Consider the following 71,364-nt stretch of genomic DNA (forward strand, 5'->3'; position numbering starts at 1 on the left):
GGCACACAGCTGCAAAGCCCCAAAGCCTGCAAGCCCTGCAGCTGCCGCACGGATGGACCTGGTTCCCTTCCCAGGTGCCCAGAGGGACACCTGAGGGCAGGTGTCGTCCCCCGCCCCCCGAGGGCGCACCCAGAGCCCCGGGCAGGGACGGAGTCACTGACGGCTCTCTGGGGACGAGACCCTCCCTGCAGGTGACACCGGCTTGTCCTCTCCCTGTGGCACAGGGACCTCCAGGCTCTAGGACCAGCCTCATTTTGTCAGCATCCAGGTGCTGTGCTAGAGCCAGAGGGGTCAAGGCTTTCCAGAACCATAGGATCCGTAGCATCCTTGCGGTTGGAAAAGCCTTCTAAGGACATCGAGCCCAGCTGCTGCCCCCCCAAATCAGGTCCCTAAACACCACATCTTGACATCCTTGACATGTCTCCAGGCATGGGGACTTCCCTGGGCTCCTATGCCTGAGCACCCTTTCAGTGAAGAAATTTTCCCTCCAATCCAATCTAAGCCTTCCCTGCTGCAAGTTGAGGCCATTTCCTTTTGCCGTGTCACTTCTTACCTGGGAGACCTCGGTACTTCAACCTTACCTGCTCCTTCCCTAGGCGGTCTCTGGCTTGGCCGGAGGAGGAGAGGAGGAACACTCCCACCACAGGAATGGCAGCTCAGGAGGTCCCACACCAAGGCCAGGGGGAGCAGCCGTCCTCGCCAGAGCTCGCACGTCCCTTCTTCTCAGAGATTGGCTCTGCTTTTCCTCCTGGGCAGATCTCTGCTGAGTGCTTCACAATTGCCTGTTTGGAGGAGGGGGGGAAAAGAGGTTAGCCAAGTTTTTTATCCAGACTTAGCTGCTGGCTTTGCCTCCTCCTGACTTCCTTCTGCTAGGAAAACAGCTGCCTTTGGACTTCTAGGGGCAACTTGCACGTCATGCCTGAAAAGGAACTACAGAAAAGCGCCTCATTTATAAAGCCTCAGCCAAGAAGACAGATGCAGCTGCAGCTTCGCCATGCCCACTGCCTGCAGAGCCGGCAGGCACCAGGCCAGCTCTGCTCCTCCTTCAAGTTGTTCCCAAAGCTGCTGGAAGAACTGAAGGCTACTTTGGCCTTCCATTGCTCGGCTTGTCCCGAGAAAGAGCTTTGAGTGTTGTTACCCCTCCAGAAAGGAAGGGCCTTTCTGTCTCACACGCTCGGTGCCACAAGGCTACGCAGCCTCTGCTCCAGGTGGGAAGGGCTTCCTTCCTCCTCTGGCACCCGGCTGGCACAGGGCACAGGTTGCTCAGAGGTCCTGGGCTGCCGCCCCATCGCTGCAAGTGTTCAAGGCCCGTCGGTGCTCTGCGATGAGGCTCTGAGCAAGCTGCTCGATGGAAGCACGTCCCTGCCCACGGCGGCAGCAGCCTTGGAATGAGGTGATCTTTAGAGCCCCTTGCAACCTGAATTCTTCCATGATTCTGGGAACTGAAAAAAGCGGGGAAAGAAATCTGTAAAGGTCACTAAATGCATCCAAGCACATTCCCAAGGATCCAATCCTCAGCAGCCCATGCAAGGCAAGGTCAGAGCTCTCTGCCCACCGAGGACACGGCAAGCAGCACGGACCTTTCTCCCACTCTCCAGCACGGAGAAGTGGGAAGCCAGAGGGAGTCCGTCTGTTTACAGACACCGGAGGGCGGCGGGACGGGGCGGGCGGTCTTACCTTGCAAAGCTGGCGGCAGAAAGGGCGGGCAGCGCCGCCGCCCCGCCGGGATTTTCCGGCCCGCCGTCGCTTCCGCCGCCTGGAGAGGCGCGTGCGCGGGCTCGGGGGGGGGTGCAGCCCCGTTCCCGTTCCGACGGCGTTCGCCCGCCCCCGCTCGCTGCCCCCGGCCCGAGGAGCGCTGCGACCGCGCCTCCGCCGCCCGCCGAAAGCGGCCCCGCCGGGCCGCCCCCCCCCCACCGGCCATTCTTCTCAGCCATCGTGTCCCTTTTGCACTCCTGAACGTCTTTCACCCCTCCCGGCCATTTACCGAGCCCGCCCCGCCCGCCCCTCCCTCCCGCCCCGCCCGCCCCTCGCTCCCGCCCGCCCCTCGCTCCCGCCCCTCGCCCTTGCCTCGCTCGGCAGCCGCGTCCTTGCCCCGCCCCCGGCAGCCAGCGGCGAGGGGCAGGGCGCTGGCTCGGGGGGCTGCAGTACCGGGCTCTGGCCACAGGGCGGCAGACTCCCGGGTCCCCGATATCCCCGCCCTTTTGGCCGCCATTTTGAGAAGGTCAAAAAAAAAAAAAAATCCCGCGACATTGGTGACACGCCACTCCCAACATGGCGGCCAAGAGAGGACCCCCCCCCCCCTCGGGCGAGAGAGGCGGTTACTCACATGCCGGTCAGAAACACGCCAAAATACGCCCGCCCGCGGCGCCGCTGACCACACAGCCCGTGTCGGGCACACCTGAAACGAGAGAGAAAATCCCGCCGGGGCCGCGCCGGCGTCGGTGTTCCGTGCAGGCAGTCCGCATAGACACACCGGGGTCCTCCGCTTTCCCGCCCTTTTCGCCGCCATTTTCAGAAGGTCAAACAAACTCCCGCGACAGTGGTGACGCGCCACTCCCAACATGGCGGCCGAGAGAGGACCCCTCGGCCGAGAGAGGCGGTTACTCACATGCCGGTCAGAAACACGCCAAAATACGCCCGCCCGCGGCGCCGCTGACCCCACAGCCCGTGTCAGGTACACCTGAAACGCCACAAAAATCCCGCCGGGACTGCGCCGGCGTCGGTGTTCCGTGCAGGCAGTCCGCATAGACACACCGCGGGCCTCCGGTTGCCCGCCCTTTTCGCCGCCATTTTCAGAAGGTCAACCAAACTCCGCCACGCGCCACGCCCAAGAGGGCTGCCTGGCGGCGGCGCCGGGCTGCAGTACCGCGCTCTGCCCACAAGGCGGCAGCACTGCCGCCCACCCCAGCCGGGGGCGCCGCGCGCCTTGGGCCTGCGGGCGGCCAAGGCGGCAAAAAAGAACAGGGGCCATCCCCCCCAAAAACTCCTCGAAAAATAAATGCCAAAAACCTGCCTCTTACCAAACAAGAACCAAATAAGCCCCCTTTCTTTCATGCCTTCTTGAAATAAATTTGATAGTTCTAGTTTTTCTAGTTCTATTCACACGCATATTTAGACCGGACAGTGATGTGTTACGTCCTTTATACCATCTATTATGCCTATTCCTATTATCTGTATTTATTCATACTTTGTGGTTGTAGCAATATCATTATATATTGATTGTATATTTCTCGACTTCCATTTAGATTTCTATCATACTTTTATTCTTCCAAAAAAAATCCCATCTCTAACCAAACAAATACCAAAAAACCCTTCTTTTCAACTCTATTGAAATAGTTTTATATTTAGAGCTTGCATAATTAGATTCACTTTTATAGTCACCGTTTATACTGATGCATTCCATTCATCATTACATAGCACATATCTATTATTCACATCATAGAGATAAATCATTATTTTTATCATGTACCAAATCTACTGCTACAACTTCTTTTTTCTAATAGTTTCAATTTTTATATCCATCTTGATGTATTCATGAGATCTTTTTACAAGTAGATTTCTACCTTTCTATCATTTGTATTTGTAGCTTTTATAATAAAACCCCTGCTTTTGCCCAGTAAAAAACAAAAACCATCCTTTCTTTTAAACTACTTTTAATAATGTTGTTGTATTTACAGTTACCATATCTATAATGTTTTACATATTATATCATAGCGATGTACTAGATTTATAGCTGTTTCCTATAATATACCATCATAAGATATATACGGTATCGCTTGTATTACGTGTTGTATGGATTTATGTCACTTTACATTTACAATCCTTTAGTCATTTGATATATATATATATCTGCATAGATTCGCAACACATTTCTAGATTTAAAATTTCCTTTGAGCTGTGTTTATATTTAGCATCTCTATTGATATATCTATCAACATACACAATGCTCTTTGAAAAATACAATATCTTATTGGAATAGATCATGACTTAAGTTACCTGTTAAATTTTAAATAGAGATCGAATAGATCAAAAAAAAAGTTGATTCCCATTTCTACACATCTACTCGTTTTGTTTAAAGATAGCTATCCTTAGAATTTTACATTTAAAATCCAATTCCTAAATGCAATGACAAAACAAACAGCATCGAATTCCCACCAATGTCTTCCAAAACCATCAAGATACCTCCACCAGCCAAACGACTGCCAGCGAAAAAAACACACAACACTCTTTTCACTAACAGTTCTCATCACATCAGAAAAATGGAACCAAACGAAAAGAAAACCCTGGAGAAACACACGCAGCAAATCACAAAAACCTCTAAAAAAACCCAAACCAACTCGCTCAACTCCAATCAGTGCCACTGACCCTGAACGTTATTTTAAAAACTAACCGAAGTTCTACATCTACACTAACTCAAAGAATAAGCAATACTCTGTCAAAAGAACTTTAGAAACTTTAGAAAGCGAACTAATGAACGAAATAGAAAAAAACCAAAAAATCTCAACCACTAAAAAATAAGAAAATAACTGCCAAAAAAAAAAAAACAAAAAAACCCTACTTAAAAAGACCCACCATATAAATACCCACGTTCCCAAAAATAAAACTGATCAATAACCACCAAATACGTCAAAGGACAACAAGAAACGAAAAGAAAAAAAAGAAAAAAAGAAAAAAAAAAACAAAAGAAAATACATTTGTAAAACAAAAGTCCCCCAAACCAAAGCAACTTTAATTTACCTCAAAAAAATTATTCCCAACTGAAGAATAAACGCATAGAGCCTCATTCGATCAAAATAAAAATACCACCCAGAAATAAACACAAAGCCGAAAGAGAAACGTAACCATTGACAAGATCTCCCAAAGGATCCGTCACAATAAAACGTACACTACAATCAAGCAAACCAAAGAAATAAAAGCCCTGGAAGACGAGAAACACAAACGCAATTAGAGAGATTTTAAAAACCCCGCTGCTATTAACGACACGACGCCACCTCGAACCCACCGAAACAAACGCTACACGCCCACGCTAATAAAAGCCACGGCGACAGAGTTAAAATCCGAGCCGCTGCTTCACGCAACGACCCGTAGAAACCATTGCACGCCTTTAAAAGCAGAATAGCCCGGCAAAAAAAAAATATCCGACTACAGAACTCGATTCAAACCAAACCTTTATCGTCACCACCCGAACCGAGAACCGTACCGGTCAGGAAGAACGCCATAGCCCTTAGCGCACACCCACTGCGAACAGAACAACCGTGCGATCGATCCCTACAAAGCCACCTCCGAACCGCGACACCCAAGAACTTGCGGCAGCCCAACCCCGCGCTGCCGGCCCCGGACGGAGCGCGGCTCCCGGCGGCAAAGCGGCTCCTCCGGCGGCTGCTCCGGCGCGCAGGGGCGGCGCCGCCCCGGAGACCCCCCCGCCCCCGCCCGCTCCCCCTGCCCGGGGGGCCCCGGCGGCGCCCGAGCCCCGCGCCCGGAGCGGACAGAGCGGCCGGCACCGGCCGGGCCGGCGCAGCAGCGCCCGCGCCGCCTCTGCCGCCCTTGGCCGGCCCGGCGCCAGCTGCCCTCGGCTCCGCACGGCGGCTCGCACCGGCAAAGCGGCTCCGCCGCTGCCGCGCCAAATTCCCCGTGCGCCTCGGCACCCGCCCGGCCCGGGCCGGCAGCGCTCCCGAGCGGCAACGCTCCGGCCCGGGCCGCGGCCACAAGAAGCGCCCGCAAATGCAGCGGCACAGCCCGACTGCAGCCCTGCAAACGCCGCCAGAGCTGCGGCTTCCCGCAACTCAACCCCGAAACTGACGCCGCGGGCGGCGCTCACCTCGCTTCAACAAGGGCAAAGAAATGGCTTCTCCCCTTCAAGTTCATCCCCTAGGAGAGCAGAAAAGAAGGGGCTTTCCTCCAATGAAATCCTTCCAGCCATGTGCAAAGGGGGATTTTGACCTCCATTCAAACCCTTGCAAAGGAGGGACACCAGCGCTGTCCCCTCCATTTAAACCTTAGGATGATGAAAATGGGCTGGCTACCTTCCAATCAAAGCCATCCGATGACAACAATACTTTGCCCATTCCCGTTCAAATGGAACGCAGGGATTCCCTGTCACCCCTGGATACCCCTAACAGCCGGGAAAAGGCAGCTTTTCCTTCAACCGACATCCTTGGAACCGCAAGCGAAAGCGGATCCCCCCCAGTTCCAACACAGACAATATTAGGAGAGTAGCTGCTTGCCTCTCCTTCATTTCTTTTGTCTTCACAAGCTCCCTTTTTGTTCCTGGGGAACCGGGGAGGGGGGACTGCCAAGATCCAATTGAAAAGGGAAAGGACCAAAGTCCCCGCTCCAAATCCACACGCGCTCACCCGTTCGGCTGCTGCTTCCCGGCACAAAGATTCGTCCCTCGGCACCTCCTTGAAGCGATGCTCCGCGGATCCAAGCGCGTATCCAGGTGTTCGCCCAGACGCTGCGAGAAGCTCTCGCAGTCCTTCCATGAGACAGCCCCGGGAGCCCCCCATGAACCCCTCTACTCAGCAGCTCCATGCAAAAGGCAGCTGAAGCGAAGCCTCCCCCTAAAACAGCCTCGCACCCCCCCCCCCCCCCCCCCCCCCGCCCGGCAGGAGCCGGCCCCTCATCATCCTCACAGCTCACACCTGGGGCTGCTCCGAGCCCCCCATCATCCTCACAGCTCACACCTGGCGCTGATGCCACTCTCCAACAGCGCCTCTCCCCGTCCAGCACACAGCCCGCTTCTCACAGACACAGAGCCAACAGAAATCTGCTCCGGGTGCTGGCTTTTCTGAGTCCGTCTGCTTCCACAATTCAGACACGGACGTGCGCTGATGGCACTGAGGGAAAGCTTTCCAGTGCACAAAACTGTCATTCTGGTAGCACGCTTTGAGACGCCTGCAGTAAAAGCAGAATCAGCGCCGCCTCCTAAGAGCCCTGCTGAGGAACCCCGCCCTCCTTGGGACACCCAATGCAGCAGAGCTCGAAAAACGAGGGCAAAAGTCAAGCTTGGAGTGGAAAAAGACAATAGAAATACAGCAGCCTTTCAAGAAAGCCTTCACACAGTAATAGTGGGAGCCGGTCCCGTTTCTTCTTTCCTTGCTCTCTGGAATGACATCAATACGAAGTAAAAAACCCACACGAAACACAAGGCAGAGCTGGGATTTGACACGTCTTCCTTTTGGCTCTCGGGATGACAAGCGCCTCTTCCGGGACTGCGACACGCTTTGGGCGCTGGCAGAGAACGGAGGCAAAAGGTGCCAGAGAGCCCTTTCTATCGCCTTCAGCCCCTGCAGCTGTTCTGAGGGTTCCAGGGCACAGCTCGGTCCGTTCCTAGATCAAAACCTCACGGCAATATCTTCAGAACTACTACCCATCTCCAGTCGGAACCTTCTACATTCCTGTAAACAAATGAGTGCATAGAGAGGGTTTCTCCCCAGCTGAGTTTAGAGACCAATTCCTATTCTTTAGCAATACCTAGAAAACCGAATGCCTTGCCAGGTTTTAGCATCCTACACCCACTCACCCCTCCCTGTGCATTTGGTGGCAGCTTTGGGTCCCTCTGGGGGACGGCACCCAGCGTGACCCCCGCCCCTCGCCCGCCCCCCACCTGCTCCTGCACCGCCGTGGGGCTCCCTCTCCCGGGCACCTTGGGCTGCCCCCAACGGCATCAGAGCCCCGAGTCTTCACCCCGCCTTTCCCTGACCCCCAAAGAAGGCTCCGAACGAATCCGACTGCCCCGGACAGCAGCGCAGCGCTTCCCCCAAGCCCTTCCCACACGTGCATAGCCCCAGCAAGGGATTCTGCTGCAACAAGAAAGGGGGGGCAGCCCCCAGAAGGCTTGAGGTTCCTGCCCAGCCTCGCTGTCACGGGCCAGGGGCAGCGAGAGAGGGAGCGGCACAGACGGCGGCGACGGCCCGGCACGGAGCGGGGGCCGCTCTCAGCGCGATGCCGGCAAAGCCGCAGCTCCGGCGCTGTCGGCCGCGCTGCTTGAGCGGCACGGGGGGATCCGCCGAGAGCCTCCGGCCCCGCGCGGGGACTCCCGCAAGGGCCCAGGGGCGCCGGGCTCCGGCCCTCGGGGCTTTATTCTCCGGCAGCCCGAGCCCCGCGGCTGCGGGGCAAAGAAGGAAAGGGGGCACGGGAAGAGAGGAGCGAGAGCAGGGCACGACAAAGGGCGGCGAGGGAGCTCGGGCTGTGCAGGAAAGCGGCACGGGAAGGGAAAGCCCGGGACGAGGGTACACGGAGGCTGGGCACAGGAAGGAGAGAGGGGGAACAGAAGGGAGTAGCGGGCTAGGGACAGGACAGGAAGGAGCCGGCTTTGCGGGGGGAGAGGGAATGGGGGAAAGGGAGCGAGAGAAGGCGAAGACGGGGAGAAGGAAGGAGGGCTAGAGAGAGGGACAGGCGGGGAAGCCTCCCAGAGCCCCGGCTGCACCCCGAGCCCGGCCCGGCGCCTCGCCCTGCCCGGGATGCTGCGGCGCTCGGCGGAGCTCGGCTCGCTCCGGAGACGCTCGGCTCCAGTCGGCTCTTGGCGCCTCAACTCGGCTCTTGGCGCCTGCATTCGCCTCTTCGGCCGAGCTCGCCTCGCTTCGGCCCAACTCCCAGCCGCTCTGTGCCTTCGGCGCGCCTCGGCTCCGCTCGCCTCGCCTCGGCTCCCCGACGGCGGGCGGGCAAGCGCCGCCGCCTCCCGTTCAGCTCGCCCGGCTCGGGGCTCTCCCGCTGCCGCGTCCCGCGGGCGGCCCGGCCACGGCGCGGACACGACCGGGAGCGCGGGCTCGGGCAGGAGCTCAGTAGGCTGGGAGCGCACTGGCGCTAAGCAGCGCGCACGAGAGCAGCAGGCTCGCTTCGCCTGAGCTCGGCTCGCTTCGCTTCAGGCAGCCTCGGAAGCCTCGCCTCGGTTCGCTCGAGGCCGTCAGGGTCGGCCGCTCTCGCCTTGCTTCGGCCGAGCTCGTGCGATTCCCCCGAAGGCGGCGGCGTTCGGTTGTGTTTTTAGAAATATCCTCCTCTATCGATTGGATCTCTCTACAGTTAGATTTATATTTCTAGAATACTTCTATTAATCCAAATAAAAACCCCATCTCTAACCAAATAAATACAAGAAAACACCTTCTTTTAAACGGTATGGAAATATTTTTATACTTTGTATAGTTAGACTCACATTTATATTTATCGTTTCTTTTGATGCAATCTATTAATAATTATCTATAATATCTATAAAATTCTAGACATGTATTTAAAGTATTATCTATATTATGTATCGTATCTACTGCTGCAACTGATTTTTTCTTCTAGTTTTAAACTTTATCTGTATGTATTTATGATATCTTTCTAGACTTAGATTTCTACCTTCATATTCTTTGTATTTATCATTTTTATCATCAAAACCCTGCCTATTGACAAGTAAAAAAACCCGCTTTCTTTAACGATCTAAAAAATATTTTTATATTTATAATTTTCCTATTTCTATTTATAATTTGCTCTCTAGTATGTGATAACATACCTGCTCCTGCACCGCAGTGGGGCTCCCTCTCCTGGGCACCTCGGGGTGCCCCCAGGGGCATCAGAGCCCCGAGTCTTCACCCCCCCCCCTTTTCCTCTAGTTAGAAACTACACTGGAACTTTTTTCTGGAAACAAAGACATGACCTAAATCCTCTCCCCATGTCCTAGACAGACAGATGTTCAGTTCTTAGTTGACTGGGCAGCAGTTTCTTCAATAGAATGATAAACAATATGGAAACGTTTTAGCTACAAGCAAATAGGCAAATCGGAACAAGGTCCTGGTGGCCAGCCACTGCAGTTCTTTTGAAGCAATTTTTTAAACAATCAAATACTGATACCACAAAAAATAAAGCAAAAAGCTGACTACTGGCTAAGAAAGAAGGAAAAATTAACTTTGGACGACAACAACAACATTCCAAGGACACAGGCTTTTTTCCAATCTCAGACCTTATTACTACTACCTCTCTTGGGAATTCTCATCGTGGATCCCAAAAGGAATAAATCCCTCAGCGTGTCCTAAAGCACCAAGGAGCTACCTACAAGTGAAGGTGGCTACTTTCAGTGCAGACACAGCTGATGACACAGCCGTAGCACAGTTCTGTGCTGCACAGGGATAGTACTGTCTCCTCTTCTCCAGCAGCTGACTCTCTCCTGCCATGGCTTCTGTAAATGCATCAGAGCACGACCTTAACCACAAACAGGCAAGAAAACACCATCCGAAGTCTTTCATTACGCAGTACAAGAAGGGTTCCAAGCAGAGACCAACAGAATTTCAAGGAAGCAGTATGCAATTAAACCCCCTCAGATTTGTTCAAGTAGCCGGCAAAATGGAACCATTCAGAAACGACAAAGAAAACCCCCCCAAGTATTTATACAGGAGTCCTTAATGTCAGAAAGGGGATGACAGGTTATGTTCAGATAAGATGAATGTTTATTTGGATCTATAAATAAACTTCTCTCGTGGTCCTTTGCCAAAAAATAGAACCTACAAGTGAACACCTACACCTGCCTCAAGAGACCTAACGAGCCCCTGGCAGCCACCGGCATCAAAGCGCAGTGGATGTTTCTAATCCAGGCTAAGGAGAACAATATCACCTTTTGTTCTCTCCAGTTTGTTTCCTCTGCAGTCCTAGCTGCTTCTTATGATTTTTACAGTCTCTGTATCTTCTCGGGCAGCGCTGAGTCTGACGACCGGGATACGAGAGTCCTTCCCTGCCCTACGGAGAGAACCAGGAAAAAAAGTTCAAAAAAGAACAGGGCAGTTTGAAGTTAATACCTCCGACGAGAAGCAGCACCTGACAAACAGAGCAACGGTGAACAAAGCGTGACACCTCCCTGGGGACAGAAGACTTACAAACTCTCCGGGATTTACAATTCCAGTAACCAAGCCCTTCAGCACAGCAGCCAAGTGTCCCATCAGGTGGTGCTGCACCAAAGCACGATCCGAGAGGTTCCAAAGAGTGAAATGCACGTTACTGTCCAAAGACGTAAAATCTTGCAAAATAACAAAACTACAATAGATCTAAACTACAGGGCAAGAGTACAAGTGTTAGCTTGTGGAGCTGGAACCATCCAGGTGAGCAACTGCTAACTGGATCCTCAACAGACTTTGAGGAACCCTTCAGGATACAGAAGGGTTTTCCCCAGAAATTGCACAGGCCGAGTTTTGATAGAAGTGCACTTGCCAGATGCTCAGAAACGTCACCCATCCTCCTCCGGGTGTCCTGAGAGAGCTGCGAATGGCTCTCACGTGGTTTGAGCTGGTTCTGTAAGGGCTCAGGGTGAATTTCACCAGATGCAACCAAACTGGGCAACACCCAGTGGGACAGAAGGAACCCAAAGCTTGTTTTACCCAAAGCTTGGGTAAGCAGAGCTCCAGCAAATACTGAGGAAACGGACAGAACGGGGTAACAAATAATAAACATACCTTTTTTTTTTTTTTTTTTTTTCTTTTCAGATGAGCAAAACAATTAAGGAGAAGGTGAAAACCTCACCATGACTGAACATTTCATCACCTGTAAGCTGACCATCCTTAGCATAGAGGACTCCAAATTTAAAATTCACCGATCCCTGGAAAATAAAACCAAATATTATTTGGTGAACAGTCAAACAGAAGACATAAAAATTTGGTTCCTCTAATCTTTGCCTACATCCTACACGTTAGAACATACATTTTATACCATCTCCTACTACACAATAATTTACCTTTAAACTTTGATAGTATAGCATAAAATCATTAACTTAGACGGGTGATCAATTATGATTAAGTTGGTGCTTCAGGTTATTTTTGCTGTCAGGTTCCAAAAAACATGACTTCTTTTTACTGTAACGAGCAATTGATTTAGAAGTCATCAAAAGCCCATCCAAATACAAAGCCGTATTCACCGGACGGGTCTGTGAGCAAGAAGTAGTTAGGCTTGTACTCACCTCTTGCCCTTCAAGAACCAATAAATCCTGTCAACAAAAACAGCATCTTTAGCCCCCTCCTATTAAAGATTCTACAAGGATGATGCTTTTATTGGTGTTTAGAAGTTTGGATTTGAAATGGCCAGTTCAATGGATAAAGAGACAGTTTAAGTAGTATTAGGTTATTATTATTATTATTCTTATTAGCTACTGGAAGAAACAAACCGGTAGGATCTATACTTAATTACTTCTATTTCCAGGAAATCATAAAGAAAAAGAACCAAACCAAAAAAAGTCACTTCCTACCTTTTGTATCTCAGGATGAAAAATGTCTCTTGGGCTCTTCTCCAGTTTCTCCAGACTCCTGGCACTGAAATGCAAGTGAACGAGTGCTTTATCGGAGGGCAAGTGCACATTCCAACCCCGAAGCACCAACCGATGGCAGTTACAGCGCTTACAAAATGAATCCTTCCCAGAGCCTCTGGGAAATGGAACGGTTTGTGCAACTGCCATTTCTCCCCCAAAATACTAACTCCCAACACTTCCTAAACTGAGTTTGCATTTTAAAAACAGAAATTAGGGAGACTCAGGGTGGAGATCAGGTTGAAATTGATTTCCTTCTAAAGCACAGGGGCTCTGTTCCATCACCCTTCACTTTGGCTCCACACGGAATCACGGGGAGCATTTTAGGAGGGCTCAAGAACCAATTCTATTTCTCTCTTTTTTCTAGTTCTCTCTCTTCCTAAATAATTCAAGGCAAGTCAAATGAAAAAGGACAAGTTCAGCAGCAAATTCACACTTTTCCCCTTTGTCTGCTCAAGAACAGGCTTTAAAACCACTTCTTGCTGCCTTCAACGGTTAAGACTTGCAAAACAGTTTCGCAAGTTTGATAGGTTTATCATAAAAACCACAGAACGCAAGCTCTGAATGACAGGAAAAGGTACACAGGCAAATATCTCAGCTGATGGTGGCTTATTTGTAAACACAGACCTTAACGGAGATTGCACGCAGAATGTTTCAGTGGGACTCGAAGGGAAAAATATTTTCTGAGTACCCTGTAAACAAGAATAGCTAGGATATATTACAGGACATACCCACGTGTTCTGCATATTCAAATAGGATTATCAATAAAAACACTTAAGAAGGAAGAAAACCAAGGTAATTTTACTCAGCTATATTTACTGCCGATTTAGAGGAAAAAAAAAAAAAAAAGTGAACCAGAAACGCCTACAGTAGAACTTTAAAACAATTGCTTGGATAAAAGCAGCTCATGGAACATGAAGTAGAAAAAAAGCGAAACCAGTATCAGACCTGCCTATTTTCTTACCATTGCACAAGAAAATCCGACAAGCGGTAGAAAGTCACTGCCTAAAACCGATCCTAGGATGTAACCGAGAACAATGGAGGCATTTGCTAATCTAAACGGAAACCTTTTCCGGACCCTAGTGTCAAATCACACGTTTTGTCTCTCAGCAGCTCGAGGCTGGAGAGCATTTCCCCTGGGGGTCGGGAGGGCAGGGCCACAAGGGGCTGAGTTTGCCGATCGCACCTGTGCCATCAGAAGGATCCAGCCCGGCGCTCCTTGCGCTCGCCATTCTCCGGGCCATCGCTGTGTTTTACTGCTCAGCGATGCCGCTCCATCCGTTTGCGTGGAAGGAAGAGCCACGAGCACTGAGGCACTCAGCAGCCGTGTCATGCCAGCGATGTCGAGCGCTCTCTGCTCGCAAGGCTGAGCCCGCCGCGGAGCCGCCTCCGCAGCCGCTCGTCCGCCCCCGCCCGCAGCAGCGGCAGCGGCCCGAGGGAGACGGCTGCAGCTCGGCGGCTCCCGCGCCTCCGCCAGCCCGAGGGCAGCCGCCGCACAGTGACCGCGGCAGCGCCCGGCGCCGCTCGCCCGGGGCGGCTCCTGCAGCTCCCGGCCCGCGGCAGCAAAGCACCGCCTGGCGCTCCGCCATCGGCGGGCGGCAGCGCGCCCCGCCCGAGCTCAGCCCCCGCCACCGGGACCGCTGAGCGAGGCCGAGGCACCGGGCGGACGCCCCTTCCGCGCCGCTCGGCTCCGTGCGGGCGGCCGGACGGAGGCTTCGCCCCTCCAGCGTCGCTGCCGCGGCTCCGTCCCGCGCGGGACAGGCGCCGGGAGCTCCCCGCGCCCAGCCCGCTCCCCCGGCGAGCGGCCGCCTCGGCCCGCCAGCCATTCATATGGCGCGTCGGCCGTTGCGTCAGACGCCGCGCTTTACGGCCGCAGGGCCTGCCGGGAGTTGGAGTCTCGGACTGACAGCCACCGCTCCGTTCTCCGCCACCGGGAGCTGCGCTCCCGCCAGGGGATCAAACGGCTCCTTCGCTCCTGGGCGCGGAAGCACCTTAGGCAGCACCGCCCCTCCCGAATGTCCTTTCTTTTCCACTCCAACTCTTTTTTCTTTTTTTCACTCTGTTTTTCACCCCCTTTTCCACTTTCGCTCTTTCTTTTTCACTCTCACCCTTTTCCTTTTTCATTTTTTTTCTTCCTTTCTCTTCCTCCTTTTTTTTTTCTTCCTTTCCTTTTTCCTTTTCTTTCTTTCTCTCTTTCTTTCTGTCTGTCTTTCTCTATTTCTTTCTCTCTCTCTTTCTTTCTTTCTCTCGCTCTCTTCCTTTCTCTCTTTCTTTCTTTCTGTCTCTCTCTTTCTGTCTCTCTCTCTTTCTTTCTCTCTGTCTCTCTTTCTTTCTTTCTCTCTCTCTCTCTTTCATTCTTTCTCTCTGTCTCTCTCTCTCTCTCTTTGTCTCTCTGTCTCTCTTTCTTTCTTTCTCTCTTTCTCTTTCTTTCTCTCTGTCTCTCTGTCTCTCTCTCTGTCTCTCTTTCTTTCTCTCTGTCTCTCTTTCTGTCTCTCTTTCTGTCTCTCTCTCTGTCTCTCTTTCTTTCTCTCTCTCTTTCTTTCTTTCTTTCTCTCTGTCTCTCTGTCTCTCTCTCTGTCTCTCTTTCTGTCTCTCTCTCTGTCTCTCTTTCTGTCTCTCTCTCTGTCTCTCTTTCTTTCTTTCTTTCTCTTTCTTTCTTTCTTTCTCTCTGTCTCTCTTTCTTTCTCTCTTTCTTTCTTTCTTTCTCTCTTTCTCTCTCTTTCTTTCTCTCTTTCTTTCTTTCTTTCTCTCTTTCTCTCTCTTTCTTTCTCTCTTTCTTTCCCTGTATGTCTAATGTGGGATTTCCATTCTGGCTTTAGGATAAAAAAGCAGCAGTAGAAACGTTCAGGCTACCGGGGAGTGCAAAAAACCCCAAAACGGTAATGATTTTAGGAAAACTATTTCCTCCATGGGAGCCTGAAATTTTCTACAGCTGCAGGTGACATCGAGCTTTTATTTCTTCTTCTAGATAGTTGATACTTAATACTCTATGTATACAGCGCCCCCTGCCGCCTGCATGGGCGCACTGCAGGCACGGCGCCCTTTGCCGCCTGCATGGGCGCACTGCAGGCACGGCGCCCCCTGCCGTGTGCATGGGCGAACTGCAGGCAGAGTGCCGCCGAATGACGTCACCTCGTCGACACGGCGCCCCGCCCCGGCCCCGCCCCCAGCGCCCCTCGGAAAGACCCCAAGGCGTAGCCGTTTTGCCAGCTGCCTGATCAAAATGCCGACACCCACCTCGAGCCCTAGAAACGATTTCCCGCGACGCCGAACCCTGCAGGCGAACCGGAATGCCATCATCGCAATTGAAACGCCACAGAAAAGCTCGTCGGGGCCGCGCCGGCATCGGTGTTCCGTGCAGGCAGTCCGCATAGACACACCGCCGGGGGCCCTCCGTTCTTCCGCCCTTTTGAGAAGGTCAAACAAACTCCGCCACGCGCCACGCCCAAGAGGGCTGCCTGGCGGCGGCGCCGGGCTGCAGTACCGCGCTCTGCCCACAAGGCGGCAGCACTGCCGCCCACCCCAGCCGGGGGCGCCGCGCGCCTTGGGCCTGCGGGCGGCCAAGGCGGCAAAAAAGAACAGGGGCCATCCCCCCCAAAAACTCCTCTAAAAATAAATGCCCCAAAACAACCAGGAAGAAGAAAAAAATCCTCCTGCCTCTAACCTAATAGGATTAAAAAAAAAAAAAAAAAAAACAAAAAAAACAAACCAAACCCAACAATTTCTTTTAAAAAATATGTAAATATTTTTAAAAATAGTTTTTCATATTAATATTCACCTTTCTATTTATAATGCGTATTGATGTATATTTATACATTTCTATTTATAAATAAATTTCTATTCTATATTACATCTCTCCCTAGTACTTAAATTTATTTCTCTATTTTGATACATATTTTTACATAGTAAGTATATATTTGTTAGGATTTTTGCTTCTGTAACGCTTACATTATTTAAAATAATTCCCCTGCCCCTACCCGGATAAAAGCCAAAAAGAACCCCCTTTAATTTCGACTGCATTTAAATTTGTAAAAAAAATTTTTTTTTTCATCTTTATATCCACATTTATATTTCAAATGTATATTGATGTGTAATGTTTATTTTTACATTTATAATTTCCGATTTTTTATAAGTTTATATTCTATTTTACATCTGTTCCTATTTCTTCTATTTATTGACATCTTTTTATTCATATCTTTCTATATTTAATCGATATTTCTGTGTTAGGATTTTTACTTCTGTAACTCTTCCATTATTTAAAATAAAACCCCTGCCTCTACCCAAATTCAAGCCAAAAAGAACCCCTTTCTTTTCAACTCTATTTCAATCTTTTTTAAAACTGTATCTTTCAGGTTCATATTCACATTGACATTTAAACTGTATATCAATGTCTACTCTTATTTGTATTCTATATTACATCCCTTCCTATTATTTCTATTTCCTTAGGTTTTATATTTATATCTTGATTATCTATCTCAATATTTAGAAACAGGTAAGAGTAATATCTATATTCATATTATTTCAAATAAAAACCCTGCCTCTAACCCAAGAAGAACCCAAAAAACCCCAACCCTTTCCTTTAGACAATATTTGAATAGATTTTACCCCTAGGTTTTCCTATTGATAGTCACATTTCTATTTATAATGTGTATTGCTTACTGATCCATTTCTCTTTATCAATGTCAATTTATAAATCAATTGATATTCTATATTCCATCTATTCCGAGGACTTATTTCTATATTTTTATACGTATTTTGATTCATTGATTATCTATTTCTGCCTTCAGATTTTCACTTCTGGAACGCTTGTATTATTTCAAATAAAACCCCTGCCTCTACTCAAACAAAAGCCAAAAAATTCCCTTTCTTTCCAACTATATTTACATCTTCTTCTATTTCTATTCCCATTTCTCATTTATACTGCCACATAAGGTCATTTCTATTCTATACTACAACTCTTCATATTACTGACATAGATTTAGATTTCAATTTCTATCCATAGTTTCGTCATTTCTCTTTCTAGACTTATGATAGATTTCTATCTTAAGATTCACATTTCTATAATACTTCTATTCTTTCAAATAAAACCCCTGCCTCTAACCAAACAAAAACCAAAGACACCCCTTTATCTAAACCATATTTAAAACTCTAAAAATCATCTCATTTTTCATCATTCTCTTCACATTTACTTTTATAATTTTTATTCATTACATTTGTAGCTATTAAACATACTCGAGAGAATACCTTTTAATAGAATAATACATATATAGTATTTTTATATCCTAGATATTCTTTTACTTCTATTTCTTTATATTCAATATTTAGAGAGATCGGTATACGCGTTATATATTTGGAGATCTGGATTTTTATTTTTATATTATTTCTATCTAGAAAAAAAACCCCAGCCTATAACCTAATAAAAAAATCCCAGAGAATCCCCAATTCCTTTTAACTCTATCTAAATATTTTTATATTTACAACCGATCTTTAGATATCTTTGTATACATATATAATAGGCTATCGTTTCTATAGATTAGCATCTGTTACAATAATATACTATATAGTATAGTTTTATGTGTTTATCTATTTGTTTTCTATATTTATGTTTACCACTATCATTTTATATTTGTTTTTATATTGATATTTATTTCTACTTTAATTAATCTATATATTAGACCGTATCAATTCATTAACCCAACGCATCAGAACCACACAAATACCGCACCTTCGGCAGCACCGGTACGCAGCCCACGCTCATCCCATCGCAGCGTATCCAAACCAAACCTATTTCTAGGACTAACAGAACAAAGACCCCACAACATTTAACCCTAAGAAAAACTCAAATCAACCGAACTGTCAAGACATTTGAAATCCCACTATAACTAGCCCAAAAGCTCCGTACATTCTCATCATAAACTTCCTCCTCAACCAATGGCTCAAAACCCCAAAAAACTCAGATACACATGGAAAATGACAGAACTGCTAGTCAAAACAAACACCCGTGAAAAATTAAATCCAACCAACTCACTAAACTCAAAACCCTACAACTGACCCTAAACATTACTAAAAAAAGCCCCCAAAGCTCTACCTTGAGGCTAACTCACAAATAATAACCAATCATCTAGAAAGGTTATCTTCCAAATTTTAAAACAACTCATTAAAAGCATGAAAATAAAAAAAATCGAAACTATTAAAATACTAAAAAATATCACTACCCAAATTGAAAGACACATTGCCTCTAGAAACCCACCGTCAACAAACGCCCCTGTCCCCCAAAAGAAAACCAGAAACAAAACAGCAAAGCAGAAAGAAATCGGAACTTAGGAACGCTAAAACCAGAACGTTCAAGAAGTTCCACCATATCCCTGATCGTACACCGACTACAAACAACGTGAAACGATACAAACAATTCTTAAAGGCCGCCTTAAAACCACTACATTAAAAACCCTTTCACCAATTCAAAACTGCATTGAACAAAAGCCATCTCATAAATTAACACCCAAAACTCCAGCAGCCCAGCTGGCCCTACCAAATCTCTCTGTTGATACACACAGTAAACAAAACCAAAATCCCAGGAATGCCTATCAGAAGTCTAGGAAAGAAACCTCTTGAAATTTATCCTACCTCAAATACAAACCAACCCGTCCAGAAAGTTAGCTTCACTCAAAAAAACTATTTACACAGAGGTAATAAGACCAAGAAATAAAACAACACACCATATAACGAACCACCAACGAATACAACAGCGAAGGAAAAAAAAAAACCCCACGTTTTTTTCTTTTTTTTTATTTCAACTAGCTTCCTTTATTAGCTAGAACCAAAGATTTTGCCAGGGCTGTAACAACAACAACAACTTCTTTTTCTTCTTCTCCTTCTGAAATGTCCCTTCTCCTTCCCAAATTCCTTACAACTTCTGCGTTTGAATCCAAGCCAAAAGCAAAATTCGTGCACTTGTGAGTCCGGTGCTCCTGTCAGATTCTCTGTCTCCCTCCACATCTTCTTACACTTTCAGTCTGAACGCTGTCCTGCCCTGATGGGTTTGACAGAAGAATTGGCACATGTTAAGAGAGCATTTCCCTCCCTCCCTCCCTCCCTCCCTCCCTCCCTCCCCAGAGCTGGTTTCCTTAGCGCATTTCAATCGATCCCAGGCCCGCAATGATGCGCGCTCTGCCGGAAAGGGGAAACACGTGCTAGTGAACAGCAGCTCAGAAACAATTCTTTTCTAATGTTACCTGCTCTACTTGACTGCTCGCTAACACAAGTCTCATTTTACCATTGCAGGGAGAAGGCTGTAGGAAAATGTCTGATGAGCAGCCACAAAAGGCCTCGCTCCCTGCTACACAGCCTGCAACAACCTCGGCAGAGCGGAGCAGCCAAATCACCGCGCTCTCCTTGCCGTGGGCAAGGGTAGAAGATGACTGGGGGAGGCACATAAAAAGAAGGGAAACGCTCCTATAAATGCACAGCCATTTGCTTTCAGAAGCCCAGAGTTCAGGATCTTCTCTAGGAAGCCAGACGTGACATGATATTTCTAAGATTTTCTTCTTCATCGAAGGAAATGTACGTACATACACACTCTTACAAACGTACCTACGGTTCTGGGGTTTTTTTTCTTCTGAAGCTCCAAGAATGATTTCCCACCTTGATTCATTCAGAAGAAACGGCCCCTGTGACTCAGGTCAGAAGGGCGGCCTGCGTTTTTGATCACGACAGCTTTTGGCTTTACCCTGTGAGCAGGAGCAGCAAGAGCTGAGGCTCAGCAGAGGCTGACCCCGGCCAGCCCCTTCCTCCCTTCCCTGTGTGTCACAATGACTTCCAGGCAGAAGGATGCAAAGCAGGTTTGTGTCTTTTCTCTTCAGTGCCAAGAGGTAAAAGATGTAGGCTTTGAAATAACTAATGACCCTCTCTTGGAACTCTCCCAAGGACAGTTTGAAAGCAAAGACAGAAGATTGCTGCTAAATCCATATGGGATAAGGATGAGAGCAGCAAGGATCCGAGGCCAGCAGCGTTGCCAGGCAGTGTCACGTCCCTGCCACCTCGTGACAAGGCACACAGCTGCAAAGCCCCAAAGCCTGCAAGCCCTGCAGCTGCCGCACGGATGGACCTGGTTCCCTTCCCAGGTGCCCAGAGGGACACCTGAGGGCAGGTGTCGTCCCCCGCCCCCCGAGGGCGCACCCAGAGCCCCGGGCAGGGACGGAGTCACTGACGGCTCTCTGGGGACGAGACCCTCCCTGCAGGTGACACCGGCTTGTCCTCTCCCTGTGGCACAGGGACCTCCAGGCTCTAGGACCAGCCTCATTTTGTCAGCATCCAGGTGCTGTGCTAGAGCCAGAGGGGTCAAGGCTTTCCAGAACCATAGGATCCGTAGCATCCTTGCGGTTGGAAAAGCCTTCTAAGGACATCGAGCCCAGCTGCTGCCCCCCCAAATCAGGTCCCTAAACACCACATCTTGACATCCTTGACATGTCTCCAGGCATGGGGACTTCCCTGGGCTCCTATGCCTGAGCACCCTTTCAGTGAAAAAATTTTCCCTCCAATCCAATCTAAGCCTTCCCTGCTGCAAGTTGAGGCCATTTCCTTTTGCCGTGTCACTTCTTACCTGGGAGACCTCGGTACTTCAACCTTACCTGCTCCTTCCCTAGGCGGTCTCTGGCTTGGCCGGAGGAGGAGAGGAGGAACACTCCCACCACAGGAATGGCAGCTCAGGAGGTCCCACACCAAGGCCAGGGGGAGCAGCCGTCCTCGCCAGAGCTCGCACGTCCCTTCTTCTCAGAGATTGGCTCTGCTTTTCCTCCTGGGCAGATCTCTGCTGAGTGCTTCACAATTGCCTGTTTGGAGGAGGGGGGGAAAAGAGGTTAGCCAAGTTTTTTATCCAGACTTAGCTGCTGGCTTTGCCTCCTCCTGACTTCCTTCTGCTAGGAAAACAGCTGCCTTTGGACTTCTAGGGGCAACTTGCACGTCATGCCTGAAAAGGAACTACAGAAAAGCGCCTCATTTATAAAGCCTCAGCCAAGAAGACAGATGCAGCTGCAGCTTCGCCATGCCCACTGCCTGCAGAGCCGGCAGGCACCAGGCCAGCTCTGCTCCTCCTTCAAGTTGTTCCCAAAGCTGCTGGAAGAACTGAAGGCTACTTTGGCCTTCCATTGCTCAGCTTGTCCCGAGAAAGAGCTTTGAGTGTTGTTACCCCTCCAGAAAGGAAGGGCCTTTCTGTCTCACACGCTCGGTGCCACAAGGCTACGCAGCCTCTGCTCCAGGTGGGAAGGGCTTCCTTCCTCCTCTGGCACCCGGCTGGCACAGGGCACAGGTTGCTCAGAGGTCCTGGGGCTGCCGCCCCATCGCTGCAAGTGTTCAAGGCCCGTCGGTGCTCTGCGATGAGGCTCTGAGCAAGCTGCTCGATGGAAGCACGTCCCTGCCCACGGCGGCAGCAGCCTTGGAATGAGGTGATCTTTAGAGCCCCTTGCAACCTGAATTCTTCCATGATTCTGGGAACTGAAAAAAGCGGGGAAAGAAATCTGTAAAGGTCACTAAATGCATCCAAGCACATTCCCAAGGATCCAATCCTCAGCAGCCCATGCAAGGCAAGGTCAGAGCTCTCTGCCCACCGAGGACACGGCAAGCAGCACGGACCTTTCTCCCACTCTCCAGCACGGAGAAGTGGGAAGCCAGAGGGAGTCCGTCTGTTTACAGACACCGGAGGGCGGCGGGACGGGGCGGGCGGTCTTACCTTGCAAAGCTGGCGGCAGAAAGGGCGGGCAGCGCCGCCGCCCCGCCGGGATTTTCCGGCCCGCCGTCGCTTCCGCCGCCTGGAGAGGCGCGTGCGCGGGCTCGGGGGGGGGTGCAGCCCCGTTCCCGTTCCGACGGCGTTCGCCCGCCCCCGCTCGCTGCCCCCGGCCCGAGGAGCGCTGCGACCGCGCCTCCGCCGCCCGCCGAAAGCGGCCCCGCCGGGCCGCCCCCCCCCCACCGGCCATTCTTCTCAGCCATCGTGTCCCTTTTGCACTCCTGAACGTCTTTCACCCCTCCCGGCCATTTACCGAGCCCGCCCCGCCCGCCCCTCCCTCCCGCCCCGCCCGCCCCTCGCTCCCGCCCGCCCCTCGCTCCCGCCCCTCGCCCTTGCCTCGCTCGGCAGCCGCGTCCTTGCCCCGCCCCCGGCAGCCAGCGGCGAGGGGCAGGGCGCTGGCTCGGGGGGCTGCAGTACCGGGCTCTGGCCACAGGGCGGCAGACTCCCGGGTCCCCGATATCCCCGCCCTTTTGGCCGCCATTTTGAGAAGGTCAAAAAAAAAAAAATCCCGCGACATTGGTGACACGCCACTCCCAACATGGCGGCCAAGAGAGGACCCCCCCCCCCCCTCGGGCGAGAGAGGCGGTTACTCACATGCCGGTCAGAAACACGCCAAAATACGCCCGCCCGCGGCGCCGCTGACCACACAGCCCGTGTCGGGCACACCTGAAACGAGAGAGAAAATCCCGCCGGGGCCGCGCCGGCGTCGGTGTTCCGTGCAGGCAGTCCGCATAGACACACCGGGGTCCTCCGCTTTCCCGCCCTTTTCGCCGCCATTTTCAGAAGGTCAAACAAACTCCCGCGACAGTGGTGACGCGCCACTCCCAACATGGCGACCAAGAGAGGACCCCTCGGGCGAGAGAGGCGGTTACTCACATGCCGGTCCAAAACACGCCAAAATACGCCCGCCCGCGGCGCCGCTGACCACACAGCCCGTGTCGGGTACACCTAAAACGCCACAAAAATCCCGCCGGGACTGCGCCGGTGTCGGTGTTCCGTGCAGGCAGTCCGCATAGACACACCGGGGTCCTCCGCTTTCCCGCCCTTTTGGCTGCCATTTTCAGAAGGTCAAACAAACTCCCGCGACAGTGGTGACGCGCCACTCCCAACATGGCGGCCGAGAGAGGACCCCTCGGCCGAGAGAGGCGGTTACTCACATGCCGGTCAGAAACACGCCAAAATACGCCCGCCCGCGGCGCCGCTGACCCCACAGCCCGTGTCAGGTACACCTGAAACGCCACAAAAATCCCGCCGGGACTGCGCCGGCGTCGGTGTTCCGTGCAGGCAGTCCGCATAGACACACCGCGGGCCTCCGGTTGCCCGCCCTTTTCGCCGCCATTTTCAGAAGGTCAACCAAACTCCGCCACGCGCCACGCCCAAGAGGGCTGCCTGGCGGCGGCGCCGGGCTGCAGTACCGCGCTCTGCCCACAAGGCGGCAGCACTGCCGCCCACCCCAGCCGGGGGCGCCGCGCGCCTTGGGCCTGCGGGCGGCCAAGGCGGCAAAAAAGAACAGGGGCCATCCCCCCCAAAAACTCCTCGAAAAATAAATGCCAAAAACCTGCCTCTTACCAAACAAGAACCAAATAAGCCCCCTTTCTTTCATGCCTTCTTGAAATAAATTTGATAGTTCTAGTTTTTCTAGTTCTATTCACACGCATATTTAGACCGGACAGTGATGTGTTACGTCCTTTATACCATCTATTATGCCTATTCCTATTATCTGTATTTATTCATACTTTGTGGTTGTAGCAATATCATTATATATTGATTGTATATTTCTCGACTTCCATTTAGATTTCTATCATACTTTTATTCTTCCAAAAAAAATCCCATCTCTAACCAAACAAATACCAAAAAACCCTTCTTTTCAACTCTATTGAAATAGTTTTATATTTAGAGCTTGCATAATTAGATTCACTTTTATAGTCACCGTTTATACTGATGCATTCCATTCATCATTACATAGCACATATCTATTATTCACATCATAGAGATAAATCATTATTTTTATCATGTACCAAATCTACTGCTACAACTTCTTTTTTCTAATAGTTTCAATTTTTATATCCATCTTGATGTATTCATGAGATCTTTTTACAAGTAGATTTCTACCTTTCTATCATTTGTATTTGTAGCTTTTATAATAAAACCCCTGCTTTTGCCCAGTAAAAAACAAAACCATCCTTTCTTTTAAACTACTTTTAATAATGTTGTTGTATTTACAGTTACCATATCTATAATGTTTTACATATTATATCATAGCGATGTACTAGATTTATAGCTGTTTCCTATAATATACCATCATAAGATATATACGGTATCGCTTGTATTACGTGTTGTATGGATTTATGTCACTTTACATTTACAATCCTTTAGTCATTTGATATATATATATATCTGCATAGATTCGCAACACATTTCTAGATTTAAAATTTCCTTTGAGCTGTGTTTATATTTAGCATCTCTATTGATATATCTATCAACATACACAATGCTCTTTGAAAAATACAATATCTTATTGGAATAGATCATGACTTAAGTTACCTGTTAAATTTTAAATAGAGATCGAATAGATCAAAAAAAAAGTTGATTCCCATTTCTACACATCTACTCGTTTTGTTTAAAGATAGCTATCCTTAGAATTTTACATTTAAAATCCAATTCCTAAATGCAATGACAAAACAAACAGCATCGAATTCCCACCAATGTCTTCCAAAACCATCAAGATACCTCCACCAGCCAAACGACTGCCAGCGAAAAAAACACACAACACTCTTTTCACTAACAGTTCTCATCACATCAGAAAAATGGAACCAAACGAAAAGAAAACCCTGGAGAAACACACGCAGCAAATCACAAAAACCTCTAAAAAAACCCAAACCAACTCGCTCAACTCCAATCAGTGCCACTGACCCTGAACGTTATTTTAAAAACTAACCGAAGTTCTACATCTACACTAACTCAAAGAATAAGCAATACTCTGTCAAAAGAACTTTAGAAACTTTAGAAAGCGAACTAATGAACGAAATAGAAAAAAACCAAAAAATCTCAACCACTAAAAAATAAGAAAATAACTGCCAAAAAAAAAAAAAACAAAAAAACCCTACTTAAAAAGACCCACCATATAAATACCCACGTTCCCAAAAATAAAACTGATCAATAACCACCAAATACGTCAAAGGACAACAAGAAACGAAAAGAAAAAAAAGAAAAAAAGAAAAAAAAAAACAAAAGAAAATACATTTGTAAAACAAAAGTCCCCCAAACCAAAGCAACTTTAATTTACCTCAAAAAAATTATTCCCAACTGAAGAATAAACGCATAGAGCCTCATTCGATCAAAATAAAAATACCACCCAGAAATAAACACAAAGCCGAAAGAGAAACGTAACCATTGACAAGATCTCCCAAAGGATCCGTCACAATAAAACGTACACTACAATCAAGCAAACCAAAGAAATAAAAGCCCTGGAAGACGAGAAACACAAACGCAATTAGAGAGATTTTAAAAACCCCGCTGCTATTAACGACACGACGCCACCTCGAACCCACCGAAACAAACGCTACACGCCCACGCTAATAAAAGCCACGGCGACAGAGTTAAAATCCGAGCCGCTGCTTCACGCAACGACCCGTAGAAACCATTGCACGCCTTTAAAAGCAGAATAGCCCGGCAAAAAAAAATATCCGACTACAGAACTCGATTCAAACCAAACCTTTATCGTCACCACCCGAACCGAGAACCGTACCGGTCAGGAAGAACGCCATAGCCCTTAGCGCACACCCACTGCGAACAGAACAAACCCGTGCGATCGATCCCTACAAAGCCACCTCCGAACCGCGACACCCAAGAACTTGCGGCAGCCCAACCCCGCGCTGCCGGCCCCGGACGGAGCGCGGCTCCCGGCGGCAAAGCGGCTCCTCCGGCGGCTGCTCCGGCGCGCAGGGGCGGCGCCGCCCCGGAGACCCCCCCGCCCCCGCCCGCTCCCCCTGCCCGGGGGGCCCCGGCGGCGCCCGAGCCCCGCGCCCGGAGCGGACAGAGCGGCCGGCACCGGCCGGGCCGGCGCAGCAGCGCCCGCGCCGCCTCTGCCGCCCTTGGCCGGCCCGGCGCCAGCTGCCCTCGGCTCCGCACGGCGGCTCGCACCGGCAAAGCGGCTCCGCCGCTGCCGCGCCAAATTCCCCGTGCGCCTCGGCACCCGCCCGGCCCGGGCCGGCAGCGCTCCCGAGCGGCAACGCTCCGGCCCGGGCCGCGGCCACAAGAAGCGCCCGCAAATGCAGCGGCACAGCCCGACTGCAGCCCTGCAAACGCCGCCAGAGCTGCGGCTTCCCGCAACTCAACCCCGAAACTGACGCCGCGGGCGGCGCTCACCTCGCTTCAACAAGGGCAAAGAAATGGCTTCTCCCCTTCAAGTTCATCCCCTAGGAGAGCAGAAAAGAAGGGGCTTTCCTCCAATGAAATCCTTCCAGCCATGTGCAAAGGGGGATTTTGACCTCCATTCAAACCCTTGCAAAGGAGGGACACCAGCGCTGTCCCCTCCATTTAAACCTTAGGATGATGAAAATGGGCTGGCTACCTTCCAATCAAAGCCATCCGATGACAACAATACTTTGCCCATTCCCGTTCAAATGGAACGCAGGGATTCCCTGTCACCCCTGGGATACCCCTAACAGCCGGGAAAAGGCAGCTTTTCCTTCAACCGACATCCTTGGAACCGCAAGCGAAAGCGGATCCCCCCCAGTTCCAACACAGACAATATTAGGAGAGTAGCTGCTTGCCTCTCCTTCATTTCTTTTGTCTTCACAAGCTCCCTTTTTGTTCCTGGGGAACCGGGGAGGGGGGACTGCCAAGATCCAATTGAAAAGGGAAAGGACCAAAGTCCCCGCTCCAAATCCACACGCGCTCACCCGTTCGGCTGCTGCTTCCCGGCACAAAGATTCGTCCCTCGGCACCTCCTTGAAGCGATGCTCCGCGGATCCAAGCGCGTATCCAGGTGTTCGCCCAGACGCTGCGAGAAGCTCTCGCAGTCCTTCCATGAGACAGCCCCGGGAGCCCCCCATGAACCCCTCTACTCAGCAGCTCCATGCAAAAGGCAGCTGAAGCGAAGCCTCCCCCTAAAACAGCCTCGCACCCCCCCCCCCCCCCCCCCCCCCCGCCCGGCAGGAGCCGGCCCCTCATCATCCTCACAGCTCACACCTGGGGCTGCTCCGAGCCCCCCATCATCCTCACAGCTCACACCTGGCGCTGATGCCACTCTCCAACAGCGCCTCTCCCCGTCCAGCACACAGCCCGCTTCTCACAGACACAGAGCCAACAGAAATCTGCTCCGGGTGCTGGCTTTTCTGAGTCCGTCTGCTTCCACAATTCAGACACGGACGTGCGCTGATGGCACTGAGGGAAAGCTTTCCAGTGCACAAAACTGTCATTCTGGTAGCACGCTTTGAGACGCCTGCAGAAAAAGCAGAATCAGCGCCGCCTCCTAAGAGCCCTGCTGAGGAACCCCGCCCTCCTTGGGACACCCAATGCAGCAGAGCTCGAAAAACGAGGGCAAAAGTCAAGCTTGGAGTGGAAAAAGACAATAGAAATACAGCAGCCTTTCAAGAAAGCCTTCACACAGTAATAGTGGGAGCCGGTCCCGTTTCTTCTTTCCTTGCTCTCTGGAATGACATCAATACGAAGTAAAAAACCCACACGAAACACAAGGCAGAGCTGGGATTTGACACGTCTTCCTTTTGGCTCTCGGGATGACAAGCGCCTCTTCCGGGACTGCGACACGCTTTGGGCGCTGGCAGAGAACGGAGGCAAAAGGTGCCAGAGAGCCCTTTCTATCGCCTTCAGCCCCTGCAGCTGTTCTGAGGGTTCCAGGGCACAGCTCGGTCCGTTCCTAGATCAAAACCTCACGGCAATATCTTCAGAACTACTACCCATCTCCAGTCGGAACCTTCTACATTCCTGTAAACAAATGAGTGCATAGAGAGGGTTTCTCCCCAGCTGAGTTTAGAGACCAATTCCTATTCTTTAGCAATACCTAGAAAACCGAATGCCTTGCCAGGTTTTAGCATCCTACACCCACTCACCCCTCCCTGTGCATTTGGTGGCAGCTTTGGGTCCCTCTGGGGGACGGCACCCAGCGTGACCCCCGCCCCTCGCCCGCCCCCCACCTGCTCCTGCACCGCCGTGGGGCTCCCTCTCCCGGGCACCTTGGGCTGCCCCCAACGGCATCAGAGCCCCGAGTCTTCACCCCGCCTTTCCCTGACCCCCAAAGAAGGCTCCGAACGAATCCGACTGCCCCGGACAGCAGCGCAGCGCTTCCCCCAAGCCCTTCCCACACGTGCATAGCCCCAGCAAGGGATTCTGCTGCAACAAGAAAGGGGGGGCAGCCCCCAGAAGGCTTGAGGTTCCTGCCCAGCCTCGCTGTCACGGGCCAGGGGCAGCGAGAGAGGGAGCGGCACAGACGGCGGCGACGGCCCGGCACGGAGCGGGGGCCGCTCTCAGCGCGATGCCGGCAAAGCCGCAGCTCCGGCGCTGTCGGCCGCGCTGCTTGAGCGGCACGGGGGGATCCGCCGAGAGCCTCCGGCCCCGCGCGGGGACTCCCGCAAGGGCCCAGGGGCGCCGGGCTCCGGCCCTCGGGGCTTTATTCTCCGGCAGCCCGAGCCCCGCGGCTGCGGGGCAAAGAAGGAAAGGGGGCACGGGAAGAGAGGAGCGAGAGCAGGGCACGAGAAAGGGCGGCGAGGGAGCTCGGGCTGTGCAGGAAAGCGGCACGGGAAGGGAAAGCCCGGGACGAGGGTACACGGAGGCTGGGCACAGGAAGGAGAGAGGGGGAACAGAAGGGAGTAGCGGGCTAGGGACAGGACAGGAAGGAGCCGGCTTTGCGGGGGGAGAGGGAATGGGGGAAAGGGAGCGAGAGAAGGCGAAGACGGGGAGAAGGAAGGAGGGCTAGAGAGAGGGACAGGCGGGGAAGCCTCCCAGAGCCCCGGCTGCACCCCGAGCCCGGCCCGGCGCCTCGCCCTGCCCGGGATGCTGCGGCGCTCGGCGGAGCTCGGCTCGCTCCGGAGACGCTCGGCTCCAGTCGGCTCTTGGCGCCTCAACTCGGCTCTTGGCGCCTGCATTCGCCTCTTCGGCCGAGCTCGCCTCGCTTCGGCCCAACTCCCAGCCGCTCTGTGCCTTCGGCGCGCCTCGGCTCCGCTCGCCTCGCCTCGGCTCCCCGACGGCGGGCGGGCAAGCGCCGCCGCCTCCCGTTCAGCTCGCCCGGCTCGGGGCTCTCCCGCTGCCGCGTCCCGCGGGCGGCCCGGCCACGGCGCGGACACGACCGGGAGCGCGGGCTCGGGCAGGAGCTCAGTAGGCTGGGAGCGCACTGGCGCTAAGCAGCGCGCACGAGAGCAGCAGGCTCGCTTCGCCTGAGCTCGGCTCGCTTCGCTTCAGGCAGCCTCGGAAGCCTCGCCTCGGTTCGCTCGAGGCCGTCAGGGTCGGCCGCTCTCGCCTTGCTTCGGCCGAGCTCGTGCGATTCCCCCGAAGGCGGCGGCGTTCGGTTGTGTTTTTAGAAATATCCTCCTCTATCGATTGGATCTCTCTACAGTTAGATTTATATTTCTAGAATACTTCTATTAATCCAAATAAAAACCCCATCTCTAACCAAATAAATACAAGAAAACACCTTCTTTTAAACGGTATGGAAATATTTTTATACTTTGTATAGTTAGACTCACATTTATATTTATCGTTTCTTTTGATGCAATCTATTAATAATTATCTATAATATCTATAAAATTCTAGACATGTATTTAAAGTATTATCTATATTATGTATCGTATCTACTGCTGCAACTGATTTTTTCTTCTAGTTTTAAACTTTATCTGTATGTATTTATGATATCTTTCTAGACTTAGATTTCTACCTTCATATTCTTTGTATTTATCATTTTTATCATCAAAACCCTGCCTATTGACAAGTAAAAAAACCCGCTTTCTTTAACGATCTAAAAAATATTTTTATATTTATAATTTTCCTATTTCTATTTATAATTTGCTCTCTAGTATGTGATAACATACCTGCTCCTGCACCGCAGTGGGGCTCCCTCTCCTGGGCACCTCGGGGTGCCCCCAGGGGCATCAGAGCCCCGAGTCTTCACCCCCCCCCCTTTTCCTCTAGTTAGAAACTACACTGGAACTTTTTTCTGGAAACAAAGACATGACCTAAATCCTCTCCCCATGTCCTAGACAGACAGATGTTCAGTTCTTAGTTGACTGGGCAGCAGTTTCTTCAATAGAATGATAAACAATATGGAAACGTTTTAGCTACAAGCAAATAGGCAAATCGGAACAAGGTCCTGGTGGCCAGCCACTGCAGTTCTTTTGAAGCAATTTTTTAAACAATCAAATACTGATACCACAAAAAATAAAGCAAAAAGCTGACTACTGGCTAAGAAAGAAGGAAAAATTAACTTTGGACGACAACAACAACATTCCAAGGACACAGGCTTTTTTCCAATCTCAGACCTTATTACTACTACCTCTCTTGGGAATTCTCATCGTGGATCCCAAAAGGAATAAATCCCTCAGCGTGTCCTAAAGCACCAAGGAGCTACCTACAAGTGAAGGTGGCTACTTTCAGTGCAGACACAGCTGATGACACAGCCGTAGCACAGTTCTGTGCTGCACAGGGATAGTACTGTCTCCTCTTCTCCAGCAGCTGACTCTCTCCTGCCATGGCTTCTGTAAATGCATCAGAGCACGACCTTAACCACAAACAGGCAAGAAAACACCATCCGAAGTCTTTCATTACGCAGTACAAGAAGGGTTCCAAGCAGAGACCAACAGAATTTCAAGGAAGCAGTATGCAATTAAACCCCCTCAGATTTGTTCAAGTAGCCGGCAAAATGGAACCATTCAGAAACGACAAAGAAAACCCCCCCAAGTATTTATACAGGAGTCCTTAATGTCAGAAAGGGGATGACAGGTTATGTTCAGATAAGATGAATGTTTATTTGGATCTATAAATAAACTTCTCTCGTGGTCCTTTGCCAAAAAATAGAACCTACAAGTGAACACCTACACCTGCCTCAAGAGACCTAACGAGCCCCTGGCAGCCACCGGCATCAAAGCGCAGTGGATGTTTCTAATCCAGGCTAAGGAGAACAATATCACCTTTTGTTCTCTCCAGTTTGTTTCCTCTGCAGTCCTAGCTGCTTCTTATGATTTTTACAGTCTCTGTATCTTCTCGGGCAGCGCTGAGTCTGACGACCGGGATACGAGAGTCCTTCCCTGCCCTACGGAGAGAACCAGGAAAAAAAGTTCAAAAAAGAACAGGGCAGTTTGAAGTTAATACCTCCGACGAGAAGCAGCACCTGACAAACAGAGCAACGGTGAACAAAGCGTGACACCTCCCTGGGGACAGAAGACTTACAAACTCTCCGGGATTTACAATTCCAGTAACCAAGCCCTTCAGCACAGCAGCCAAGTGTCCCATCAGGTGGTGCTGCACCAAAGCACGATCCGAGAGGTTCCAAAGAGTGAAATGCACGTTACTGTCCAAAGACGTAAAATCTTGCAAAATAACAAAACTACAATAGATCTAAACTACAGGGCAAGAGTACAAGTGTTAGCTTGTGGAGCTGGAACCATCCAGGTGAGCAACTGCTAACTGGATCCTCAACAGACTTTGAGGAACCCTTCAGGATACAGAAGGGTTTTCCCCAGAAATTGCACAGGCCGAGTTTTGATAGAAGTGCACTTGCCAGATGCTCAGAAACGTCACCCATCCTCCTCCGGGTGTCCTGAGAGAGCTGCGAATGGCTCTCACGTGGTTTGAGCTGGTTCTGTAAGGGCTCAGGGTGAATTTCACCAGATGCAACCAAACTGGGCAACACCCAGTGGGACAGAAGGAACCCAAAGCTTGTTTTACCCAAAGCTTGGGTAAGCAGAGCTCCAGCAAATACTGAGGAAACGGACAGAACGGGGTAACAAATAATAAACATACCTTTTTTTTTTTTTTTTTTTTTCTTTTCAGATGAGCAAAACAATTAAGGAGAAGGTGAAAACCTCACCATGACTGAACATTTCATCACCTGTAAGCTGACCATCCTTAGCATAGAGGACTCCAAATTTAAAATTCACCGATCCCTGGAAAATAAAACCAAATATTATTTGGTGAACAGTCAAACAGAAGACATAAAAATTTGGTTCCTCTAATCTTTGCCTACATCCTACACGTTAGAACATACATTTTATACCATCTCCTACTACACAATAATTTACCTTTAAACTTTGATAGTATAGCATAAAATCATTAACTTAGACGGGTGATCAATTATGATTAAGTTGGTGCTTCAGGTTATTTTTGCTGTCAGGTTCCAAAAAACATGACTTCTTTTTACTGTAACGAGCAATTGATTTAGAAGTCATCAAAAGCCCATCCAAATACAAAGCCGTATTCACCGGACGGGTCTGTGAGCAAGAAGTAGTTAGGCTTGTACTCACCTCTTGCCCTTCAAGAACCAATAAATCCTGTCAACAAAAACAGCATCTTTAGCCCCCTCCTATTAAAGATTCTACAAGGATGATGCTTTTATTGGTGTTTAGAAGTTTGGATTTGAAATGGCCAGTTCAATGGATAAAGAGACAGTTTAAGTAGTATTAGGTTATTATTATTATTATTCTTATTAGCTACTGGAAGAAACAAACCGGTAGGATCTATACTTAATTACTTCTATTTCCAGGAAATCATAAAGAAAAAGAACCAAACCAAAAAAAGTCACTTCCTACCTTTTGTATCTCAGGATGAAAAATGTCTCTTGGGCTCTTCTCCAGTTTCTCCAGACTCCTGGCACTGAAATGCAAGTGAACGAGTGCTTTATCGGAGGGCAAGTGCACATTCCAACCCCGAAGCACCAACCGATGGCAGTTACAGCGCTTACAAAATGAATCCTTCCCAGAGCCTCTGGGAAATGGAACGGTTTGTGCAACTGCCATTTCTCCCCCAAAATACTAACTCCCAACACTTCCTAAACTGAGTTTGCATTTTAAAAACAGAAATTAGGGAGACTCAGGGTGGAGATCAGGTTGAAATTGATTTCCTTCTAAAGCACAGGGGCTCTGTTCCATCACCCTTCACTTTGGCTCCACACGGAATCACGGGGAGCATTTTAGGAGGGCTCAAGAACCAATTCTATTTCTCTCTTTTTTCTAGTTCTCTCTCTTCCTAAATAATTCAAGGCAAGTCAAATGAAAAAGGACAAGTTCAGCAGCAAATTCACACTTTTCCCCTTTGTCTGCTCAAGAACAGGCTTTAAAACCACTTCTTGCTGCCTTCAACGGTTAAGACTTGCAAAACAGTTTCGCAAGTTTGATAGGTTTATCATAAAAACCACAGAACGCAAGCTCTGAATGACAGGAAAAGGTACACAGGCAAATATCTCAGCTGATGGTGGCTTATTTGTAAACACAGACCTTAACGGAGATTGCACGCAGAATGTTTCAGTGGGACTCGAAGGGAAAAATATTTTCTGAGTACCCTGTAAACAAGAATAGCTAGGATATATTACAGGACATACCCACGTGTTCTGCATATTCAAATAGGATTATCAATAAAAACACTTAAGAAGGAAGAAAACCAAGGTAATTTTACTCAGCTATATTTACTGCCGATTTAGAGGAAAAAAAAAAAAAAAAGTGAACCAGAAACGCCTACAGTAGAACTTTAAAACAATTGCTTGGATAAAAGCAGCTCATGGAACATGAAGTAGAAAAAAAGCGAAACCAGTATCAGACCTGCCTATTTTCTTACCATTGCACAAGAAAATCCGACAAGCGGTAGAAAGTCACTGCCTAAAACCGATCCTAGGATGTAACCGAGAACAATGGAGGCATTTGCTAATCTAAACGGAAACCTTTTCCGGACCCTAGTGTCAAATCACACGTTTTGTCTCTCAGCAGCTCGAGGCTGGAGAGCATTTCCCCTGGGGGTCGGGAGGGCAGGGCCACAAGGGGCTGAGTTTGCCGATCGCACCTGTGCCATCAGAAGGATCCAGCCCGGCGCTCCTTGCGCTCGCCATTCTCCGGGCCATCGCTGTGTTTTACTGCTCAGCGATGCCGCTCCATCCGTTTGCGTGGAAGGAAGAGCCACGAGCACTGAGGCACTCAGCAGCCGTGTCATGCCAGCGATGTCGAGCGCTCTCTGCTCGCAAGGCTGAGCCCGCCGCGGAGCCGCCTCCGCAGCCGCTCGTCCGCCCCCGCCCGCAGCAGCGGCAGCGGCCCGAGGGAGACGGCTGCAGCTCGGCGGCTCCCGCGCCTCCGCCAGCCCGAGGGCAGCCGCCGCACAGTGACCGCGGCAGCGCCCGGCGCCGCTCGCCCGGGGCGGCTCCTGCAGCTCCCGGCCCGCGGCAGCAAAGCACCGCCTGGCGCTCCGCCATCGGCGGGCGGCAGCGCGCCCCGCCCGAGCTCAGCCCCCGCCACCGGGACCGCTGAGCGAGGCCGAGGCACCGGGCGGACGCCCCTTCCGCGCCGCTCGGCTCCGTGCGGGCGGCCGGACGGAGGCTTCGCCCCTCCAGCGTCGCTGCCGCGGCTCCGTCCCACGCGGGACAGGCGCCGGGAGCTCCCCGCGCCCAGCCCGCTCCCCCGGCGAGCGGCCGCCTCGGCCCGCCAGCCATTCATATGGCGCGTCGGCCGTTGCGTCAGACGCCGCGCTTTACGGCCGCAGGGCCTGCCGGGAGTTGGAGTCTCGGACTGACAGCCACCGCTCCGTTCTCCGCCACCGGGAGCTGCGCTCCCGCCAGGGGATCAAACGGCTCCTTCGCTCCTGGGCGCGGAAGCACCTTAGGCAGCACCGCCCCTCCCGAATGTCCTTTCTTTTCCACTCCAACTCTTTTTTCTTTTTTTCACTCTGTTTTTCACCCCCTTTTCCACTTTCGCTCTTTCTTTTTCACTCTCACCCTTTTCCTTTTTCATTTTTTTTCTTCCTTTCTCTTCCTCCTTTTTTTTTTCTTCCTTTCCTTTTTCCTTTTCTTTCTTTCTCTCTTTCTTTCTGTCTGTCTTTCTCTATTTCTTTCTCTCTCTCTTTCTTTCTTTCTCTCGCTCTCTTCCTTTCTCTCTTTCTTTCTTTCTGTCTCTCTCTTTCTGTCTCTCTCTCTTTCTTTCTCTCTGTCTCTCTTTCTTTCTTTCTCTCTCTCTCTCTTTCATTCTTTCTCTCTGTCTCTCTCTCTCTCTCTTTGTCTCTCTGTCTCTCTTTCTTTCTTTCTCTCTTTCTCTTTCTTTCTCTCTGTCTCTCTGTCTCTCTCTCTGTCTCTCTTTCTTTCTCTCTGTCTCTCTTTCTGTCTCTCTTTCTGTCTCTCTCTCTGTCTCTCTTTCTTTCTCTCTCTCTTTCTTTCTTTCTTTCTCTCTGTCTCTCTGTCTCTCTCTCTGTCTCTCTTTCTGTCTCTCTCTCTGTCTCTCTTTCTGTCTCTCTCTCTGTCTCTCTTTCTTTCTTTCTTTCTCTTTCTTTCTTTCTTTCTCTCTGTCTCTCTTTCTTTCTCTCTTTCTTTCTTTCTTTCTCTCTTTCTCTCTCTTTCTTTCTCTCTTTCTTTCTTTCTTTCTCTCTTTCTCTCTCTTTCTTTCTCTCTTTCTTTCCCTGTATGTCTAATGTGGGATTTCCATTCTGGCTTTAGGATAAAAAAGCAGCAGTAGAAACGTTCAGGCTACCGGGGAGTGCAAAAAACCCCAAAACGGTAATGATTTTAGGAAAACTATTTCCTCCATGGGAGCCTGAAATTTTCTACAGCTGCAGGTGACATCGAGCTTTTATTTCTTCTTCTAGATAGTTGATACTTAATACTCTATGTATACAGCGCCCCCTGCCGCCTGCATGGGCGCACTGCAGGCACGGCGCCCTTTGCCGCCTGCATGGGCGCACTGCAGGCACGGCGCCCCCTGCCGTGTGCATGGGCGAACTGCAGGCAGAGTGCCGCCGAATGACGTCACCTCGTCGACACGGCGCCCCGCCCCGGCCCCGCCCCCAGCGCCCCTCGGAAAGACCCCAAGGCGTAGCCGTTTTGCCAGCTGCCTGATCAAAATGCCGACACCCACCTCGAGCCCTAGAAACGATTTCCCGCGACGCCGAACCCTGCAGGCGAACCGGAATGCCATCATCGCAATTGAAACGCCACAGAAAAGCTCGTCGGGGCCGCGCCGGCATCGGTGTTCCGTGCAGGCAGTCCGCATAGACACACCGCCGGGGGCCCTCCGTTCTTCCGCCCTTTTGAGAAGGTCAAACAAACTCCGCCACGCGCCACGCCCAAGAGGGCTGCCTGGCGGCGGCGCCGGGCTGCAGTACCGCGCTCTGCCCACAAGGCGGCAGCACTGCCGCCCACCCCAGCCGGGGGCGCCGCGCGCCTTGGGCCTGCGGGCGGCCAAGGCGGCAAAAAAGAACAGGGGCCATCCCCCCCAAAAACTCCTCTAAAAATAAATGCCCCAAAACAACCAGGAAGAAGAAAAAAATCCTCCTGCCTCTAACCTAATAGGATTAAAAAAAAAAAAAAAAAAAACAAAAAAAACAAACCAAACCCAACAATTTCTTTTAAAAAATATGTAAATATTTTTAAAAATAGTTTTTCATATTAATATTCACCTTTCTATTTATAATGCGTATTGATGTATATTTATACATTTCTATTTATAAATAAATTTCTATTCTATATTACATCTCTCCCTAGTACTTAAATTTATTTCTCTATTTTGATACATATTTTTACATAGTAAGTATATATTTGTTAGGATTTTTGCTTCTGTAACGCTTACATTATTTAAAATAATTCCCCTGCCCCTACCCGGATAAAAGCCAAAAAGAACCCCCTTTAATTTCGACTGCATTTAAATTTGTAAAAAAAATTTTTTTTTTCATCTTTATATCCACATTTATATTTCAAATGTATATTGATGTGTAATGTTTATTTTTACATTTATAATTTCCGATTTTTTATAAGTTTATATTCTATTTTACATCTGTTCCTATTTCTTCTATTTATTGACATCTTTTTATTCATATCTTTCTATATTTAATCGATATTTCTGTGTTAGGATTTTTACTTCTGTAACTCTTCCATTATTTAAAATAAAACCCCTGCCTCTACCCAAATTCAAGCCAAAAAGAACCCCTTTCTTTTCAACTCTATTTCAATCTTTTTTAAAACTGTATCTTTCAGGTTCATATTCACATTGACATTTAAACTGTATATCAATGTCTACTCTTATTTGTATTCTATATTACATCCCTTCCTATTATTTCTATTTCCTTAGGTTTTATATTTATATCTTGATTATCTATCTCAATATTTAGAAACAGGTAAGAGTAATATCTATATTCATATTATTTCAAATAAAAACCCTGCCTCTAACCCAAGAAGAACCCAAAAAACCCCAACCCTTTCCTTTAGACAATATTTGAATAGATTTTACCCCTAGGTTTTCCTATTGATAGTCACATTTCTATTTATAATGTGTATTGCTTACTGATCCATTTCTCTTTATCAATGTCAATTTATAAATCAATTGATATTCTATATTCCATCTATTCCGAGGACTTATTTCTATATTTTTATACGTATTTTGATTCATTGATTATCTATTTCTGCCTTCAGATTTTCACTTCTGGAACGCTTGTATTATTTCAAATAAAACCCCTGCCTCTACTCAAACAAAAGCCAAAAAATTCCCTTTCTTTCCAACTATATTTACATCTTCTTCTATTTCTATTCCCATTTCTCATTTATACTGCCACATAAGGTCATTTCTATTCTATACTACAACTCTTCATATTACTGACATAGATTTAGATTTCAATTTCTATCCATAGTTTCGTCATTTCTCTTTCTAGACTTATGATAGATTTCTATCTTAAGATTCACATTTCTATAATACTTCTATTCTTTCAAATAAAACCCCTGCCTCTAACCAAACAAAAACCAAAGACACCCCTTTATCTAAACCATATTTAAAACTCTAAAAATCATCTCATTTTTCATCATTCTCTTCACATTTACTTTTATAATTTTTATTCATTACATTTGTAGCTATTAAACATACTCGAGAGAATACCTTTTAATAGAATAATACATATATAGTATTTTTATATCCTAGATATTCTTTTACTTCTATTTCTTTATATTCAATATTTAGAGAGATCGGTATACGCGTTATATATTTGGAGATCTGGATTTTTATTTTTATATTATTTCTATCTAGAAAAAAAACCCCAGCCTATAACCTAATAAAAAAATCCCAGAGAATCCCCAATTCCTTTTAACTCTATCTAAATATTTTTATATTTACAACCGATCTTTAGATATCTTTGTATACATATATAATAGGCTATCGTTTCTATAGATTAGCATCTGTTACAATAATATACTATATAGTATAGTTTTATGTGTTTATCTATTTGTTTTCTATATTTATGTTTACCACTATCATTTTATATTTGTTTTTATATTGATATTTATTTCTACTTTAATTAATCTATATATTAGACCGTATCAATTCATTAACCCAACGCATCAGAACCACACAAATACCGCACCTTCGGCAGCACCGGTACGCAGCCCACGCTCATCCCATCGCAGCGTATCCAAACCAAACCTATTTCTAGGACTAACAGAACAAAGACCCCACAACATTTAACCCTAAGAAAAACTCAAATCAACCGAACTGTCAAGACATTTGAAATCCCACTATAACTAGCCCAAAAGCTCCGTACATTCTCATCATAAACTTCCTCCTCAACCAATGGCTCAAAACCCCAAAAAACTCAGATACACATGGAAAATGACAGAACTGCTAGTCAAAACAAACACCCGTGAAAAATTAAATCCAACCAACTCACTAAACTCAAAACCCTACAACTGACCCTAAACATTACTAAAAAAAGCCCCCAAAGCTCTACCTTGAGGCTAACTCACAAATAATAACCAATCATCTAGAAAGGTTATCTTCCAAATTTTAAAACAACTCATTAAAAGCATGAAAATAAAAAAAATCGAAACTATTAAAATACTAAAAAATATCACTACCCAAATTGAAAGACACATTGCCTCTAGAAACCCACCGTCAACAAACGCCCCTGTCCCCCAAAAGAAAACCAGAAACAAAACAGCAAAGCAGAAAGAAATCGGAACTTAGGAACGCTAAAACCAGAACGTTCAAGAAGTTCCACCATATCCCTGATCGTACACCGACTACAAACAACGTGAAACGATACAAACAATTCTTAAAGGCCGCCTTAAAACCACTACATTAAAAACCCTTTCACCAATTCAAAACTGCATTGAACAAAAGCCATCTCATAAATTAACACCCAAAACTCCAGCAGCCCAGCTGGCCCTACCAAATCTCTCTGTTGATACACACAGTAAACAAAACCAAAATCCCAGGAATGCCTATCAGAAGTCTAGGAAAGAAACCTCTTGAAATTTATCCTACCTCAAATACAAACCAACCCGTCCAGAAAGTTAGCTTCACTCAAAAAAACTATTTACACAGAGGTAATAAGACCAAGAAATAAAACAACACACCATATAACGAACCACCAACGAATACAACAGCGAAGGAAAAAAAAAAACCCCACGTTTTTTTCTTTTTTTTTATTTCAACTAGCTTCCTTTATTAGCTAGAACCAAAGATTTTGCCAGGGCTGTAACAACAACAACAACTTCTTTTTCTTCTTCTCCTTCTGAAATGTCCCTTCTCCTTCCCAAATTCCTTACAACTTCTGCGTTTGAATCCAAGCCAAAAGCAAAATTCGTGCACTTGTGAGTCCGGTGCTCCTGTCAGATTCTCTGTCTCCCTCCACATCTTCTTACACTTTCAGTCTGAACGCTGTCCTGCCCTGATGGGTTTGACAGAAGAATTGGCACATGTTAAGAGAGCATTTCCCTCCCTCCCTCCCTCCCTCCCTCCCTCCCTCCCCAGAGCTGGTTTCCTTAGCGCATTTCAATCGATCCCAGGCCCGCAATGATGCGCGCTCTGCCGGAAAGGGGAAACACGTGCTAGTGAACAGCAGCTCAGAAACAATTCTTTTCTAATGTTACCTGCTCTACTTGACTGCTCGCTAACACAAGTCTCATTTTACCATTGCAGGGAGAAGGCTGTAGGAAAATGTCTGATGAGCAGCCACAAAAGGCCTCGCTCCCTGCTACACAGCCTGCAACAACCTCGGCAGAGCGGAGCAGCCAAATCACCGCGCTCTCCTTGCCGTGGGCAAGGGTAGAAGATGACTGGGGGAGGCACATAAAAAGAAGGGAAACGCTCCTATAAATGCACAGCCATTTGCTTTCAGAAGCCCAGAGTTCAGGATCTTCTCTAGGAAGCCAGACGTGACATGATATTTCTAAGATTTTCTTCTTCATCGAAGGAAATGTACGTACATACACACTCTTACAAACGTACCTACGGTTCTGGGGTTTTTTTTCTTCTGAAGCTCCAAGAATGATTTCCCACCTTGATTCATTCAGAAGAAACGGCCCCTGTGACTCAGGTCAGAAGGGCGGCCTGCGTTTTTGATCACGACAGCTTTTGGCTTTACCCTGTGAGCAGGAGCAGCAAGAGCTGAGGCTCAGCAGAGGCTGACCCCGGCCAGCCCCTTCCTCCCTTCCCTGTGTGTCACAATGACTTCCAGGCAGAAGGATGCAAAGCAGGTTTGTGTCTTTTCTCTTCAGTGCCAAGAGGTAAAAGATGTAGGCTTTGAAATAACTAATGACCCTCTCTTGGAACTCTCCCAAGGACAGTTTGAAAGCAAAGACAGAAGATTGCTGCTAAATCCATATGGGATAAGGATGAGAGCAGCAAGGATCCGAGGCCAGCAGCGTTGCCAGGCAGTGTCACGTCCCTGCCACCTCGTGACAAGGCACACAGCTGCAAAGCCCCAAAGCCTGCAAGCCCTGCAGCTGCCGCACGGATGGACCTGGTTCCCTTCCCAGGTGCCCAGAGGGACACCTGAGGGCAGGTGTCGTCCCCCGCCCCCCGAGGGCGCACCCAGAGCCCCGGGCAGGGACGGAGTCACTGACGGCTCTCTGGGGACGAGACCCTCCCTGCAGGTGACACCGGCTTGTCCTCTCCCTGTGGCACAGGGACCTCCAGGCTCTAGGACCAGCCTCATTTTGTCAGCATCCAGGTGCTGTGCTAGAGCCAGAGGGGTCAAGGCTTTCCAGAACCATAGGATCCGTAGCATCCTTGCGGTTGGAAAAGCCTTCTAAGGACATCGAGCCCAGCTGCTGCCCCCCCAAATCAGGTCCCTAAACACCACATCTTGACATCCTTGACATGTCTCCAGGCATGGGGACTTCCCTGGGCTCCTATGCCTGAGCACCCTTTCAGTGAAAAAATTTTCCCTCCAATCCAATCTAAGCCTTCCCTGCTGCAAGTTGAGGCCATTTCCTTTTGCCGTGTCACTTCTTACCTGGGAGACCTCGGTACTTCAACCTTACCTGCTCCTTCCCTAGGCGGTCTCTGGCTTGGCCGGAGGAGGAGAGGAGGAACACTCCCACCACAGGAATGGCAGCTCAGGAGGTCCCACACCAAGGCCAGGGGGAGCAGCCGTCCTCGCCAGAGCTCGCACGTCCCTTCTTCTCAGAGATTGGCTCTGCTTTTCCTCCTGGGCAGATCTCTGCTGAGTGCTTCACAATTGCCTGTTTGGAGGAGGGGGGGAAAAGAGGTTAGCCAAGTTTTTTATCCAGACTTAGCTGCTGGCTTTGCCTCCTCCTGACTTCCTTCTGCTAGGAAAACAGCTGCCTTTGGACTTCTAGGGGCAACTTGCACGTCATGCCTGAAAAGGAACTACAGAAAAGCGCCTCATTTATAAAGCCTCAGCCAAGAAGACAGATGCAGCTGCAGCTTCGCCATGCCCACTGCCTGCAGAGCCGGCAGGCACCAGGCCAGCTCTGCTCCTCCTTCAAGTTGTTCCCAAAGCTGCTGGAAGAACTGAAGGCTACTTTGGCCTTCCATTGCTCAGCTTGTCCCGAGAAAGAGCTTTGAGTGTTGTTACCCCTCCAGAAAGGAAGGGCCTTTCTGTCTCACACGCTCGGTGCCACAAGGCTACGCAGCCTCTGCTCCAGGTGGGAAGGGCTTCCTTCCTCCTCTGGCACCCGGCTGGCACAGGGCACAGGTTGCTCAGAGGTCCTGGGGCTGCCGCCCCATCGCTGCAAGTGTTCAAGGCCCGTCGGTGCTCTGCGATGAGGCTCTGAGCAAGCTGCTCGATGGAAGCACGTCCCTGCCCACGGCGGCAGCAGCCTTGGAATGAGGTGATCTTTAGAGCCCCTTGCAACCTGAATTCTTCCATGATTCTGGGAACTGAAAAAAGCGGGGAAAGAAATCTGTAAAGGTCACTAAATGCATCCAAGCACATTCCCAAGGATCCAATCCTCAGCAGCCCATGCAAGGCAAGGTCAGAGCTCTCTGCCCACCGAGGACACGGCAAGCAGCACGGACCTTTCTCCCACTCTCCAGCACGGAGAAGTGGGAAGCCAGAGGGAGTCCGTCTGTTTACAGACACCGGAGGGCGGCGGGACGGGGCGGGCGGTCTTACCTTGCAAAGCTGGCGGCAGAAAGGGCGGGCAGCGCCGCCGCCCCGCCGGGATTTTCCGGCCCGCCGTCGCTTCCGCCGCCTGGAGAGGCGCGTGCGCGGGCTCGGGGGGGGGTGCAGCCCCGTTCCCGTTCCGACGGCGTTCGCCCGCCCCCGCTCGCTGCCCCCGGCCCGAGGAGCGCTGCGACCGCGCCTCCGCCGCCCGCCGAAAGCGGCCCCGCCGGGCCGCCCCCCCCCCACCGGCCATTCTTCTCAGCCATCGTGTCCCTTTTGCACTCCTGAACGTCTTTCACCCCTCCCGGCCATTTACCGAGCCCGCCCCGCCCGCCCCTCCCTCCCGCCCCGCCCGCCCCTCGCTCCCGCCCGCCCCTCGCTCCCGCCCCTCGCCCTTGCCTCGCTCGGCAGCCGCGTCCTTGCCCCGCCCCCGGCAGCCAGCGGCGAGGGGCAGGGCGCTGGCTCGGGGGGCTGCAGTACCGGGCTCTGGCCACAGGGCGGCAGACTCCCGGGTCCCCGATATCCCCGCCCTTTTGGCCGCCATTTTGAGAAGGTCAAAAAAAAAAAAAAATCCCGCGACATTGGTGACACGCCACTCCCAACATGGCGGCCAAGAGAGGACCCCCCCCCCCCCTCGGGCGAGAGAGGCGGTTACTCACATGCCGGTCAGAAACACGCCAAAATACGCCCGCCCGCGGCGCCGCTGACCACACAGCCCGTGTCGGGCACACCTGAAACGAGAGAGAAAATCCCGCCGGGGCCGCGCCGGCGTCGGTGTTCCGTGCAGGCAGTCCGCATAGACACACCGGGGTCCTCCGCTTTCCCGCCCTTTTCGCCGCCATTTTCAGAAGGTCAAACAAACTCCCGCGACAGTGGTGACGCGCCACTCCCAACATGGCGACCAAGAGAGGACCCCTCGGGCGAGAGAGGCGGTTACTCACATGCCGGTCCAAAACACGCCAAAATACGCCCGCCCGCGGCGCCGCTGACCACACAGCCCGTGTCGGGTACACCTAAAACGCCACAAAAATCCCGCCGGGACTGCGCCGGTGTCGGTGTTCCGTGCAGGCAGTCCGCATAGACACACCGGGGTCCTCCGCTTTCCCGCCCTTTTGGCTGCCATTTTCAGAAGGTCAAACAAACTCCCGCGACAGTGGTGACGCGCCACTCCCAACATGGCGGCCGAGAGAGGACCCCTCGGCCGAGAGAGGCGGTTACTCACATGCCGGTCAGAAACACGCCAAAATACGCCCGCCCGCGGCGCCGCTGACCCCACAGCCCGTGTCAGGTACACCTGAAACGCCACAAAAATCCCGCCGGGACTGCGCCGGCGTCGGTGTTCCGTGCAGGCAGTCCGCATAGACACACCGCGGGCCTCCGGTTGCCCGCCCTTTTCGCCGCCATTTTCAGAAGGTCAACCAAACTCCGCCACGCGCCACGCCCAAGAGGGCTGCCTGGCGGCGGCGCCGGGCTGCAGTACCGCGCTCTGCCCACAAGGCGGCAGCACTGCCGCCCACCCCAGCCGGGGGCGCCGCGCGCCTTGGGCCTGCGGGCGGCCAAGGCGGCAAAAAAGAACAGGGGCCATCCCCCCCAAAAACTCCTCGAAAAATAAATGCCAAAAACCTGCCTCTTACCAAACAAGAACCAAATAAGCCCCCTTTCTTTCATGCCTTCTTGAAATAAATTTGATAGTTCTAGTTTTTCTAGTTCTATTCACACGCATATTTAGACCGGACAGTGATGTGTTACGTCCTTTATACCATCTATTATGCCTATTCCTATTATCTGTATTTATTCATACTTTGTGGTTGTAGCAATATCATTATATATTGATTGTATATTTCTCGACTTCCATTTAGATTTCTATCATACTTTTATTCTTCCAAAAAAAATCCCATCTCTAACCAAACAAATACCAAAAAACCCTTCTTTTCAACTCTATTGAAATAGTTTTATATTTAGAGCTTGCATAATTAGATTCACTTTTATAGTCACCGTTTATACTGATGCATTCCATTCATCATTACATAGCACATATCTATTATTCACATCATAGAGATAAATCATTATTTTTATCATGTACCAAATCTACTGCTACAACTTCTTTTTTCTAATAGTTTCAATTTTTATATCCATCTTGATGTATTCATGAGATCTTTTTACAAGTAGATTTCTACCTTTCTATCATTTGTATTTGTAGCTTTTATAATAAAACCCCTGCTTTTGCCCAGTAAAAAACAAAACCATCCTTTCTTTTAAACTACTTTTAATAATGTTGTTGTATTTACAGTTACCATATCTATAATGTTTTACATATTATATCATAGCGATGTACTAGATTTATAGCTGTTTCCTATAATATACCATCATAAGATATATACGGTATCGCTTGTATTACGTGTTGTATGGATTTATGTCACTTTACATTTACAATCCTTTAGTCATTTGATATATATATATATCTGCATAGATTCGCAACACATTTCTAGATTTAAAATTTCCTTTGAGCTGTGTTTATATTTAGCATCTCTATTGATATATCTATCAACATACACAATGCTCTTTGAAAAATACAATATCTTATTGGAATAGATCATGACTTAAGTTACCTGTTAAATTTTAAATAGAGATCGAATAGATCAAAAAAAAAGTTGATTCCCATTTCTACACATCTACTCGTTTTGTTTAAAGATAGCTATCCTTAGAATTTTACATTTAAAATCCAATTCCTAAATGCAATGACAAAACAAACAGCATCGAATTCCCACCAATGTCTTCCAAAACCATCAAGATACCTCCACCAGCCAAACGACTGCCAGCGAAAAAAACACACAACACTCTTTTCACTAACAGTTCTCATCACATCAGAAAAATGGAACCAAACGAAAAGAAAACCCTGGAGAAACACACGCAGCAAATCACAAAAACCTCTAAAAAAACCCAAACCAACTCGCTCAACTCCAATCAGTGCCACTGACCCTGAACGTTATTTTAAAAACTAACCGAAGTTCTACATCTACACTAACTCAAAGAATAAGCAATACTCTGTCAAAAGAACTTTAGAAACTTTAGAAAGCGAACTAATGAACGAAATAGAAAAAAACCAAAAAATCTCAACCACTAAAAAATAAGAAAATAACTGCCAAAAAAAAAAAAAACAAAAAAACCCTACTTAAAAAGACCCACCATATAAATACCCACGTTCCCAAAAATAAAACTGATCAATAACCACCAAATACGTCAAAGGACAACAAGAAACGAAAAGAAAAAAAAGAAAAAAAGAAAAAAAAAAACAAAAGAAAATACATTTGTAAAACAAAAGTCCCCCAAACCAAAGCAACTTTAATTTACCTCAAAAAAATTATTCCCAACTGAAGAATAAACGCATAGAGCCTCATTCGATCAAAATAAAAATACCACCCAGAAATAAACACAAAGCCGAAAGAGAAACGTAACCATTGACAAGATCTCCCAAAGGATCCGTCACAATAAAACGTACACTACAATCAAGCAAACCAAAGAAATAAAAGCCCTGGAAGACGAGAAACACAAACGCAATTAGAGAGATTTTAAAAACCCCGCTGCTATTAACGACACGACGCCACCTCGAACCCACCGAAACAAACGCTACACGCCCACGCTAATAAAAGCCACGGCGACAGAGTTAAAATCCGAGCCGCTGCTTCACGCAACGACCCGTAGAAACCATTGCACGCCTTTAAAAGCAGAATAGCCCGGCAAAAAAAAATATCCGACTACAGAACTCGATTCAAACCAAACCTTTATCGTCACCACCCGAACCGAGAACCGTACCGGTCAGGAAGAACGCCATAGCCCTTAGCGCACACCCACTGCGAACAGAACAAACCCGTGCGATCGATCCCTACAAAGCCACCTCCGAACCGCGACACCCAAGAACTTGCGGCAGCCCAACCCCGCGCTGCCGGCCCCGGACGGAGCGCGGCTCCCGGCGGCAAAGCGGCTCCTCCGGCGGCTGCTCCGGCGCGCAGGGGCGGCGCCGCCCCGGAGACCCCCCCGCCCCCGCCCGCTCCCCCTGCCCGGGGGGCCCCGGCGGCGCCCGAGCCCCGCGCCCGGAGCGGACAGAGCGGCCGGCACCGGCCGGGCCGGCGCAGCAGCGCCCGCGCCGCCTCTGCCGCCCTTGGCCGGCCCGGCGCCAGCTGCCCTCGGCTCCGCACGGCGGCTCGCACCGGCAAAGCGGCTCCGCCGCTGCCGCGCCAAATTCCCCGTGCGCCTCGGCACCCGCCCGGCCCGGGCCGGCAGCGCTCCCGAGCGGCAACGCTCCGGCCCGGGCCGCGGCCACAAGAAGCGCCCGCAAATGCAGCGGCACAGCCCGACTGCAGCCCTGCAAACGCCGCCAGAGCTGCGGCTTCCCGCAACTCAACCCCGAAACTGACGCCGCGGGCGGCGCTCACCTCGCTTCAACAAGGGCAAAGAAATGGCTTCTCCCCTTCAAGTTCATCCCCTAGGAGAGCAGAAAAGAAGGGGCTTTCCTCCAATGAAATCCTTCCAGCCATGTGCAAAGGGGGATTTTGACCTCCATTCAAACCCTTGCAAAGGAGGGACACCAGCGCTGTCCCCTCCATTTAAACCTTAGGATGATGAAAATGGGCTGGCTACCTTCCAATCAAAGCCATCCGATGACAACAATACTTTGCCCATTCCCGTTCAAATGGAACGCAGGGATTCCCTGTCACCCCTGGGATACCCCTAACAGCCGGGAAAAGGCAGCTTTTCCTTCAACCGACATCCTTGGAACCGCAAGCGAAAGCGGATCCCCCCCAGTTCCAACACAGACAATATTAGGAGAGTAGCTGCTTGCCTCTCCTTCATTTCTTTTGTCTTCACAAGCTCCCTTTTTGTTCCTGGGGAACCGGGGAGGGGGGACTGCCAAGATCCAATTGAAAAGGGAAAGGACCAAAGTCCCCGCTCCAAATCCACACGCGCTCACCCGTTCGGCTGCTGCTTCCCGGCACAAAGATTCGTCCCTCGGCACCTCCTTGAAGCGATGCTCCGCGGATCCAAGCGCGTATCCAGGTGTTCGCCCAGACGCTGCGAGAAGCTCTCGCAGTCCTTCCATGAGACAGCCCCGGGAGCCCCCCATGAACCCCTCTACTCAGCAGCTCCATGCAAAAGGCAGCTGAAGCGAAGCCTCCCCCTAAAACAGCCTCGCACCCCCCCCCCCCCCCCCCCCCCCGCCCGGCAGGAGCCGGCCCCTCATCATCCTCACAGCTCACACCTGGGGCTGCTCCGAGCCCCCCATCATCCTCACAGCTCACACCTGGCGCTGATGCCACTCTCCAACAGCGCCTCTCCCCGTCCAGCACACAGCCCGCTTCTCACAGACACAGAGCCAACAGAAATCTGCTCCGGGTGCTGGCTTTTCTGAGTCCGTCTGCTTCCACAATTCAGACACGGACGTGCGCTGATGGCACTGAGGGAAAGCTTTCCAGTGCACAAAACTGTCATTCTGGTAGCACGCTTTGAGACGCCTGCACTAAAAGCAGAATCAGCGCCGCCTCCTAAGAGCCCTGCTGAGGAACCCCGCCCTCCTTGGGACACCCAATGCAGCAGAGCTCGAAAAACGAGGGCAAAAGTCAAGCTTGGAGTGGAAAAAGACAATAGAAATACAGCAGCCTTTCAAGAAAGCCTTCACACAGTAATAGTGGGAGCCGGTCCCGTTTCTTCTTTCCTTGCTCTCTGGAATGACATCAATACGAAGTAAAAAACCCACACGAAACACAAGGCAGAGCTGGGATTTGACACGTCTTCCTTTTGGCTCTCGGGATGACAAGCGCCTCTTCCGGGACTGCGACACGCTTTGGGCGCTGGCAGAGAACGGAGGCAAAAGGTGCCAGAGAGCCCTTTCTATCGCCTTCAGCCCCTGCAGCTGTTCTGAGGGTTCCAGGGCACAGCTCGGTCCGTTCCTAGATCAAAACCTCACGGCAATATCTTCAGAACTACTACCCATCTCCAGTCGGAACCTTCTACATTCCTGTAAACAAATGAGTGCATAGAGAGGGTTTCTCCCCAGCTGAGTTTAGAGACCAATTCCTATTCTTTAGCAATACCTAGAAAACCGAATGCCTTGCCAGGTTTTAGCATCCTACACCCACTCACCCCTCCCTGTGCATTTGGTGGCAGCTTTGGGTCCCTCTGGGGGACGGCACCCAGCGTGACCCCCGCCCCTCGCCCGCCCCCCACCTGCTCCTGCACCGCCGTGGGGCTCCCTCTCCCGGGCACCTTGGGCTGCCCCCAACGGCATCAGAGCCCCGAGTCTTCACCCCGCCTTTCCCTGACCCCCAAAGAAGGCTCCGAACGAATCCGACTGCCCCGGACAGCAGCGCAGCGCTTCCCCCAAGCCCTTCCCACACGTGCATAGCCCCAGCAAGGGATTCTGCTGCAACAAGAAAGGGGGGGCAGCCCCCAGAAGGCTTGAGGTTCCTGCCCAGCCTCGCTGTCACGGGCCAGGGGCAGCGAGAGAGGGAGCGGCACAGACGGCGGCGACGGCCCGGCACGGAGCGGGGGCCGCTCTCAGCGCGATGCCGGCAAAGCCGCAGCTCCGGCGCTGTCGGCCGCGCTGCTTGAGCGGCACGGGGGGATCCGCCGAGAGCCTCCGGCCCCGCGCGGGGACTCCCGCAAGGGCCCAGGGGCGCCGGGCTCCGGCCCTCGGGGCTTTATTCTCCGGCAGCCCGAGCCCCGCGGCTGCGGGGCAAAGAAGGAAAGGGGGCACGGGAAGAGAGGAGCGAGAGCAGGGCACGACAAAGGGCGGCGAGGGAGCTCGGGCTGTGCAGGAAAGCGGCACGGGAAGGGAAAGCCCGGGACGAGGGTACACGGAGGCTGGGCACAGGAAGGAGAGAGGGGGAACAGAAGGGAGTAGCGGGCTAGGGACAGGACAGGAAGGAGCCGGCTTTGCGGGGGGAGAGGGAATGGGGGAAAGGGAGCGAGAGAAGGCGAAGACGGGGAGAAGGAAGGAGGGCTAGAGAGAGGGACAGGCGGGGAAGCCTCCCAGAGCCCCGGCTGCACCCCGAGCCCGGCCCGGCGCCTCGCCCTGCCCGGGATGCTGCGGCGCTCGGCGGAGCTCGGCTCGCTCCGGAGACGCTCGGCTCCAGTCGGCTCTTGGCGCCTCAACTCGGCTCTTGGCGCCTGCATTCGCCTCTTCGGCCGAGCTCGCCTCGCTTCGGCCCAACTCCCAGCCGCTCTGTGCCTTCGGCGCGCCTCGGCTCCGCTCGCCTCGCCTCGGCTCCCCGACGGCGGGCGGGCAAGCGCCGCCGCCTCCCGTTCAGCTCGCCCGGCTCGGGGCTCTCCCGCTGCCGCGTCCCGCGGGCGGCCCGGCCACGGCGCGGACACGACCGGGAGCGCGGGCTCGGGCAGGAGCTCAGTAGGCTGGGAGCGCACTGGCGCTAAGCAGCGCGCACGAGAGCAGCAGGCTCGCTTCGCCTGAGCTCGGCTCGCTTCGCTTCAGGCAGCCTCGGAAGCCTCGCCTCGGTTCGCTCGAGGCCGTCAGGGTCGGCCGCTCTCGCCTTGCTTCGGCCGAGCTCGTGCGATTCCCCCGAAGGCGGCGGCGTTCGGTTGTGTTTTTAGAAATATCCTCCTCTATCGATTGGATCTCTCTACAGTTAGATTTATATTTCTAGAATACTTCTATTAATCCAAATAAAAACCCCATCTCTAACCAAATAAATACAAGAAAACACCTTCTTTTAAACGGTATGGAAATATTTTTATACTTTGTATAGTTAGACTCACATTTATATTTATCGTTTCTTTTGATGCAATCTATTAATAATTATCTATAATATCTATAAAATTCTAGACATGTATTTAAAGTATTATCTATATTATGTATCGTATCTACTGCTGCAACTGATTTTTTCTTCTAGTTTTAAACTTTATCTGTATGTATTTATGATATCTTTCTAGACTTAGATTTCTACCTTCATATTCTTTGTATTTATCATTTTTATCATCAAAACCCTGCCTATTGACAAGTAAAAAAACCCGCTTTCTTTAACGATCTAAAAAATATTTTTATATTTATAATTTTCCTATTTCTATTTATAATTTGCTCTCTAGTATGTGATAACATACCTGCTCCTGCACCGCAGTGGGGCTCCCTCTCCTGGGCACCTCGGGGTGCCCCCAGGGGCATCAGAGCCCCGAGTCTTCACCCCCCCCCCTTTTCCTCTAGTTAGAAACTACACTGGAACTTTTTTCTGGAAACAAAGACATGACCTAAATCCTCTCCCCATGTCCTAGACAGACAGATGTTCAGTTCTTAGTTGACTGGGCAGCAGTTTCTTCAATAGAATGATAAACAATATGGAAACGTTTTAGCTACAAGCAAATAGGCAAATCGGAACAAGGTCCTGGTGGCCAGCCACTGCAGTTCTTTTGAAGCAATTTTTTAAACAATCAAATACTGATACCACAAAAAATAAAGCAAAAAGCTGACTACTGGCTAAGAAAGAAGGAAAAATTAACTTTGGACGACAACAACAACATTCCAAGGACACAGGCTTTTTTCCAATCTCAGACCTTATTACTACTACCTCTCTTGGGAATTCTCATCGTGGATCCCAAAAGGAATAAATCCCTCAGCGTGTCCTAAAGCACCAAGGAGCTACCTACAAGTGAAGGTGGCTACTTTCAGTGCAGACACAGCTGATGACACAGCCGTAGCACAGTTCTGTGCTGCACAGGGATAGTACTGTCTCCTCTTCTCCAGCAGCTGACTCTCTCCTGCCATGGCTTCTGTAAATGCATCAGAGCACGACCTTAACCACAAACAGGCAAGAAAACACCATCCGAAGTCTTTCATTACGCAGTACAAGAAGGGTTCCAAGCAGAGACCAACAGAATTTCAAGGAAGCAGTATGCAATTAAACCCCCTCAGATTTGTTCAAGTAGCCGGCAAAATGGAACCATTCAGAAACGACAAAGAAAACCCCCCCAAGTATTTATACAGGAGTCCTTAATGTCAGAAAGGGGATGACAGGTTATGTTCAGATAAGATGAATGTTTATTTGGATCTATAAATAAACTTCTCTCGTGGTCCTTTGCCAAAAAATAGAACCTACAAGTGAACACCTACACCTGCCTCAAGAGACCTAACGAGCCCCTGGCAGCCACCGGCATCAAAGCGCAGTGGATGTTTCTAATCCAGGCTAAGGAGAACAATATCACCTTTTGTTCTCTCCAGTTTGTTTCCTCTGCAGTCCTAGCTGCTTCTTATGATTTTTACAGTCTCTGTATCTTCTCGGGCAGCGCTGAGTCTGACGACCGGGATACGAGAGTCCTTCCCTGCCCTACGGAGAGAACCAGGAAAAAAAGTTCAAAAAAGAACAGGGCAGTTTGAAGTTAATACCTCCGACGAGAAGCAGCACCTGACAAACAGAGCAACGGTGAACAAAGCGTGACACCTCCCTGGGGACAGAAGACTTACAAACTCTCCGGGATTTACAATTCCAGTAACCAAGCCCTTCAGCACAGCAGCCAAGTGTCCCATCAGGTGGTGCTGCACCAAAGCACGATCCGAGAGGTTCCAAAGAGTGAAATGCACGTTACTGTCCAAAGACGTAAAATCTTGCAAAATAACAAAACTACAATAGATCTAAACTACAGGGCAAGAGTACAAGTGTTAGCTTGTGGAGCTGGAACCATCCAGGTGAGCAACTGCTAACTGGATCCTCAACAGACTTTGAGGAACCCTTCAGGATACAGAAGGGTTTTCCCCAGAAATTGCACAGGCCGAGTTTTGATAGAAGTGCACTTGCCAGATGCTCAGAAACGTCACCCATCCTCCTCCGGGTGTCCTGAGAGAGCTGCGAATGGCTCTCACGTGGTTTGAGCTGGTTCTGTAAGGGCTCAGGGTGAATTTCACCAGATGCAACCAAACTGGGCAACACCCAGTGGGACAGAAGGAACCCAAAGCTTGTTTTACCCAAAGCTTGGGTAAGCAGAGCTCCAGCAAATACTGAGGAAACGGACAGAACGGGGTAACAAATAATAAACATACCTTTTTTTTTTTTTTTTTTTTTCTTTTCAGATGAGCAAAACAATTAAGGAGAAGGTGAAAACCTCACCATGACTGAACATTTCATCACCTGTAAGCTGACCATCCTTAGCATAGAGGACTCCAAATTTAAAATTCACCGATCCCTGGAAAATAAAACCAAATATTATTTGGTGAACAGTCAAACAGAAGACATAAAAATTTGGTTCCTCTAATCTTTGCCTACATCCTACACGTTAGAACATACATTTTATACCATCTCCTACTACACAATAATTTACCTTTAAACTTTGATAGTATAGCATAAAATCATTAACTTAGACGGGTGATCAATTATGATTAAGTTGGTGCTTCAGGTTATTTTTGCTGTCAGGTTCCAAAAAACATGACTTCTTTTTACTGTAACGAGCAATTGATTTAGAAGTCATCAAAAGCCCATCCAAATACAAAGCCGTATTCACCGGACGGGTCTGTGAGCAAGAAGTAGTTAGGCTTGTACTCACCTCTTGCCCTTCAAGAACCAATAAATCCTGTCAACAAAAACAGCATCTTTAGCCCCCTCCTATTAAAGATTCTACAAGGATGATGCTTTTATTGGTGTTTAGAAGTTTGGATTTGAAATGGCCAGTTCAATGGATAAAGAGACAGTTTAAGTAGTATTAGGTTATTATTATTATTATTCTTATTAGCTACTGGAAGAAACAAACCGGTAGGATCTATACTTAATTACTTCTATTTCCAGGAAATCATAAAGAAAAAGAACCAAACCAAAAAAAGTCACTTCCTACCTTTTGTATCTCAGGATGAAAAATGTCTCTTGGGCTCTTCTCCAGTTTCTCCAGACTCCTGGCACTGAAATGCAAGTGAACGAGTGCTTTATCGGAGGGCAAGTGCACATTCCAACCCCGAAGCACCAACCGATGGCAGTTACAGCGCTTACAAAATGAATCCTTCCCAGAGCCTCTGGGAAATGGAACGGTTTGTGCAACTGCCATTTCTCCCCCAAAATACTAACTCCCAACACTTCCTAAACTGAGTTTGCATTTTAAAAACAGAAATTAGGGAGACTCAGGGTGGAGATCAGGTTGAAATTGATTTCCTTCTAAAGCACAGGGGCTCTGTTCCATCACCCTTCACTTTGGCTCCACACGGAATCACGGGGAGCATTTTAGGAGGGCTCAAGAACCAATTCTATTTCTCTCTTTTTTCTAGTTCTCTCTCTTCCTAAATAATTCAAGGCAAGTCAAATGAAAAAGGACAAGTTCAGCAGCAAATTCACACTTTTCCCCTTTGTCTGCTCAAGAACAGGCTTTAAAACCACTTCTTGCTGCCTTCAACGGTTAAGACTTGCAAAACAGTTTCGCAAGTTTGATAGGTTTATCATAAAAACCACAGAACGCAAGCTCTGAATGACAGGAAAAGGTACACAGGCAAATATCTCAGCTGATGGTGGCTTATTTGTAAACACAGACCTTAACGGAGATTGCACGCAGAATGTTTCAGTGGGACTCGAAGGGAAAAATATTTTCTGAGTACCCTGTAAACAAGAATAGCTAGGATATATTACAGGACATACCCACGTGTTCTGCATATTCAAATAGGATTATCAATAAAAACACTTAAGAAGGAAGAAAACCAAGGTAATTTTACTCAGCTATATTTACTGCCGATTTAGAGGAAAAAAAAAAAAAAAAGTGAACCAGAAACGCCTACAGTAGAACTTTAAAACAATTGCTTGGATAAAAGCAGCTCATGGAACATGAAGTAGAAAAAAAGCGAAACCAGTATCAGACCTGCCTATTTTCTTACCATTGCACAAGAAAATCCGACAAGCGGTAGAAAGTCACTGCCTAAAACCGATCCTAGGATGTAACCGAGAACAATGGAGGCATTTGCTAATCTAAACGGAAACCTTTTCCGGACCCTAGTGTCAAATCACACGTTTTGTCTCTCAGCAGCTCGAGGCTGGAGAGCATTTCCCCTGGGGGTCGGGAGGGCAGGGCCACAAGGGGCTGAGTTTGCCGATCGCACCTGTGCCATCAGAAGGATCCAGCCCGGCGCTCCTTGCGCTCGCCATTCTCCGGGCCATCGCTGTGTTTTACTGCTCAGCGATGCCGCTCCATCCGTTTGCGTGGAAGGAAGAGCCACGAGCACTGAGGCACTCAGCAGCCGTGTCATGCCAGCGATGTCGAGCGCTCTCTGCTCGCAAGGCTGAGCCCGCCGCGGAGCCGCCTCCGCAGCCGCTCGTCCGCCCCCGCCCGCAGCAGCGGCAGCGGCCCGAGGGAGACGGCTGCAGCTCGGCGGCTCCCGCGCCTCCGCCAGCCCGAGGGCAGCCGCCGCACAGTGACCGCGGCAGCGCCCGGCGCCGCTCGCCCGGGGCGGCTCCTGCAGCTCCCGGCCCGCGGCAGCAAAGCACCGCCTGGCGCTCCGCCATCGGCGGGCGGCAGCGCGCCCCGCCCGAGCTCAGCCCCCGCCACCGGGACCGCTGAGCGAGGCCGAGGCACCGGGCGGACGCCCCTTCCGCGCCGCTCGGCTCCGTGCGGGCGGCCGGACGGAGGCTTCGCCCCTCCAGCGTCGCTGCCGCGGCTCCGTCCCGCGCGGGACAGGCGCCGGGAGCTCCCCGCGCCCAGCCCGCTCCCCCGGCGAGCGGCCGCCTCGGCCCGCCAGCCATTCATATGGCGCGTCGGCCGTTGCGTCAGACGCCGCGCTTTACGGCCGCAGGGCCTGCCGGGAGTTGGAGTCTCGGACTGACAGCCACCGCTCCGTTCTCCGCCACCGGGAGCTGCGCTCCCGCCAGGGGATCAAACGGCTCCTTCGCTCCTGGGCGCGGAAGCACCTTAGGCAGCACCGCCCCTCCCGAATGTCCTTTCTTTTCCACTCCAACTCTTTTTTCTTTTTTTCACTCTGTTTTTCACCCCCTTTTCCACTTTCGCTCTTTCTTTTTCACTCTCACCCTTTTCCTTTTTCATTTTTTTTCTTCCTTTCTCTTCCTCCTTTTTTTTTTCTTCCTTTCCTTTTTCCTTTTCTTTCTTTCTCTCTTTCTTTCTGTCTGTCTTTCTCTATTTCTTTCTCTCTCTCTTTCTTTCTTTCTCTCGCTCTCTTCCTTTCTCTCTTTCTTTCTTTCTGTCTCTCTCTTTCTGTCTCTCTCTCTTTCTTTCTCTCTGTCTCTCTTTCTTTCTTTCTCTCTCTCTCTCTTTCATTCTTTCTCTCTGTCTCTCTCTCTCTCTCTTTGTCTCTCTGTCTCTCTTTCTTTCTTTCTCTCTTTCTCTTTCTTTCTCTCTGTCTCTCTGTCTCTCTCTCTGTCTCTCTTTCTTTCTCTCTGTCTCTCTTTCTGTCTCTCTTTCTGTCTCTCTCTCTGTCTCTCTTTCTTTCTCTCTCTCTTTCTTTCTTTCTTTCTCTCTGTCTCTCTGTCTCTCTCTCTGTCTCTCTTTCTGTCTCTCTCTCTGTCTCTCTTTCTGTCTCTCTCTCTGTCTCTCTTTCTTTCTTTCTTTCTCTTTCTTTCTTTCTTTCTCTCTGTCTCTCTTTCTTTCTCTCTTTCTTTCTTTCTTTCTCTCTTTCTCTCTCTTTCTTTCTCTCTTTCTTTCTTTCTTTCTCTCTTTCTCTCTCTTTCTTTCTCTCTTTCTTTCCCTGTATGTCTAATGTGGGATTTCCATTCTGGCTTTAGGATAAAAAAGCAGCAGTAGAAACGTTCAGGCTACCGGGGAGTGCAAAAAACCCCAAAACGGTAATGATTTTAGGAAAACTATTTCCTCCATGGGAGCCTGAAATTTTCTACAGCTGCAGGTGACATCGAGCTTTTATTTCTTCTTCTAGATAGTTGATACTTAATACTCTATGTATACAGCGCCCCCTGCCGCCTGCATGGGCGCACTGCAGGCACGGCGCCCTTTGCCGCCTGCATGGGCGCACTGCAGGCACGGCGCCCCCTGCCGTGTGCATGGGCGAACTGCAGGCAGAGTGCCGCCGAATGACGTCACCTCGTCGACACGGCGCCCCGCCCCGGCCCCGCCCCCAGCGCCCCTCGGAAAGACCCCAAGGCGTAGCCGTTTTGCCAGCTGCCTGATCAAAATGCCGACACCCACCTCGAGCCCTAGAAACGATTTCCCGCGACGCCGAACCCTGCAGGCGAACCGGAATGCCATCATCGCAATTGAAACGCCACAGAAAAGCTCGTCGGGGCCGCGCCGGCATCGGTGTTCCGTGCAGGCAGTCCGCATAGACACACCGCCGGGGGCCCTCCGTTCTTCCGCCCTTTTGAGAAGGTCAAACAAACTCCGCCACGCGCCACGCCCAAGAGGGCTGCCTGGCGGCGGCGCCGGGCTGCAGTACCGCGCTCTGCCCACAAGGCGGCAGCACTGCCGCCCACCCCAGCCGGGGGCGCCGCGCGCCTTGGGCCTGCGGGCGGCCAAGGCGGCAAAAAAGAACAGGGGCCATCCCCCCCAAAAACTCCTCTAAAAATAAATGCCCCAAAACAACCAGGAAGAAGAAAAAAATCCTCCTGCCTCTAACCTAATAGGATTAAAAAAAAAAAAAAAAAAAACAAAAAAACCAAACCAAACCCAACAATTTCTTTTAAAAAATATGTAAATATTTTTAAAAATAGTTTTTCATATTAATATTCACCTTTCTATTTATAATGCGTATTGATGTATATTTATACATTTCTATTTATAAATAAATTTCTATTCTATATTACATCTCTCCCTAGTACTTAAATTTATTTCTCTATTTTGATACATATTTTTACATAGTAAGTATATATTTGTTAGGATTTTTGCTTCTGTAACGCTTACATTATTTAAAATAATTCCCCTGCCCCTACCCGGATAAAAGCCAAAAAGAACCCCCTTTAATTTCGACTGCATTTAAATTTGTAAAAAAAATTTTTTTTTTCATCTTTATATCCACATTTATATTTCAAATGTATATTGATGTGTAATGTTTATTTTTACATTTATAATTTCCGATTTTTTATAAGTTTATATTCTATTTTACATCTGTTCCTATTTCTTCTATTTATTGACATCTTTTTATTCATATCTTTCTATATTTAATCGATATTTCTGTGTTAGGATTTTTACTTCTGTAACTCTTCCATTATTTAAAATAAAACCCCTGCCTCTACCCAAATTCAAGCCAAAAAGAACCCCTTTCTTTTCAACTCTATTTCAATCTTTTTTAAAACTGTATCTTTCAGGTTCATATTCACATTGACATTTAAACTGTATATCAATGTCTACTCTTATTTGTATTCTATATTACATCCCTTCCTATTATTTCTATTTCCTTAGGTTTTATATTTATATCTTGATTATCTATCTCAATATTTAGAAACAGGTAAGAGTAATATCTATATTCATATTATTTCAAATAAAAACCCTGCCTCTAACCCAAGAAGAACCCAAAAAACCCCAACCCTTTCCTTTAGACAATATTTGAATAGATTTTACCCCTAGGTTTTCCTATTGATAGTCACATTTCTATTTATAATGTGTATTGCTTACTGATCCATTTCTCTTTATCAATGTCAATTTATAAATCAATTGATATTCTATATTCCATCTATTCCGAGGACTTATTTCTATATTTTTATACGTATTTTGATTCATTGATTATCTATTTCTGCCTTCAGATTTTCACTTCTGGAACGCTTGTATTATTTCAAATAAAACCCCTGCCTCTACTCAAACAAAAGCCAAAAAATTCCCTTTCTTTCCAACTATATTTACATCTTCTTCTATTTCTATTCCCATTTCTCATTTATACTGCCACATAAGGTCATTTCTATTCTATACTACAACTCTTCATATTACTGACATAGATTTAGATTTCAATTTCTATCCATAGTTTCGTCATTTCTCTTTCTAGACTTATGATAGATTTCTATCTTAAGATTCACATTTCTATAATACTTCTATTCTTTCAAATAAAACCCCTGCCTCTAACCAAACAAAAACCAAAGACACCCCTTTATCTAAACCATATTTAAAACTCTAAAAATCATCTCATTTTTCATCATTCTCTTCACATTTACTTTTATAATTTTTATTCATTACATTTGTAGCTATTAAACATACTCGAGAGAATACCTTTTAATAGAATAATACATATATAGTATTTTTATATCCTAGATATTCTTTTACTTCTATTTCTTTATATTCAATATTTAGAGAGATCGGTATACGCGTTATATATTTGGAGATCTGGATTTTTATTTTTATATTATTTCTATCTAGAAAAAAAACCCCAGCCTATAACCTAATAAAAAAATCCCAGAGAATCCCCAATTCCTTTTAACTCTATCTAAATATTTTTATATTTACAACCGATCTTTAGATATCTTTGTATACATATATAATAGGCTATCGTTTCTATAGATTAGCATCTGTTACAATAATATACTATATAGTATAGTTTTATGTGTTTATCTATTTGTTTTCTATATTTATGTTTACCACTATCATTTTATATTTGTTTTTATATTGATATTTATTTCTACTTTAATTAATCTATATATTAGACCGTATCAATTCATTAACCCAACGCATCAGAACCACACAAATACCGCACCTTCGGCAGCACCGGTACGCAGCCCACGCTCATCCCATCGCAGCGTATCCAAACCAAACCTATTTCTAGGACTAACAGAACAAAGACCCCACAACATTTAACCCTAAGAAAAACTCAAATCAACCGAACTGTCAAGACATTTGAAATCCCACTATAACTAGCCCAAAAGCTCCGTACATTCTCATCATAAACTTCCTCCTCAACCAATGGCTCAAAACCCCAAAAAACTCAGATACACATGGAAAATGACAGAACTGCTAGTCAAAACAAACACCCGTGAAAAATTAAATCCAACCAACTCACTAAACTCAAAACCCTACAACTGACCCTAAACATTACTAAAAAAAGCCCCCAAAGCTCTACCTTGAGGCTAACTCACAAATAATAACCAATCATCTAGAAAGGTTATCTTCCAAATTTTAAAACAACTCATTAAAAGCATGAAAATAAAAAAAATCGAAACTATTAAAATACTAAAAAATATCACTACCCAAATTGAAAGACACATTGCCTCTAGAAACCCACCGTCAACAAACGCCCCTGTCCCCCAAAAGAAAACCAGAAACAAAACAGCAAAGCAGAAAGAAATCGGAACTTAGGAACGCTAAAACCAGAACGTTCAAGAAGTTCCACCATATCCCTGATCGTACACCGACTACAAACAACGTGAAACGATACAAACAATTCTTAAAGGCCGCCTTAAAACCACTACATTAAAAACCCTTTCACCAATTCAAAACTGCATTGAACAAAAGCCATCTCATAAATTAACACCCAAAACTCCAGCAGCCCAGCTGGCCCTACCAAATCTCTCTGTTGATACACACAGTAAACAAAACCAAAATCCCAGGAATGCCTATCAGAAGTCTAGGAAAGAAACCTCTTGAAATTTATCCTACCTCAAATACAAACCAACCCGTCCAGAAAGTTAGCTTCACTCAAAAAAACTATTTACACAGAGGTAATAAGACCAAGAAATAAAACAACACACCATATAACGAACCACCAACGAATACAACAGCGAAGGAAAAAAAAAAACCCCACGTTTTTTTCTTTTTTTTTATTTCAACTAGCTTCCTTTATTAGCTAGAACCAAAGATTTTGCCAGGGCTGTAACAACAACAACAACTTCTTTTTCTTCTTCTCCTTCTGAAATGTCCCTTCTCCTTCCCAAATTCCTTACAACTTCTGCGTTTGAATCCAAGCCAAAAGCAAAATTCGTGCACTTGTGAGTCCGGTGCTCCTGTCAGATTCTCTGTCTCCCTCCACATCTTCTTACACTTTCAGTCTGAACGCTGTCCTGCCCTGATGGGTTTGACAGAAGAATTGGCACATGTTAAGAGAGCATTTCCCTCCCTCCCTCCCTCCCTCCCTCCCCAGAGCTGGTTTCCTTAGCGCATTTCAATCGATCCCAGGCCCGCAATGATGCGCGCTCTGCCGGAAAGGGGAAACACGTGCTAGTGAACAGCAGCTCAGAAACAATTCTTTTCTAATGTTACCTGCTCTACTTGACTGCTCGCTAACACAAGTCTCATTTTACCATTGCAGGGAGAAGGCTGTAGGAAAACGTCTGATGAGCAGCCACAAAAGGCCTCGCTCCCTGCTACACAGCCTGCAACAACCTCGGCAGAGCGGAGCAGCCAAATCACCGCGCTCTCCTTGCCGTGGGCAAGGGTAGAAGATGACTGGGGGAGGCACATAAAAAGAAGGGAAACGCTCCTATAAATGCACAGCCATTTGCTTTCAGAAGCCCAGAGTTCAGGATCTTCTCTAGGAAGCCAGACGTGACATGATATTTCTAAGATTTTCTTCTTCATCGAAGGAAATGTACGTACATACACACTCTTACAAACGTACCTACGGTTCTGGGGTTTTTTTTCTTCTGAAGCTCCAAGAATGATTTCCCACCTTGATTCATTCAGAAGAAACGGCCCCTGTGACTCAGGTCAGAAGGGCGGCCTGCGTTTTTGATCACGACAGCTTTTGGCTTTACCCTGTGAGCAGGAGCAGCAAGAGCTGAGGCTCAGCAGAGGCTGACCCCGGCCAGCCCCTTCCTCCCTTCCCTGTGTGTCACAATGACTTCCAGGCAGAAGGATGCAAAGCAGGTTTGTGTCTTTTCTCTTCAGTGCCAAGAGGTAAAAGATGTAGGCTTTGAAATAACTAATGACCCTCTCTTGGAACTCTCCCAAGGACAGTTTGAAAGCAAAGACAGAAGATTGCTGCTAAATCCATATGGGATAAGGATGAGAGCAGCAAGGATCCGAGGCCAGCAGCGTTGCCAGGCAGTGTCACGTCCCTGCCACCTCGTGACAAGGCACACAGCTGCAAAGCCCCAAAGCCTGCAAGCCCTGCAGCTGCCGCACGGATGGACCTGGTTCCCTTCCCAGGTGCCCAGAGGGACACCTGAGGGCAGGTGTCGTCCCCCGCCCCCCGAGGGCGCACCCAGAGCCCCGGGCAGGGACGGAGTCACTGACGGCTCTCTGGGGACGAGACCCTCCCTGCAGGTGACACCGGCTTGTCCTCTCCCTGTGGCACAGGGACCTCCAGGCTCTAGGACCAGCCTCATTTTGTCAGCATCCAGGTGCTGTGCTAGAGCCAGAGGGGTCAAGGCTTTCCAGAACCATAGGATCCGTAGCATCCTTGCGGTTGGAAAAGCCTTCTAAGGACATCGAGCCCAGCTGCTGCCCCCCCAAATCAGGTCCCTAAACACCACATCTTGACATCCTTGACATGTCTCCAGGCATGGGGACTTCCCTGGGCTCCTATGCCTGAGCACCCTTTCAGTGAAGAAATTTTCCCTCCAATCCAATCTAAGCCTTCCCTGCTGCAAGTTGAGGCCATTTCCTTTTGCCGTGTCACTTCTTACCTGGGAGACCTCGGTACTTCAACCTTACCTGCTCCTTCCCTAGGCGGTCTCTGGCTTGGCCGGAGGAGGAGAGGAGGAACACTCCCACCACAGGAATGGCAGCTCAGGAGGTCCCACACCAAGGCCAGGGGGAGCAGCCGTCCTCGCCAGAGCTCGCACGTCCCTTCTTCTCAGAGATTGGCTCTGCTTTTCCTCCTGGGCAGATCTCTGCTGAGTGCTTCACAATTGCCTGTTTGGAGGAGGGGGGGAAAAGAGGTTAGCCAAGTTTTTTATCCAGACTTAGCTGCTGGCTTTGCCTCCTCCTGACTTCCTTCTGCTAGGAAAACAGCTGCCTTTGGACTTCTAGGGGCAACTTGCACGTCATGCCTGAAAAGGAACTACAGAAAAGCGCCTCATTTATAAAGCCTCAGCCAAGAAGACAGATGCAGCTGCAGCTTCGCCATGCCCACTGCCTGCAGAGCCGGCAGGCACCAGGCCAGCTCTGCTCCTCCTTCAAGTTGTTCCCAAAGCTGCTGGAAGAACTGAAGGCTACTTTGGCCTTCCATTGCTCAGCTTGTCCCGAGAAAGAGCTTTGAGTGTTGTTACCCCTCCAGAAAGGAAGGGCCTTTCTGTCTCACACGCTCGGTGCCACAAGGCTACGCAGCCTCTGCTCCAGGTGGGAAGGGCTTCCTTCCTCCTCTGGCACCCGGCTGGCACAGGGCACAGGTTGCTCAGAGGTCCTGGGGCTGCCGCCCCATCGCTGCAAGTGTTCAAGGCCCGTCGGTGCTCTGCGATGAGGCTCTGAGCAAGCTGCTCGATGGAAGCACGTCCCTGCCCACGGCGGCAGCAGCCTTGGAATGAGGTGATCTTTAGAGCCCCTTGCAACCTGAATTCTTCCATGATTCTGGGAACTGAAAAAAGCGGGGAAAGAAATCTGTAAAGGTCACTAAATGCATCCAAGCACATTCCCAAGGATCCAATCCTCAGCAGCCCATGCAAGGCAAGGTCAGAGCTCTCTGCCCACCGAGGACACGGCAAGCAGCACGGACCTTTCTCCCACTCTCCAGCACGGAGAAGTGGGAAGCCAGAGGGAGTCCGTCTGTTTACAGACACCGGAGGGCGGCGGGACGGGGCGGGCGGTCTTACCTTGCAAAGCTGGCGGCAGAAAGGGCGGGCAGCGCCGCCGCCCCGCCGGGATTTTCCGGCCCGCCGTCGCTTCCGCCGCCTGGAGAGGCGCGTGCGCGGGCTCGGGGGGGGGTGCAGCCCCGTTCCCGTTCCGACGGCGTTCGCCCGCCCCCGCTCGCTGCCCCCGGCCCGAGGAGCGCTGCGACCGCGCCTCCGCCGCCCGCCGAAAGCGGCCCCGCCGGGCCGCCCCCCCCCCCACCGGCCATTCTTCTCAGCCATCGTGTCCCTTTTGCACTCCTGAACGTCTTTCACCCCTCCCGGCCATTTACCGAGCCCGCCCCGCCCGCCCCTCCCTCCCGCCCCGCCCGCCCCTCGCTCCCGCCCGCCCCTCGCTCCCGCCCCTCGCCCTTGCCTCGCTCGGCAGCCGCGTCCTTGCCCCGCCCCCGGCAGCCAGCGGCGAGGGGCAGGGCGCTGGCTCGGGGGGCTGCAGTACCGGGCTCTGGCCACAGGGCGGCAGACTCCCGGGTCCCCGATATCCCCGCCCTTTTGGCCGCCATTTTGAGAAGGTCAAAAAAAAAAAAAATCCCGCGACATTGGTGACACGCCACTCCCAACATGGCGGCCAAGAGAGGACCCCCCCCCCCCCCTCGGGCGAGAGAGGCGGTTACTCACATGCCGGTCAGAAACACGCCAAAATACGCCCGCCCGCGGCGCCGCTGACCACACAGCCCGTGTCGGGCACACCTGAAACGAGAGAGAAAATCCCGCCGGGGCCGCGCCGGCGTCGGTGTTCCGTGCAGGCAGTCCGCATAGACACACCGGGGTCCTCCGCTTTCCCGCCCTTTTCGCCGCCATTTTCAGAAGGTCAAACAAACTCCCGCGACAGTGGTGACGCGCCACTCCCAACATGGCGGCCGAGAGAGGACCCCTCGGCCGAGAGAGGCGGTTACTCACATGCCGGTCAGAAACACGCCAAAATACGCCCGCCCGCGGCGCCGCTGACCCCACAGCCCGTGTCAGGTACACCTGAAACGCCACAAAAATCCCGCCGGGACTGCGCCGGCGTCGGTGTTCCGTGCAGGCAGTCCGCATAGACACACCGCGGGCCTCCGGTTGCCCGCCCTTTTCGCCGCCATTTTCAGAAGGTCAACCAAACTCCGCCACGCGCCACGCCCAAGAGGGCTGCCTGGCGGCGGCGCCGGGCTGCAGTACCGCGCTCTGCCCACAAGGCGGCAGCACTGCCGCCCACCCCAGCCGGGGGCGCCGCGCGCCTTGGGCCTGCGGGCGGCCAAGGCGGCAAAAAAGAACAGGGGCCATCCCCCCCAAAAACTCCTCGAAAAATAAATGCCAAAAACCTGCCTCTTACCAAACAAGAACCAAATAAGCCCCCTTTCTTTCATGCCTTCTTGAAATAAATTTGATAGTTCTAGTTTTTCTAGTTCTATTCACACGCATATTTAGACCGGACAGTGATGTGTTACGTCCTTTATACCATCTATTATGCCTATTCCTATTATCTGTATTTATTCATACTTTGTGGTTGTAGCAATATCATTATATATTGATTGTATATTTCTCGACTTCCATTTAGATTTCTATCATACTTTTATTCTTCCAAAAAAAATCCCATCTCTAACCAAACAAATACCAAAAAACCCTTCTTTTCAACTCTATTGAAATAGTTTTATATTTAGAGCTTGCATAATTAATTCACTTTTATAGTCACCGTTTATACTGATGCATTCCATTCATCATTACATAGCACATATCTATTATTCACATCATAGAGATAAATCATTATTTTTATCATGTACCAAATCTACTGCTACAACTTCTTTTTTCTAATAGTTTCAATTTTTATATCCATCTTGATGTATTCATGAGATCTTTTTACAAGTAGATTTCTACCTTTCTATCATTTGTATTTGTAGCTTTTATAATAAAACCCCTGCTTTTGCCCAGTAAAAAACAAAACCATCCTTTCTTTTAAACTACTTTTAATAATGTTGTTGTATTTACAGTTACCATATCTATAATGTTTTACATATTATATCATAGCGATGTACTAGATTTATAGCTGTTTCCTATAATATACCATCATAAGATATATACGGTATCGCTTGTATTACGTGTTGTATGGATTTATGTCACTTTACATTTACAATCCTTTAGTCATTTGATATATATATATATCTGCATAGATTCGCAACACATTTCTAGATTTAAAATTTCCTTTGAGCTGTGTTTATATTTAGCATCTCTATTGATATATCTATCAACATACACAATGCTCTTTGAAAAATACAATATCTTATTGGAATAGATCATGACTTAAGTTACCTGTTAAATTTTAAATAGAGATCGAATAGATCAAAAAAAAAGTTGATTCCCATTTCTACACATCTACTCGTTTTGTTTAAAGATAGCTATCCTTAGAATTTTACATTTAAAATCCAATTCCTAAATGCAATGACAAAACAAACAGCATCGAATTCCCACCAATGTCTTCCAAAACCATCAAGATACCTCCACCAGCCAAACGACTGCCAGCGAAAAAAACACACAACACTCTTTTCACTAACAGTTCTCATCACATCAGAAAAATGGAACCAAACGAAAAGAAAACCCTGGAGAAACACACGCAGCAAATCACAAAAACCTCTAAAAAAACCCAAACCAACTCGCTCAACTCCAATCAGTGCCACTGACCCTGAACGTTATTTTAAAAACTAACCGAAGTTCTACATCTACACTAACTCAAAGAATAAGCAATACTCTGTCAAAAGAACTTTAGAAACTTTAGAAAGCGAACTAATGAACGAAATAGAAAAAAACCAAAAAATCTCAACCACTAAAAAATAAGAAAATAACTGCCAAAAAAAAAAAAAACAAAAAAAACCCTACTTAAAAAGACCCACCATATAAATACCCACGTTCCCAAAAATAAAACTGATCAATAACCACCAAATACGTCAAAGGACAACAAGAAACGAAAAGAAAAAAAAGAAAAAAAGAAAAAAAAAAACAAAAGAAAATACATTTGTAAAACAAAAGTCCCCCAAACCAAAGCAACTTTAATTTACCTCAAAAAAATTATTCCCAACTGAAGAATAAACGCATAGAGCCTCATTCGATCAAAATAAAAATACCACCCAGAAATAAACACAAAGCCGAAAGAGAAACGTAACCATTGACAAGATCTCCCAAAGGATCCGTCACAATAAAACGTACACTACAATCAAGCAAACCAAAGAAATAAAAGCCCTGGAAGACGAGAAACACAAACGCAATTAGAGAGATTTTAAAAACCCCGCTGCTATTAACGACACGACGCCACCTCGAACCCACCGAAACAAACGCTACACGCCCACGCTAATAAAAGCCACGGCGACAGAGTTAAAATCCGAGCCGCTGCTTCACGCAACGACCCGTAGAAACCATTGCACGCCTTTAAAAGCAGAATAGCCCGGCAAAAAAAAATATCCGACTACAGAACTCGATTCAAACCAAACCTTTATCGTCACCACCCGAACCGAGAACCGTACCGGTCAGGAAGAACGCCATAGCCCTTAGCGCACACCCACTGCGAACAGAACAAACCCGTGCGATCGATCCCTACAAAGCCACCTCCGAACCGCGACACCCAAGAACTTGCGGCAGCCCAACCCCGCGCTGCCGGCCCCGGACGGAGCGCGGCTCCCGGCGGCAAAGCGGCTCCTCCGGCGGCTGCTCCGGCGCGCAGGGGCGGCGCCGCCCCGGAGACCCCCCCGCCCCCGCCCGCTCCCCCTGCCCGGGGGGCCCCGGCGGCGCCCGAGCCCCGCGCCCGGAGCGGACAGAGCGGCCGGCACCGGCCGGGCCGGCGCAGCAGCGCCCGCGCCGCCTCTGCCGCCCTTGGCCGGCCCGGCGCCAGCTGCCCTCGGCTCCGCACGGCGGCTCGCACCGGCAAAGCGGCTCCGCCGCTGCCGCGCCAAATTCCCCGTGCGCCTCGGCACCCGCCCGGCCCGGGCCGGCAGCGCTCCCGAGCGGCAACGCTCCGGCCCGGGCCGCGGCCACAAGAAGCGCCCGCAAATGCAGCGGCACAGCCCGACTGCAGCCCTGCAAACGCCGCCAGAGCTGCGGCTTCCCGCAACTCAACCCCGAAACTGACGCCGCGGGCGGCGCTCACCTCGCTTCAACAAGGGCAAAGAAATGGCTTCTCCCCTTCAAGTTCATCCCCTAGGAGAGCAGAAAAGAAGGGGCTTTCCTCCAATGAAATCCTTCCAGCCATGTGCAAAGGGGGATTTTGACCTCCATTCAAACCCTTGCAAAGGAGGGACACCAGCGCTGTCCCCTCCATTTAAACCTTAGGATGATGAAAATGGGCTGGCTACCTTCCAATCAAAGCCATCCGATGACAACAATACTTTGCCCATTCCCGTTCAAATGGAACGCAGGGATTCCCTGTCACCCCTGGGATACCCCTAACAGCCGGGAAAAGGCAGCTTTTCCTTCAACCGACATCCTTGGAACCGCAAGCGAAAGCGGATCCCCCCCAGTTCCAACACAGACAATATTAGGAGAGTAGCTGCTTGCCTCTCCTTCATTTCTTTTGTCTTCACAAGCTCCCTTTTTGTTCCTGGGGAACCGGGGAGGGGGGACTGCCAAGATCCAATTGAAAAGGGAAAGGACCAAAGTCCCCGCTCCAAATCCACACGCGCTCACCCGTTCGGCTGCTGCTTCCCGGCACAAAGATTCGTCCCTCGGCACCTCCTTGAAGCGATGCTCCGCGGATCCAAGCGCGTATCCAGGTGTTCGCCCAGACGCTGCGAGAAGCTCTCGCAGTCCTTCCATGAGACAGCCCCGGGAGCCCCCCATGAACCCCTCTACTCAGCAGCTCCATGCAAAAGGCAGCTGAAGCGAAGCCTCCCCCTAAAACAGCCTCGCACCCCCCCCCCCCCCCCCCCCCCCCCGCCCGGCAGGAGCCGGCCCCTCATCATCCTCACAGCTCACACCTGGGGCTGCTCCGAGCCCCCCATCATCCTCACAGCTCACACCTGGCGCTGATGCCACTCTCCAACAGCGCCTCTCCCCGTCCAGCACACAGCCCGCTTCTCACAGACACAGAGCCAACAGAAATCTGCTCCGGGTGCTGGCTTTTCTGAGTCCGTCTGCTTCCACAATTCAGACACGGACGTGCGCTGATGGCACTGAGGGAAAGCTTTCCAGTGCACAAAACTGTCATTCTGGTAGCACGCTTTGAGACGCCTGCAGAAAAAGCAGAATCAGCGCCGCCTCCTAAGAGCCCTGCTGAGGAACCCCGCCCTCCTTGGGACACCCAATGCAGCAGAGCTCGAAAAACGAGGGCAAAAGTCAAGCTTGGAGTGGAAAAAGACAATAGAAATACAGCAGCCTTTCAAGAAAGCCTTCACACAGTAATAGTGGGAGCCGGTCCCGTTTCTTCTTTCCTTGCTCTCTGGAATGACATCAATACGAAGTAAAAAACCCACACGAAACACAAGGCAGAGCTGGGATTTGACACGTCTTCCTTTTGGCTCTCGGGATGACAAGCGCCTCTTCCGGGACTGCGACACGCTTTGGGCGCTGGCAGAGAACGGAGGCAAAAGGTGCCAGAGAGCCCTTTCTATCGCCTTCAGCCCCTGCAGCTGTTCTGAGGGTTCCAGGGCACAGCTCGGTCCGTTCCTAGATCAAAACCTCACGGCAATATCTTCAGAACTACTACCCATCTCCAGTCGGAACCTTCTACATTCCTGTAAACAAATGAGTGCATAGAGAGGGTTTCTCCCCAGCTGAGTTTAGAGACCAATTCCTATTCTTTAGCAATACCTAGAAAACCGAATGCCTTGCCAGGTTTTAGCATCCTACACCCACTCACCCCTCCCTGTGCATTTGGTGGCAGCTTTGGGTCCCTCTGGGGGACGGCACCCAGCGTGACCCCCGCCCCTCGCCCGCCCCCCACCTGCTCCTGCACCGCCGTGGGGCTCCCTCTCCCGGGCACCTTGGGCTGCCCCCAACGGCATCAGAGCCCCGAGTCTTCACCCCGCCTTTCCCTGACCCCCAAAGAAGGCTCCGAACGAATCCGACTGCCCCGGACAGCAGCGCAGCGCTTCCCCCAAGCCCTTCCCACACGTGCATAGCCCCAGCAAGGGATTCTGCTGCAACAAGAAAGGGGGGGCAGCCCCCAGAAGGCTTGAGGTTCCTGCCCAGCCTCGCTGTCACGGGCCAGGGGCAGCGAGAGAGGGAGCGGCACAGACGGCGGCGACGGCCCGGCACGGAGCGGGGGCCGCTCTCAGCGCGATGCCGGCAAAGCCGCAGCTCCGGCGCTGTCGGCCGCGCTGCTTGAGCGGCACGGGGGGATCCGCCGAGAGCCTCCGGCCCCGCGCGGGGACTCCCGCAAGGGCCCAGGGGCGCCGGGCTCCGGCCCTCGGGGCTTTATTCTCCGGCAGCCCGAGCCCCGCGGCTGCGGGGCAAAGAAGGAAAGGGGGCACGGGAAGAGAGGAGCGAGAGCAGGGCACGACAAAGGGCGGCGAGGGAGCTCGGGCTGTGCAGGAAAGCGGCACGGGAAGGGAAAGCCCGGGACGAGGGTACACGGAGGCTGGGCACAGGAAGGAGAGAGGGGGAACAGAAGGGAGTAGCGGGCTAGGGACAGGACAGGAAGGAGCCGGCTTTGCGGGGGGAGAGGGAATGGGGGAAAGGGAGCGAGAGAAGGCGAAGACGGGGAGAAGGAAGGAGGGCTAGAGAGAGGGACAGGCGGGGAAGCCTCCCAGAGCCCCGGCTGCACCCCGAGCCCGGCCCGGCGCCTCGCCCTGCCCGGGATGCTGCGGCGCTCGGCGGAGCTCGGCTCGCTCCGGAGACGCTCGGCTCCAGTCGGCTCTTGGCGCCTCAACTCGGCTCTTGGCGCCTGCATTCGCCTCTTCGGCCGAGCTCGCCTCGCTTCGGCCCAACTCCCAGCCGCTCTGTGCCTTCGGCGCGCCTCGGCTCCGCTCGCCTCGCCTCGGCTCCCCGACGGCGGGCGGGCAAGCGCCGCCGCCTCCCGTTCAGCTCGCCCGGCTCGGGGCTCTCCCGCTGCCGCGTCCCGCGGGCGGCCCGGCCACGGCGCGGACACGACCGGGAGCGCGGGCTCGGGCAGGAGCTCAGTAGGCTGGGAGCGCACTGGCGCTAAGCAGCGCGCACGAGAGCAGCAGGCTCGCTTCGCCTGAGCTCGGCTCGCTTCGCTTCAGGCAGCCTCGGAAGCCTCGCCTCGGTTCGCTCGAGGCCGTCAGGGTCGGCCGCTCTCGCCTTGCTTCGGCCGAGCTCGTGCGATTCCCCCGAAGGCGGCGGCGTTCGGTTGTGTTTTTAGAAATATCCTCCTCTATCGATTGGATCTCTCTACAGTTAGATTTATATTTCTAGAATACTTCTATTAATCCAAATAAAAACCCCATCTCTAACCAAATAAATACAAGAAAACACCTTCTTTTAAACGGTATGGAAATATTTTTATACTTTGTATAGTTAGACTCACATTTATATTTATCGTTTCTTTTGATGCAATCTATTAATAATTATCTATAATATCTATAAAATTCTAGACATGTATTTAAAGTATTATCTATATTATGTATCATATCTACTGCTGCAACTGATTTTTTCTTCTAGTTTTAAACTTTATCTGTATGTATTTATGATATCTTTCTAGACTTAGATTTCTACCTTCATATTCTTTGTATTTATCATTTTTATCATCAAAACCCTGCCTATTGACAAGTAAAAAAACCCGCTTTCTTTAACGATCTAAAAAATATTTTTATATTTATAATTTTCCTATTTCTATTTATAATTTGCTCTCTAGTATGTGATAACATACCTGCTCCTGCACCGCAGTGGGGCTCCCTCTCCTGGGCACCTCGGGGTGCCCCCAGGGGCATCAGAGCCCCGAGTCTTCACCCCCCCCCCTTTTCCTCTAGTTAGAAACTACACTGGAACTTTTTTCTGGAAACAAAGACATGACCTAAATCCTCTCCCCATGTCCTAGACAGACAGATGTTCAGTTCTTAGTTGACTGGGCAGCAGTTTCTTCAATAGAATGATAAACAATATGGAAACGTTTTAGCTACAAGCAAATAGGCAAATCGGAACAAGGTCCTGGTGGCCAGCCACTGCAGTTCTTTTGAAGCAATTTTTTAAACAATCAAATACTGATACCACAAAAAATAAAGCAAAAAGCTGACTACCGGCTAAGAAAG

At 49.7% G+C, this 71,364-nt stretch overlaps 4 long non-coding RNA genes across 5 annotated transcripts; all 4 read right to left on the reverse strand.

The window, feature by feature from the left end:
• Positions 1-9,764: 9,764 nt before the first annotated feature.
• LOC139585302 (uncharacterized) lies at positions 9,765-11,914 on the reverse strand. 2 transcript variants are annotated; one of them, XR_011677023.1, is made up of 2 exons: positions 10,589-11,914; positions 9,765-10,156 (listed from the first exon to the last, which is right to left on the reverse strand). It is a non-coding gene; the product is annotated as an uncharacterized lncRNA (long non-coding RNA). The 2 variants fall into 2 exon arrangements; XR_011677022.1 differs by having other exon boundaries at positions 9,765-10,179.
• Positions 11,915-17,725: 5,811 nt separating this feature from the next.
• LOC139585304 (uncharacterized) lies at positions 17,726-27,130 on the reverse strand. The gene is made up of 3 exons (XR_011677024.1): positions 21,987-27,130; positions 19,853-21,751; positions 17,726-19,292 (listed from the first exon to the last, which is right to left on the reverse strand). It is a non-coding gene; the product is annotated as an uncharacterized lncRNA (long non-coding RNA).
• A 3,226-nt stretch (positions 27,131-30,356) lies between these two features.
• On the reverse strand, positions 30,357-32,506 carry LOC139585306 (uncharacterized). Its single transcript, XR_011677025.1, has 2 exons — positions 31,181-32,506; positions 30,357-30,771 (listed from the first exon to the last, which is right to left on the reverse strand). It is a non-coding gene; the product is annotated as an uncharacterized lncRNA (long non-coding RNA).
• An 18,443-nt stretch (positions 32,507-50,949) lies between these two features.
• Positions 50,950-53,099, reverse strand: LOC139585301 (uncharacterized). The gene is made up of 2 exons (XR_011677021.1): positions 51,774-53,099; positions 50,950-51,364 (listed from the first exon to the last, which is right to left on the reverse strand). It is a non-coding gene; the product is annotated as an uncharacterized lncRNA (long non-coding RNA).
• Positions 53,100-71,364: the final 18,265 nt, after the last annotated feature.

The sequence above is a fragment of the Agelaius tricolor genome, unplaced genomic scaffold, assembly GCF_023055355.1.
Source record: "Agelaius tricolor isolate 1412-34295 unplaced genomic scaffold, bAgeTri1.0.p SCAF_72, whole genome shotgun sequence".
Taxonomy (NCBI): Eukaryota; Metazoa; Chordata; class Aves; order Passeriformes; family Icteridae; genus Agelaius; species Agelaius tricolor.